The sequence below is a fragment of the Symsagittifera roscoffensis genome, chromosome 8, assembly GCF_963678635.1.
Source record: "Symsagittifera roscoffensis chromosome 8, txSymRosc1.1, whole genome shotgun sequence".
In the NCBI taxonomy this organism is placed as follows: Eukaryota; Metazoa; Xenacoelomorpha; order Acoela; family Convolutidae; genus Symsagittifera; species Symsagittifera roscoffensis.
Genome location: NC_087069.1, coordinates 53,186,060 through 53,258,148, shown reverse-complemented (window position 1 = coordinate 53,258,148; position 72,089 = coordinate 53,186,060). Strand labels below are relative to the sequence as shown.

General features: G+C 41.1%; 1 protein-coding gene across 1 annotated transcript; it reads left to right on the top strand.

The window, feature by feature from the left end:
• Positions 1–33,578: 33,578 nt before the first annotated feature.
• LOC134853006 (charged multivesicular body protein 2a-like) lies at positions 33,579–38,506 on the top strand. Its single transcript, XM_063868918.1, has 5 exons — positions 33,579–33,752; positions 34,042–34,272; positions 36,658–36,807; positions 37,905–38,037; positions 38,302–38,506. Exons 1-5 carry the CDS (start codon positions 33,636–33,638, stop codon positions 38,394–38,396), a joined length of 726 nt encoding a protein of 241 aa, XP_063724988.1. The 5' UTR covers positions 33,579–33,635; the 3' UTR covers positions 38,397–38,506.
• Positions 38,507–72,089: the final 33,583 nt, after the last annotated feature.

Genomic DNA, 72,089 nt, shown 5'->3' with positions numbered 1-72,089 from the left:
CCCACGTGAGCCTCATAAGCATACTAGATGGGACGACACTCAATTGGTGTCAACAGGAGGTGCTAAGGGCACAGATGAGCAACACGGTGCTCTTCGGAAAAGTGAAGGATCCGGAGTTGTTGATATACAGTTTCCGAGGACAACTGCAGTGCAGGATGGGAGGTAACCGCGAAGGCCCCATCGAAACCTATCCCAAGTTCTGGAACCTAAATCCCCTGACAGCAAATGGACAAGAGATTTTGAGAATTCCCGCATGGAAGAAAAGCTTCGAGCTGGTGAAAAGGGAGCTAGAGGCGATATTGGAGAAGGAAGTCCTACCAGCAAGCATTCCAGAGTTTCCAACAGTGAGGAGAATGACCCTGGGGATGAACACCTCCCTGGTGGTCCCGTCCCTGTTCGCAAGAGCAGCAACCGAAGAACAACAGGGGGAGTTCACCGACGGCTGGGATCCCCTCTTCATCGGCTACTCTGCAGCAATTTATTTTCATACCGACGATGCGAAAATAACTTCATGGACAACTCAAGCCAAGAAAATGAGAAGCTCGATGCCACCGAAATTCGAGGTGCGAGATGCCTTGAGAACACTTGAGCGGGCAGGTCTGGAGAACAATTTGCCGGTGTGGGATGATGGCAGGATGATCGTGGAGGAAGGACACATCGCATTGAATACAGATGAGATGATGTTTGCCACGAGGAGATACCGGGCACCTTACGGACTGGAGCAAGTGGAGATGAGACAGGAGGGGAAGGAGCTGGATGCAGCAGGCCCATTGTATGTGGCTCGGAAGAGTACAAGAAAACGGGTCCGACGTCACCGTCACCCCTATCGGTGGACACCCCTGGGGATAAAAGGAGCGGTCCCGTAGAAGATCGATTCAGGAGGATTCTTGAGAGAAGAGAAGCAGAATCGGGAGAGGAGAGCATGGACGAGATTCTCAGCGAGGCAGGAGAGGATATGGAAGTGGGAAACACACCGGAGCAAAAACCATCGGAAGAGGAGTTCACCACTCAAGAGCTGCTGAAGGATCTGAGTGGAGAAAGTTGGGCAGACACCCCCACGCCACCTCTGACCTCATCTCCCCGCAAGGATCTAGAGTTACCACTGACGAGCGAGAATCCTAACATGGGGATGATTTTCCTGAGCGCAGAAAGAAGGCAGAAGAACACCTTCGAGGGAAACAGGGGTGCTTTCCTAGGCACTCTGGATGAGGACGCTTGGCGAGGATTCTTGAGCGATTTTAATCGAGAAGTGTATGACGAGACCACATTGGATGATTTCAAGGAGGAGCTGTAGGACACGGTTATGAAATTCGGAGAGCCTGTCCTGATGGGGACAGGTCTGGAGGAGAAAGCTAGAGGAGAGCTGCTGAGCAAGATGGTCGAGTTGAGGAAGGCATCACGGAAGACCAAGGAAGACAAATGTAAAGACAGCTCTACTCTGAAACAAAAAACTGACAGTAAAATAAATGAACATGTAAGGGGGGATAAGGTCGAGACTAGTAATATAACTAAAAGCACTAATATCCTTAAGGCTCGAGCAGGGGGGAGGCAAGAGTTGGAAGGGTTGGATGGAGACAAGGAAGTCGAATCAGTGATGATAACGACAACGCCCCCGAGTAAAGACGTGAGGTCTCGCAAGAGGAAGACAGATGTGGAGGGATTGGGCAGTCCTTCAGCGGATGCGGTCTCGGAGAGAAACTTGAGAGAGACGGCCCCCATGGTTCTGTCACGATGGAAGACAGCAGCCTACAAGAGTAGCTACGAGCCAAGGAAACTGCTCGACGTAGAAAGAGAGATGGAGATCCCCACCAGCTCAACAACGGAAGAAGACTTCAAGCCTCAGAGGATAAAAATGAAGCGAGGTTCGACGAGCGGGCAGACCTGGGAAGTGGACGTCGGCAAAGAATGGGTCTCAAATGAACACCAGGCTACCGGGAAGCAAGTGACTAGCGATCCTCTTGAGAAAAATAAAACGAGAAACACCTCCCGACCGTGGTGGGTGGCCCTGGAAACATTGGAGGAATTGGAAGATTGCCTGAAGAAGCTCGACAGTGGAGTGTCACGCAAACGACGCAATTGGGCTACCCAGCAGAAGGCTGATATCAACAAATTGGAATTGGGGAGCCAACTGAAGAGAACTTGGCAGAGCTTGTTAAAAGATCATTTTGAAGAAGCGATGAGAACATCCTCATCGGCATCGCCGTTGATGGCGAATCCCTTTATTAGGACCGCAGGACAACTGATGTTTGCGTGGAGCCTGTTGGGGATAGACTTCATACGACAAGTTGAAGTTGGGAGGCAAGAATCTAGAGGTATATCGAATGCTGATGCAGCACGTTGCTAGGGATAACTCAGGCTTGAGTCTGGCAAGGAGGAAAGATGCTACCTGTTTCTTGAGGTGGACAATGTCGATAATGACTGACAGTACCATCCTAGCATGTCACCAGAGAGCAATTAGAAACAAGACGCTGGAAAGGAGAGTCTCCACAGTCATCTTGAATGTGTACCAGAGTACTGGGATAGAAAAGGAGGATGGTTCTAGGCAATCTCTAGAGAGCCACAGGAAGTTAGATGAGATACGGAGATTCTACAACAAGAAGTTTGAGGAGAAACACGACGTTCACCGTAACTTGGCTTCGACAGGAGAGTACTTGAAACCCAACAAAAAGGGAGAGTACCAGTATGTGTCTGGAGTGATGGGGATGGCATACAACCCTTTCTTGGACTTGGAAGCTAGAGGTGCCCACAGAAACTACGAGGTGGCGGAGCTGCTGAAGTTCTGGACAGAGAAGATAATGGAGATAGACACTGTGGAGAGAGAGAGACCTAGCCTGGGTTTGATTCTCGAGAAAACACCGGAAGTAATAAGTGTGCCACGCTCAAGTAAAAGAGTAGAACTAAAAATGGGTAACGGGAACGGCATGTTGACCACGAATCTGGGAGTGGTGTGGAAATTGCTCAGGCCCTCCTGGTGTCCACATCACCATGCGAGCCTGATCGAGGAAGTCACGGAGCGAGTGAGACTAGCGCCGAAGGCGGATGAAGATTTGGCGACCTTGAGTATAGATACACGAGAAGATGATGGAACTTGAGCCTCTCCTAGAAGCCTCGGGAGAACGCAATCTTAGGAGCATCGACCTCACACACGGGGATTGTCCATGCCACTGTCTGGCGCAGACAGTGTGGTACCCAGACCACGCCAATCTCTGCCTGATCTGGGATGTGGAAGAAATCAGGTCGTTGGGACTACCCGAGCATCAACAAATGTAACATTCGCCCGGAAGATACATATCGACGGATAACAAAACTAAGTCTTAAGACGACTGGCTAGCGTCTAAACAGAGCTTTGCATGTTTTTCACCGTCTCTACCAAGCCAGTACTTTTCGGTGGTCTTTCTTACATCAGGCTGACAAAAACGCTACTGTTCTCCGGCTTCGACCAGAACGCTCAAATTAACTGAATTACATGCAAAATTAGTGAGCTCATGGCTGGGTCTCTGTATCCCCAGACCACGAGGTCACTCCTAAAAACAGGGCTACTACTTATTATATTACTATTGTTTTTGTTCAGTAGATAAAAATCATCATCTCCATCGAAGATGGATCAACCCTTTCCCCCAACTCCTAGCACCTCATTCTTGTCAAAACGAATTAAGATCTTAATTAAATTCAAGTCAGGACATGACGGATGCTAAAATTCAATATAAGTTCATAAAAGTCCACGTCCCGAGACCCTTCCGGATTCTTGAATCCGGTGAATCAAGCTTCTTAATATCCAGTTCACAATAACTCGGAAGGCTGGGTTTTACCCTTCACCGTTGCTCGCAACGGCCTTGCAACTATTGTAACAGCACAATAGTTGCAACTCGGAACGTCCTCTGCTGTTCGGTAGTTCGTTGTTGTTTTTTAGTCTCGATTTCGTACTGTTCGTAATCGCAGATAAAGTTGTTCTGTTTCTTTCTGCTATTTTAGCTAAAATGGCCGTCTCTGACGTTTCTCAGAAATATGACGTCATAATTCGAATTTTTAAAAATTAGAATTCCAGAATCTTCTAGCCTTCACCGTTTGGCTAATCGTTCAAATAACGTCCTTATCCGTTCTAAATCGCCAATCCGGAAGGTTCACTGCTAAAATCCTGAATTCTGCAGAGACTGCATTTTGGCCATTCTGGTCGAATGTCACATACTCCCCGGACAGTCCGGTCAATGTCCTCATTGAATCGCGCAATGTTCTAAATGGTTACAGTGTCATCGAACAGAATTTACAAAATGCACGAAATTACTTTTACCTACGTCACATCGACTCACTGCAGAATATAAATGGCATCATACTACATCACTATAGCCTTCAAATTCTTTCATTAATCTGCACATTGAGGATATGACTTAAGATAAAACATATTTTCTGACTTCCAGTGTCAATATCCCGATTGAAACTTTTTCTCCTAGATTTAAAAGGTGTTGGCTTGCAGGACAGTCCTGCCAACCAACAAGCTAAAATTATCCTACTATGCTCCTTCCCTTCGGAAATCTTGCTTGTTTATTGTCCTGAATATTAAAACTAAGAAACTTTGTGGTTAGAAAGAACAATGCAACAACCTCCCTCCTCAAGAAGTTACTCAAGTTTTTCATGTCACCACAAAGTGATCAGTCTTCCTAAGTGATTAAAAACAATCATGCAGGCTGGAATATTTAAATATACTCTTCCCTCAAGCCTTTCTAAATAAATAATAAGTGAGTGTCTCTAAAGCCACTTCAACTAAAACCAAAATGCAAATTTATAAATGCAACAATTTCCAAACTCAACTTAAATGTTTCAGTTTTCAATTACAACTTGGTTGCTTGGTTTCTCACTTGAGTTTTTCACACACATAAAACAATTCTGAGTTTTAACTTTTCTTCATTATCCCTTTGTTCTCTTCTTTTTTCGTCGTTTAGAAGTTCTAAAACTTCTAAATTCTTCTAATTTTCTTTCTTGTTGCCTCTTGTTTTCTCGACCATTCATCAATGCTCCATTTCCTCCTCCTGTGACACTGACTCCGCACTCTCAGTTTCCGTGTCTTGTAGCACGTCATTGACTATCCTGACGCTGTTGGAAGCCGTCCTCCAACACTTCTGCTCTTCCACCCTCTGTTTACAGCAAGGTAGGGGATCCACGTTTGATTCTCTGTTTCTACAGAAGCTGTTGTGGGTGGAGACACAACGCCACGTTTCTTTCCAAATCTTCTTTCAGCATCTCTGCCCTCTCACTTCCACTACGCTCGCTCGTCCTGGAAATTCTTTTCACAGCGGTGGTCACTGCATTCCGATGGGTCACGAAAGTTCGCTTGAAAGCTCCTGCCCCAATGTCCAGCTGATATTCACTGTACACTCTGCCATGTTTCGACATATGCTTTTTCGCATACTCGTACAACCATGCAGTCATGTTAGCTCTGAACCATGGCATCAATCGTTTTCTTGCCCATATCTTCTTCACTTCCATCGGAATGTTTAGAACTTTGCACATTGTCTCAAAAAGATCTAAATCTTTTAGACAATCTAATTTCTGCAATTGTTCTCTCGTCGGTGCCTCCTGTCTATTATTTTCTCTCACATGAGCTTCCAGCCATCGTATCGCCATCATAACTCCCACTATCACTATTGTTATGGGCTGTGATGAATCTGGTAAACCCATGGAGAGCAGCTCTCCAGAGTCCCAGATCAACACCAGATTACTACGCTTGGGATACCACCAGGTCTGCAGCAAGCAGTGGCAAGGAAACTCGTCATGTGTCAACATGATGCTCCTCCAATTCCGTTTTCCCGAAGGTTCCAGCAATGGCTCCACTTCCATCATCACTCGGTGGATCTCATCATTCTCATCTACTGCATTGTAATCTGTGACAGTTGATCCTCTCTGTTTCTGTTTTTCAAAGTCACTGAAGTTCCCGCTCACATATCCCATGAACTTCTTTCCTAGTATTGACTCCAACTCCTCTTTGGTTCTTTCTGGAACTGCTGAGAACATCTTACATAGTAACTCGTAAGACTTTTCAGACATTCTCGCCAATCTCACGCACTTTGGCACTGAGAAAGCTTGATCCACGATCGTTCTTGTACTCTTCACGTCCACAGCCACGAAATGTACAGGGTATCTGCTCTTGCACATTGGAGCCAACGTTGAACCCACCAAATATCGTGCTCCTGATGGTCTACAATAAGTTTCGCTGTGTCTGATGTTCATCTCCGTTTCGATTGCTTCCCTCCATTTTCCTATATACTTCTGCTCAGTCTGCAGAACTCCTGGGAATACTTCTACGCTGATGGCTGTGACCATCTCATGTTTCTGTTCTAGATTCAATAGTGACTCTAAAGAACCAAACATGCTGTAGAATCCTAGTGCTGTCACTAGATTCACATCGGTTCCTCCATGGCAATCTGCTATCAGTTCCGTTTCCGTTCTTGCTTTCATCACTACATTTCCAAACAATACCGTCAACTGCTTGTGTTGTTTCTCCAGGGTTCTCACACAGTCTAGACTTCCACAAACGTGACCCTCTAGTCCACAGACTTCCGCCAGACAGCTACCAGGTTTGACCCAGTCTTCTGGTCCCCAGCCAGGCAACTCCACTCTATCTTCTCCGTTGCTCTTAGAGGCTGTTATCATCACATTATATATGATGTTGAGGTCACGCAGGTTACAGTCCGCATTCAGTTCCCTCTGTATGTCTTGTGTCGCCCGTAATATTGAGTCAGCGTTGGGACTAGGACACCACGATGGCTTCATCAATTCCCACACTGCCATCAAGCTCGTTCTCAGTAATTCATCTGAGAATCCCAACCCAAATTCCACTCTCTTGTCGGATTTTGGTACTGAAGGTGCAGTCACCTCTTCTTCCAAGACCAATCCCAATTTGGCCTGTGGATTGTTAACGCTCTTAGTCGTCACAATTCTGGACGTCCAGAATCTTAGTAACACCGCCTGCTCATAATCAAAGAAGCAATCACGTATGTCTTCACTCAGGAAAGGATTGTACGCTATCCCTATGATCCCGGATACATAGCTATATGACTTCTTCTTGATCGGTCCACAGTATTCACTGGATTTCGGCAATGCTCCCATAGATTCTTTAGTGAGCCTCAACTCCTTGTTTGAGAATCTCCTGATCTCGTCTATCTTTTTCATGGGTTCCAATTCTTCAGGTTCTTTCATGTTCACCCTCATCGGTTTACTTTGCTGCATATCCAACATTGCTAGTAAGAACATGGCTTTCGTTCGCTCATCGCCTTCCTTCAACATTTTAACACAAGTGCTTAATGCAGGTACTGAGATCTGCTCTATCAGGAATCGAATGAAACAGAGAGCGTCTCTCCGCTTTGCACACGCTACTGCTGCTCCCTCCTGGACTATCAGATCCCTCAGATTCGTCATAAGGAAAACTTTTTCCTCCTTTGATCTCTTCCTTTCTCCCGAATCATATTCTTCGCGAGTCAGTCCCATCATGCACCAGGCGAGCCTGAGTTGTAATTCTGTCCTTACGTAAGGTACTGCCACGAGAGCATGTATTCTTGGCGTAGTCCTCATTTCCTCTTCGAAATACCTCAATACTACTGCTTTCCATGGAAGGCTCACCAACTGCTCGATCGTCTCCACCTGTACGTCAGACGACGCCAAAGTTCCGTACGCCTTCTGCTTGAGGGTGGTGCCTTGCAACATTGTTTCCAGATAACCCTCCATGGCTTTTTCTTCTTCCAGGGCCATTACATGCCCTCTAGCCGAGTTTCGGTATTCCAACATCTCCATGTATCCACCGGTGGGTTCATCTATCGACACTGTATCAGACACTGTCAGTCTGTTGTATTCCACTGGTGTTAGTTGTCCTGCAACACTTCCCTTTCCATGATTCATTGGAGATGGCTTGAAGTCCCTCATTTTACTCTCTCCACATTGACTGAGTATTTCCATTTCTAAAGTCGCTCCAGTCAGAGTGCGGTCACTCCTTTTGGATTTATAACCGGTTGACTTTAACCCCGCCATGAGAATGGGTGGCACCATCGCTATATCAGTTAATATTCTATCTGTGCCAGACAATTGGTAATCACCTTGCCCCAAATCCATGACTTCCTCAACTCGTTTTCTTTTCGCTGAGTTACCAGCTTTCATCGATATTTCCGAATCCACTTTCGTCTTTCCAATCCTCCTCGGCATCACTCTGCTGCCTAACTTCATTTTCATCGCATTGATTTTATCAATCACCATTTTCGATCGCATCGTTCCTCTCCTGGTCCTTGACAGGTACACCACCTCTCCTTCATTGTCCTGCGGTGTCATCTTGATGGGAGAATTCGCTTCACTCTCATCAGTGGCTGAGTCGATCAATAACTCACTCAGTCTCCCTTCACACTCATCAAGCTTGTCAAGTACTTCTCTCATCAAGGGTTGATTGAGACCTGTTTTGAGAATGGACTGGGTCCCATAGCTCTGAATCACAGTCCAGACTTCTTCCATGAACGCCACTCTGTCCAGCTTACATCCCGTCCTACTCTCGTGGTCTCGGTGATGTACTTCCCATTCTTCTTCGGGTAGCGTTCCCAAGAAAGGTACTCTGGCTGAGGCCTCTATTCTTCTCCTCCGAGGTGATTCCATGAGGATTCTCTGATCGTTATTTCTTGTATTGCCAGGAGAGCTGCTCTCCGGCAAATTCCGTTTCATTTCCTCAAAGGCTGACGGAGGTTCCAGTGTCGAGATGCCTTCATCCGCTGGCTCAGTCGTTTCCAACGTGTCTGCATTATTCTCAAGATCACTGAAGATATTGAAATCCAGGCTGGATGTTCCTCCTGTCGATGCCCTGTCGTCTTCCCCACCAGCTTGATCTTGTTGCATGGGTTCTTCCGTCTGACGGTTTCCACCCTGTCCGTCATCTCCTTCTGACTTGTCCCCATTCGAGTTCGATGGTCCTTGTTTGTCATTGTCAGCTTCTTCCTGGAATCTCGGTATGAGCAATGTACCGGCTGATTTATCTTCCTCTTCTCCATGGACCACTTTGATTTCTTCGCAGCCGAAGGGTGCTAGGAAAATTCTCGTCTGCAATACTCCCGCAGCTTTCATCTCTTTTCTCACACTGGTCAGGATTACTGAGGCTTCAGGCAACTCAGTCCTGCCTCTCATCCTCATTGGAGCTAAGCCTAGTCCCCTCCATTCCTCATCAAATCCTTCAGGCTTGGGGTAGCAGCGTTGCTTATTCGCCTTCTCGTCGCTTGATCCGTGTACGCAAATCGTGTGTACTGTAACACGGCGGCATTTCTCCCCACGAAGTATGGATCCATCGTCGCCGAGAAATTCCCTACTCTCCTTTCATTGGTTTCGAATGCTCTCAACCTAGGAGTTTGTACTACGGAGACTGCTCCGAGCAACATCCTTCTTATCAGAGGGAATTCAGGGATTGCTTCGGGTAGCTTCTTGTAATCGCCCCAGTCCTTCGTCTCTTCTCTCACCTTGTGATACGCTGCTGTGAGACGAGGCACTCTGGTCATTTCGCCATTCGTTTTGTCATAGGGCCTCAGATTCCAAAGCTTTGGAAACACCTCGATGTGCCCTCTTTCTACTTCTCCCATGCGGTCACAGAAGTGATCGTCAAAATTGATGACTGTCATCTCTGGCTCCGATATTTTCGCAAATAACAGATCTTCACTCATGAGCTCTCGCAATGCGTGCTGCTCACACCAGTTCAGTGTACTACCGTCCACTGCCGATATGAGGTTCAGGTGCAACACCGACCTCCTATATGCTTCCACTTTAACGTCAGGGAACGCAAAGGTGACTGCTGGTCCATAGATCACTGTCACGAACTCCGTGACTCCTCTGATCAGCGCCAAGGGATCGATTCTCATAGCTAAGCTCAAATCTGTTAACAGCGGCATGCCTCCAACATGTCGTCTAACATCTTCCTCTCTTTCAATTGTCTCGTCTTCTCCGGTTCCAAAGCGATTTTGCTGCAAGAGATACTGGATAAGAGTGTGTCTCAGGTCTCTTATTTTGTTCCACGAGTCTGTGGATTTCTTCATATCCAGATTCCTCACTCTCTCTTTCATCTGCTCTGGACAACGTCCCAGTTTCATCAGTTCTTCTTTGTATATGTGCCAGGGAGACGGCATGGGTCTAGACCATAACAATGAGCCTCTGTTCGGTCTCTCTTCTCGACTGCTACTCGTTGTCTCCGATCTAGTGTCTGATCTGGACGTGCCTGCTACTCCTTCGTTTGGTTGGTTGACGGGTCCTATCCTTCTCCTAGGATGAATTGTCCTCCTCGTCGGTGCTTCTCCCAACCGATCCTGCACGTCAGTTCTTCGACCTGGTTCGCTGGAGCTTTGTTGCCGGTAATTTATTGCGGCTGGGACTGTACCCAAACGCGTTTCCAGGTTAGGAGGCACAAAGGTAGTGATCACCGTATCATTCACCGTTCCCTCTTCCTTCAGTACTCCTGTGTCAGAGAGTTCTGCTTCTAACTCGTCCAACCGTTCTTGGAAGACTCGATTCAACCAAGCTTGTCCCTCGATTGTGTCAAAGTGGATGCCATCCGAAGTCAGTCTGGCTTGCTCCATGGCTCTCAATTCGTGTTCAATGTCCATAAGGATCATTCTTCCGGCATTTCGATTTGCTAGGTTTCTTAAGATGTTGTTCCATCTCATGACTCCCTCGTTGTGCCTTCTTCCTGATGCTGTCAGGTTTCTTGCGTTCATTGGCACCGTGCAAACGGTCAGTACCGCGCAATTGAACTTCTGCCAGAGAGTGGTGAACAAACACACCATCATTGATTCCCACAGTGCTTCCTGCTCGTCTGATCCTCTGGAGATATCATTCGTCCCAACCAATATCATCACACTGGGTATCCTCCCGGGATTCATCAGCTCCACCATCCGGTATAATTGGGCAATTGTCGCGCCTCCAAAGGCCATCACCGTGGTGACCCATGAGGTCCTCAAATTCGTTAGCACTCGGACTAAGCTGTCTCCCAATATCAGGTGAGATGTCCCGAGTGGTGGTTGCTGCAGGTTCACAGCCGGGCTCCAGGTAGCTCGATTGAAGCAGGCTCTCGGATCTGTCTCCGGAACTCCCGTGAAATTATACTTTAATTGATTATTCTTCTGCACGTCCATTACACGAGACACTTTCTTCGCTGGCATCTTCCTTACTTTTCTCTCTGTGATCTTCGAACTCCCCCTGAGTGGCGTCACGTCACTTATCCCTTGTCTGATTATTGTCTGGGAGAGTTGTACTCTGCCCGTATCGTCAATCGTTCCATAGGGTGCAGTCACCCCGGAACCTGGTGCATTCTTGTTAGCGACCAATCGTCCAGCGGTCTCTATCAGTTTTCTCACTGTCTGTTCTACGACGGGATCACCCAAGGTGTCACTAGGATCCGGGATTGTTACTCGGTTCGTCTCTGCTGGAAGCCGTGTCTCCGTTGTTTGACTCATTTCTCGAGGTGTCAAGAGCTCCATCGGGGACTGCCCACGAGGAATATCCCTTGCAGGTATCACTTTCTCAATGGACGTCGTCAACGCCACCTGCTCCGATCGCTCTTTGTATTCCTGCCTTAAGCGTTCGATCTCTTGACCCTGCTTTTTGTTGCAGTCTTCAAACAACTTTCTCCACATGTCGCGGTCTTCCTCCATCGCCAGCATGGTCTTCGTCATATCGTTTAACTCCTTCTTCGTATTTCTCAACTGATCGTTCATCTCGTCCAGATCTTGTATGGTTTGGTTCGTCTGAACCTTCTGTGTTACTTTCGCCCCTTTTGGTGGCACAGCTACTCTCAGTGGTGAACCAGACGAGGTCGCCTCGCTGTTCATCTCCTGATGCATTCTCGTCAGCCCAGGTTTGGGCTTGGAGGGCATTGGCATCTCACCTGGTTGGTAAGTCCTAGAACTTCCCAACCCAGGCTCATTCGCCAAGTCACTCCCTGAGAGAGCCCCGTTTCTCCACCTCATCACTCTCATGTTCGGGCGGTCTAGTACTCCTCTTTCTCCATATGCTGCCATCAACAGGACTTCCGTGGGGCGGTCCCCACGGTTGTCGTGCCCCAAGATGTTAATCAGGGCGGTCAGCAACATGACCACCTCTGGGTCCTCCAGAGCGAAGTCTCGTTCGATCAGCCGACGATAGATCGCATCTACCATCGGTCCTACATATGCCTCTGCCAGGTCCATCAATTCATCCAGGTTGAAATTGTCCATACTGTTCTTTCCAAGTTTGATTTGATTTCGATTTCAAGTTTTGACTCAAGTGAGCAATTAAATGATCAATCAGGATCTAGAAAAGAAATCACGACTGTCACACCTGTCAGTTTCACCTTAATATTTATCGTTAAAATTTGCTTAAAGACAGTTCAGATAAAAAGATATTTATCCTAAAATTTATTAAAATCAATTGGTTTCTAAAATTTTGGAATTCGACCTAAGATTGGACAGTCCAAACTTTGGATCTATTCCCAAGATCGTCACTTAGTTGTTCATGGTCACTAACCCCCACTTACCCATGATCTTAATAACCTAACACATAACATAACATAACACACATATCACATATTACGTGCAACTTGGTCTTTGGCCTAACACCCTCTCGCTCATCACTCAGCCTATACTTAAGTAATATTTCTTATGTAGATACACTTGTATGCTCGTATCAGAGAATATCACATGTAAAAGCGCGTACAATTCCCGAGGATGCAGTCTTCCTCTATTTGGATCGTACACTGGAAGCGAAAGCTCCTTCACGTCCATTTCCACAAGGAAGTCCCTCAGCCTCGTCAAAGACAAGACTAGATTTTCTGGGTCCACGTGTTGCTTCTCTGTCGCCCTCGTTACCAGGAAGCACAAGTACTTTCCCGGTATTTGCGACCCCGCCGGGGGTAAGGCTGCTACGCCCCCTATCCCTGGTCTTTGCTTCCAAAGGAATTCCACGTTTTTATATTCCCTCTTAAAATCTGCCGCTAGCGCCGTCCTAAAACTCATGTCTGCGGTGATAGCTACCGCACATGTTCTGTTTGTGAGTATGAAATCACTGTCTGTTAGTATTATGTTACTAGAATATTCATTTGGTAAATTAAAATATGACTCAACTACCCTGCCTATGTCAGGTTTCTTAGGTTCTTCACCTGTTTCTGCTTCTAAGTTTCCTGTTTCTCTTGCTATTCTTAATTTTTTTATTATCAAGTTTTCAGTGTGGGTAAGTCCTACCCCCACTCCCCGGACAAAAATATCCATCGGCGTCCCCGTCGATCGCATACCGGGTATTAAGTCAAGATTAGAAGCTGGAATGAGAAGTTGTCCTTCCTGGGCAGCCCAGGAAGGATCATCTCGTTCGGTCTTAATGTATTTCGCGCTTTCGCGATCTACGTCTTGAATCGTAACGCTGGTCTTTTCAGGGTCTGATGTCATTTCGTTCAGCCACTCTAAGACGCGCAGGTTCGTCAGGTCTTGTTCATTTGACTGCTGTTGCTCATCGTCGAACTCCACCTCGGGCTTCGACCAGTCGTCAACCCACTCGTCGTTGTGATCATCGACTATGTCAATGTCCTGTGACACTGTTATTTCTTCTAAACCCACTACTTCCTCCACTATTTTCTTTAGATCTATCCTATCCACTACAAAGTCGTCACCGTAAGGATTGTATTTCTTTCTTAGTCTCGTCCCGTCCTTCTGACGAGTCTGCATCGTGAACGGAAGATCTGGTTCCATGTTCTTGGGAACCTCTGTCTGTTCGGAATCCTGCCAATCCTCCTCTGCGTAGGGCAAGGTTTCATCGTCCGCTTCGATCTGTTCGTTTGGATCCAGGTCCAATGGTGTATCCGTACCTTCCTCTACGACTTCGTTTCCATCGTTCTTCTCCCTGGTGCCTTTTTCATTGACCTCACAAGCAGGATCCATCATTAGATAATCCCCTTCTTCCATGTCTGCAGGTATACACCAGTCTTCTGTCGATGGATTGTGTGGCTTGATGTTCTCGTAGTGGGCGGCTCGGCCAGTACTCAGTCTATAAAAGCGTCCCTCTTGGTGCACCTCTGTAATCATGAAGGGTCCCCTCCACTTCTTCAGAAGCTTTTTTGTCCCTTTCGGTGGTATAACGTTCTGAAATACCCATACGTAGTCTCCCACCGAGTAAGCCTTTGCACCAGCTGCTTTCTTGTCGAATCTTTTCCTCTGCCTTGCCTGTGCCTGCTGAGTGTTTCGTCTACACAAGTCGTTCAACTCCTGTTGGCGTCTGATCACATCCCTCACGTAGACCTGTGGGGATGTTTTCTTTCCCTCATACTCTGGGTAGAAGAATGTCAAGGGTAAAGATTTCTCGTGTCCCGTCAGCATCATGTGTGGACTGACTCCAGTGGTGGAGTGTTGCGTGCTATTATAAGCTCCCATCACCTGTGGAAGGTATCTGTCCCAATCGGTCATATACCTGGAACAGTATACTCTCAGCATCGATACTAACGTCCTATTCTGTCTTTCCACTAAGCCATTCGTCTGAGGGTGGTATGTCGTGGAGTGAGCCTGAGCGACCTGTGACCGTCTCATAAGCTCTTTCGTAAGCTCGCCTACGAAAGCCGTTCCATTGTCCGATTGAAACGTCATTGGACATCCGTGTCTTGCTATCCACGTATTGATCAGGTGGTCGCATGTCTCTTCCGCTGAGGCAGTTATGCAGGGCACGGCCTCTGCATACTTCGTGAAGTGATCTATCATGACCAAGACTTGGTTGTAACCGCTGTCTGTCATGCATATCTTCTGGTGATCTATCTGCACCACCTCGTTGAATTCAGACGACTCAATTGATTGTAAAGGAAATCGCAACTTCCTAGGATCCTTGACCTGTTGGCATGACAGACATGCTGTCACCCATTTCTCGCATGCCTTTTTCATCCCAGGCCACTCAAAGCGCTTCAGGATCCTCTGATACACTTTGTCGATCCCTTGATGGCCCATCTGATCATGCGACCTGAATAATAGTTCTGTCTGATAGAGTTGCGGCAACACTATCGCGTTATATTTGTATAAGACCTTGTCTTCTTCTCTTCTCCTGCAAGCCACGATCCCATCCTTGTTCAGATATAATCTCCCCTCCTTCTGCATGAAGTATTGTCTCAGGATCCTATAGCTGTCTTCTTCCAGATCACCTTTGTCAGGTGCAGCGTTTTCTATCCACCTTTTTAGGTTGCTTGTCATGCGATCATTTCTCTGCGCCCTTAGAAGGTCCGAGAGTCTGTATCTCGCCTTCAAGTACGTCTTCATGACTCTCATCTGACTGTTCAGCTCGTTGGGCTGATGTGTGTCTTCTTCCATCTTAACGCACCAAATCTTCGCCAACGGTTGTGTTTCTTGTTGAAACGGCTGAAGATCAGTCCTGACTACCTCTTTCTGCGGCAACAGGCTTATCGAACGTTTCGATACCGCTATCGTTTCTAAGTCATCCGCTGCGTTGTCAAAGACTCTTTCGCTTGGTATTAGGTAGCGATCACTGTCAGGATCCTGGTACACCTCTCTGTCCAGGTTTCTCGCCCGAGTTTCCACTAGTAGCGTGTGTATCGCCAGTTCTGACAGTTCTGATCCCGAGGTCGAATCCCTGTCTGAATAGGTGTTAATTCTCGAGCTTTCTGACTTATCATCCGTCGAAGGTGTTGTGCTGGAGACTGCACGCTCCTCCAGATCATGTCCGTATTTCCTTCGCATCCATCTGAACTCCCCGGACAAAACTTTGTTCTCTAGGTCCTGTTTCTCATCAGGAATTTTCTCGTCTATCTCGGACTCCCCGGACAAATTTCCTTGTCCCGGGTGTTGATCTTGTGATCGCTGGTTTTTCTCCTTATCCTTCTCCCCGGACAAATAGTCTTGCAGCAGATTTTGTTCTACCTCTTCACCCTCTTTTTCCCGATCTACAAAGGTGACGGTTTTCTTTCGCTTGCTGCTCCCCTGTTCTTTCCGTCCGTAAGAAGTACTGGTTAAAATCTCTTGGGGTATTGAGGATACTAGTTGCTGAACTATTGTCCTACAATCCCTCTTGTTCTCCTCGTGCCGTTGTCTGGACGGCATGATCCTCACTTTCTTACTGACTGTTAGCGATGCCACTGCTGCTGTCCACTCGGGGTCATCTCTGGTCACTTCTCTTTCTAACAATCCACCCAGCATCCGCATTACTTGTGGTGTGACTTGCACCGTTTTATCCAATAATGAGAGGCTGTTTATATTCATGCGAGAGAGTTCTTGCTGGACCAGGTTCGAGCGCAGCAACAAATCTAAGGGGACTGGATCCTCCTTGGACAGGATCTTTATCTCAGCTGCCTTCTCTACAGGTAACTCAGGATGCCCTGGAATTGGATGTCCAGACTTATCCAACCATCTCGTTAAGGGAAGCGCTTCATAAGTCTCCCCGTCCAGAAACGAGAATCCCTCCTTTACTTCCGCCTGATTGGCCTGCTTCTGCTCCAATCTTTCATAGAACTCAGTTTTCTTGCTGAGACTGTCAGCATTCTGATGTTTATCACGCATCCTATGTTCGATTATCATATGGTAGCCATCCAATCTGACTATCCATCTACCAATATAACTCTGATCCATCGAGTAGGTCTTCAACCAGGATAACGCTCTGTTGTCCACGCGTAACTTGAAGGGAGCGCTCCCCAAGTATGCACGGTACTTTTCCACGAAGGTGACTACTGCAAACATTTCTGCTTTCGGTGCGCCATATTTCATCTCTGTGTCACTCAAGACCTTGCTGCCGTATGCAATGGGACGGAGGACTGTTCTGGCACCACCGATGCGTCTGTGTCAAGAACATACATGCCCTTTTCTGTAGGCATGCCCAGCACTGGCGCTTCGCACAGTTCCCGCTTTATGTTCTCGAAAGCAACTTGTGCCTCATCGTTCCATTCGAACTTTTTCCCTTTGTTGCGCATCAGCTTCTGCATCGGGTACACCTTGTCCGCGTATCCTTTTATGAATTCTCGGTAGTAATTGGCAAACCCTAGGAAGCTCATGAGCTGTGTGTCCGTTCTAGGAGCTTTCCATGTCAGCACAGCCTCTACTGCTTCTGGATCTGGCCTCACACCATGCCGGTCCACCATTCTTCCCAGGTACTTGATCGAATCCCTAAGGATTTCACATTTCGATGGTTTGCATTTCAAGCCTGCTCTTTTCATACATCCGAAGACCTCATCGAGTCGATCAATGTGATCCTCCAGGGTTGGTGTCGCTATGACTACGTCATCCACGTAGCACATCAAGAGATTCCCGTACTTTTTGGTCACTCCTGTCAAAGCCTGAGCCATCAGCCTTTGAAAGGTTGCTGTTGCATTGCACAAGCCGAAGGGCATCCTCTTCCACTGGTACAACCCCAATTCGCACGCGAATCCGGTTTTCTCCCTGTCCTTCTTTCGCAGAGGAACCTGCCAGAAGGCAGAACCCAAGTCCAATGTGGTGAAGAACTTTGCATCACCAAGTTTGGATAGGCTCTCGTCTATTCGTGGTATCGGGTACGCATCTTTAATCGTTACCGCGTTCAAGTAACGAAAGTCGCAACAAAATCTAAGCTGCCCCCCTTTCTTTTTCGCCATTACTACTCCGCAAGCCCATGGTGATTTCGAGGGTTCTATCATGTCGTATTCAAGCAACATTTCTATTTCCGCTGGGCACGCTTCCGATTTATGTGGCGTCATTCGCCTTGCGCCTTCCCTATGGGGAACGGCGCCCTCTTCTAGTTCGATTTCGTGTTCGACGAAATTACAACAACCGATATCCGCCTTATGTTTTGAAAATACCTCGGCGTTCCGATTTAGGAGGTCCCGCAATTTTTCAAAATCTCCCTCACCTATTTTTCCTTTTAAATGTTCTATTTCTGGCAAAACCGGTTTGTCAGAATCTAGTTCATATGACGAGGGGCGTTCCGGAAAATTCGAGCAGCTTGATAAGCCGTCGTCCGTTTCGGATTTCATTGAAAACAATTTATGAATAGATTTTAATTCATTAATTCTCTTTAAGATTTTATCTTTATTTGCATGATAAGGACAGTCTTTCACACTATATTTCTTCGAGTTTTCTGTCTCCTCATAGTCGGTCCTCATCGGCAAGGCGTAGCCAAGCTTCTTTCCACGCTGGATTGAAACCGTGGTGTCCAGTGTGTTCAACAACACACTGACACACAGTCCGTTTCGCGTTACCGAGAAGCTCCGGCCTAAAATCACCGAACTCTGACTATTTGGATTCGGTACTAAGCAAACCTGTTTACTATCACTTAACGAATTTAAATTTCTCATTCTAAAAATCGCTACTACAGCTTGTCCTGGTTGTAACTTTACTTTTCTATCCAAAAAAACTGGTACCTTATTTTCATCTGTTATTATCCTATTAATGGGTCTCTTAACATACTTTCGGTCCGGGTTTCTAATCCGTATTAGACCGTTGTTTAAGTCAATCATCACGTCAAAGTTCCTGACAAAATCTCTGCCCAAGATGAATTGGTCGGCGTCGTCCAGATTCTCTACCACCAGGAAGCTCATCCAGAGGTTCCGTCCTCCCATGTGAAGGACCGTCACCGGTGTTCTTCCGGCTACGTAGATAGCTCCTCGATTTGCAGCGGCTAGTCGGAGATTCGTAGGAATCAGATCTTCCCGCGTGAAGCCCATTCTCTCCCAGGTTTTTATCGGCATCACACTCACCACCGCGCCTGTGTCCAGAAGCCCTGTGACTCCGATTTTTGTTCCGTTGGTGTCAAGCAGGTGTGCTGTCACATCTGCTTCATATCCAATATGTACCGCGTCTTGTTCCATCATGGCGTCATGGCCTATCCTGCGGACTTTGAGTTCCTCTTCACCCAAATAGATCTGCCCCATTTGGTCATCATCTGTTGTTATGTAAGTCCTGGTGTAGATGCTGATTCCATCCACGTTCAGCATTATTTGATACGGCCCATAGACCTCCAAGTAGCGTCCATGAAGTTTCTTCATGCGAGGGCCACCCGTCGTTAGTAGTGCTCGCACAGCTCTCGACTCAGTGCGTGGCTCCACCTGCCTCAGATAATCTGCATATGTGTCCAAATGCATTAAAGTGAACTCTGATGGTTCACTCAAATTTCTTATTACCTGGTGTCCAGCCACTGAGATTATCGACTGTATCTTCTTTCCCTGCGGCGCCATGCCGAACCTCTTACCGGAGATCACTTTAAGTTTCATATCTAAACTGCTTGGTGTTTTCGTCTCCTCGAACTCCGTTGCTTCGAAGGTATTCAGTTGCTCCTGAAGCTTTTCATTTTCCAGTTCAAGTTTCACTTTTTGTTCGATTTCTTTCGTCACCAGTTCCTGTTGTACTCTATTTAGAGCATCCTTTGCGGCTGCCTTGTAATCGATCTTGAAGTCATCGGCCGCAGTTGCTGGTTCCGGTTCACATGCTTCTCCTGTTACCGCTTGCATCTTCTTTGCCGCCAGCTCTTGAGGTTTGTCCTTCCTGTGTGCCTCTGCTTCGTTTAAAAGTCGAGCCTTGCTTGCTTTCACTCCCGATAAAGCTTCTTCATGCCTTGGATGCTTGATGTCTGCCACTGCATCCCAGAATTGTGGACAGTCTGATTTAAAATGACCTTCCAAGTTGCAAAAGAAACACCTCGGGCCGAATTTCGCAATTACTCCTCTCATGAAATCCTCATGTTCCAACTCTGACGCATCTTCGTCCTCGAGGCTAAAGCCTATTGCTTTCATGCCTTGTTTATAAGCTGGGCATGCTGACACATGATGGTCTGTTGAACTACAATTAGCACAAGAGCGTCTCTTGTCCATATCGTCCCTCGGTTTATACCAATTGTTCCCTTGGTTCGCTGGTCCGTTGTTAAAATTGCCATAATTGTTCTTGTAATATCCAGATCTCGAAGGAGGTTTCAGCAATAGATACTCTTTCGATTTGAGTCTCAACTCCTCCGGTGTTGGCGCATTAGTTGATAGTGGTGTGTAATGCGTTGCTAGCATCGTACGAAGTTCATCGTTTTTCACACCATCGATGAATTTTGAGGCTACGGCCAGGTTCATCCTTCGGTTTGACTCATCCGGTTGGCTGCGTCTTCTCAGCATTTCCAAATCATCGAGAAACTTGTCTATAGTTTCATCTTCCCGCTGCCTCCGTTTCTCGAAGCGCATCATCGCCTGGTGCCCCTGCACCCCTGATCCGAAACGGTTTAATAAGATTTCGAAGATTTTCTCAGCAGTGTCACGTTGATACTGTTTCTTGGCCATGACACAGTTCAGGGCTGTCCCTTCTAAGTTGCTGGTGAGCGCGCTGCATTCCTGTCTCTCAGACAAGTCTTCTTCCTCGAAATGCAGCTTCATTACCTCTATCCAGGTATCAATACAGCCATCAGATTCGTCTTTGTAGCATCTTGGTTTCTTAAAGACTCTTCTGGACTTTTCACTGCGTTCATTGGTTCTAGATAACCGCGTCAGGAATGTCTCCAAAGACCTGTTCAGGGGTTCAAATGCTGTGGCCATTGCCGTAGCATCCCTTGAGTGTCCCGCCTGAGTGTCCTCACACCTTGTCGAAGGCTCTGTGTGCGGTACATCCCTACAATCCGAATCACCATGAGCGTTTCCCGCTTGGCCCATGTGACTCCTCCTCGGGCTTGTATGCCCCATGTTGCCAGAATCGCTTCTCCCGGTCGCATGTGTGCCTTGCGTTGGTCGTTCGTTCGAGGTTTGTCTGTTCCCCGTTGAACTTGCTCTACTGTTCGGGCCCCATGCTGTATTACCCCTTGTGGCATAGCCTGATGAACTGCCCCTGCCTCTAGTGGATCCATACGTCTTCCTCCTTTGATGTTCATTGAAGTTCACCCTCGGTTCCCTGCTGGGACCTCCCGAGTTCGGCTCTCCTTCTTTTGGTCCACTCTTGCTGCTTAGTAGCCCGTCCAACCTATCCATGATAGCCTGAGTTCGCCTCTCCATCATCGCATCTATCTTTGTGTCAAGAGACCCAAGAGACTGCTCTTGTTGAATTCTTAACTTCTCCATGTCGGCTCTTAAGCGTAACTCCCTCTGTTCCGCTTCTCTTGTCATTCGCGACAAGTTCCTCGTCATATGTTCGTCCGTTCTTTCTTTCAAGCGTTTTTCGCTTCTGTCAACTTCTTGTCTGTTGCGGTTTATTTCTTCCCGCAGACTTTCTCTTTCAATGTGAACTGCTCTTTCTAGTTCACTCATCCTTATCGACATCTGTTCATTTTGTTCTCCTAAACTGCCCACTATGTTGTTTAAGGCTTCCTCTAGTGCTGCCCCGTTATCCATGAGTGGCGTCACTAGTGGTGGTGTAACTCTGTCGGTCCCAGGTAGCTTCGTGCTGGTCGAGATCCGGGCCTTGACTCTCTGTCTTGACGTCTTTTCATTATCTATTTCAGGATCCGCTAACGCGTTGCCAAGCCCTCTGGTTCTACTCTCTTCAGGTTGTGGCTCCGAACTTGTCCTAATCGCGAAGTCCTTCGACTGGCCCGGTGTGTTTGCCTCTTTGCTTATCGTTGTCACTACACCAAATTTATCCATGGTTCCAGTCTCTCTTCCGACGTGTGCCTCACTCTCCTGGATCGAACTATTGAGACTGACTTGAGATCCAAAGTCCCCTTGCTCCTCTTCATCCTCTTCCTCCTGGGACTCCCCATCGTTTCCTGCTCCTCCTCCCATGCTGAATGGAAAGATGTTTCCGAAGGTGTTCTTCATTCTTTCTGAGAATGATGATGACGTTGTTTGTTTCCCCGTTCCGCCTGCCATCATAGTGTTGTCTGTCGGAGATCTTCTAGTCGCCGTTACTTCAGTTGAGATGTCGGACAGTTCCGACATCTCCTCTCGATCCAACGTCCCGGTGGAAGTGGCAAAATCATGGCCTTGTTCTACCGGAGTAGATTCACTCGCCAGCCTTCTGCCTCTCCCTTCCAGTCCATTTACTCCCTGGTTGTCGTTCATGGTATGGTCCGTATTGACCTCCACTTCTAACAGTTCTCTTCGCTCTTCTGAGGTCTTCTGACTTCTCGTTTCAACCATTCTGCCTGAAACCGTCCCCCTTTTGTCAGACCGGGATCGCTTGATCCAATCCACAAAAGGATCGATCATCGTTTTTCTTTGCTTTTCAGGTATGAATTTCCTAGAGCTATTACCTCGTTTTGGTATCCTCGACTTGTCTAAACTCATTCTTTATTTGTCACTTTCCTATGCCTACTCTTGACTCAATTGCTAGAGACCTTATAGTTTTATTAACAATAATAATGACACAACACAATAAATTTCACCAGATTCTATTAAATAGTGACCACGAATCCCTGTATGTTGTCAGAGTACAGTTTGTATAAAATTTATTCACAATAGCCGATTATCGGTCCAAAGATCTGGAAACTAGCACAATATGATGTTATCAGTCAATTTAAAAGATAGTGTACTCACTACCCAATCAAGCACAGTTTAGGTTGATTTAAAATCAAAAAACAAAAAAATATATATTGACACAATATGAATGTATATATAAAAAAAACGTATGTGTCTTGTACTCTTAGTCGGTCGCAGTACAATAGTCGAACTTGTCTTTTAAAGAAAAAGCTTTCCCTGCTTGGTGCTGCACCAAACAGACAAAACTTTGAAGGCAGTTATTTTCTCAAGTGGGCGTCTATTGCACCCACCGAGTACTGTGTTACCTATCTGCCTTCGGACTGCCCGAGCTAGACCTACTAAAATCCTCAGGGCAGTCACTTTCCCCAAAAACGTATTATGTTTCAATCCACACCAATGAGTCACGCTCTTTTTAATTTAGACTTAGTGTCGCGAATATCCGAGTTCGGACCTGTTTTGTATTAGTCTGGTTCTTTTTGAGAGGCAAGTTACCAGTGCAGTCACTGATACCTAGCCTGTTTATTAATAACCTAATACCTCTCGCTTTTTGGTCTTTCTTTCGTTTACCTAAGTCCTTAATAAAATAATACCCCTCCGGATTGGCACAAATAGGACCCTTCCGGACTGTCAGAATATAGACCCCTCCGGATTGGGACCCCTCCGAGTTAGTTAATAGTAGACCCCTCCGGATTTGGACCCCTCTGACTTCGGAGCCCTTAGCTCTGTCAAAGTAGCTTTTTGTAGTTTTCTTAATTTCAGCTTATACCCCTCCGGATACGTTCTGCGTTACTATTATGCTGTTTGAATTAACTGGGAAGGGTATAGGGTCCTTTCCTAGACCCCTCCGGGTTGAAGTTAAGGCACTTATTTGACAATTCACACTAACGGTGAAGGGTCTTATCACTTGCCTAACTTCAACTCTATTATGGTTGTCTTGTGCCTTCAGCCTTCCCTTTTTGTCTAGAACTGTCCTAAGTTACTTAGTTCAATCGCTATCAACTTTTGGTAGGGGTATAAGGGTTTTTCAGAAAAATTTATAAAACGTGAAGGGTGTACCCCTCCGGATTTGTGTAATTTGCTAAAAACAATCTCAAAAAATTTTCTTTCTCGCTTTCCCGAAAAATTTCTGATCCTATTAGTAAGCTCAGCTAATTTCTGATCTATTGGTACCAAGATCAACTCGATATGATCAGTAGTTCCAAAGTTATTAACCAAAACGTCTTTTTTCCGAACTCAAAAAATTTTCTCTCTTATAGGTTCCGCCTAACTTTTTCCGCAAATCTGGTCCTTTCGACCTAAAAACTATTGATCTGAGCTCAGAAGGCCTATACTCTTCTAGTTCAATGCAAAAGACCCGATATAAAACGCTTTTGTAGAAAAATTTTGTGAAAAACTATGCTACCTGGACCCCTCCGGATTGATGAATCCACCAAATCAAACACGTTATGTTCGATTTCTCTGCAACCCGGAAGGCTTTCGGGTAGCGGGTTTTAAAACTCGTAGATTCACTAGTGGACGTTGTCCGAACAACTATTTTTGCTGTTGTAACTCAAAAATTTCAAAAAATTTTCTGATTTTATAGTGTTTCTTACTATCAAAAATTGGAAAATTTGGTTTTTTGTACCAACTAGTTCCAACCACTTCCGAACTAAAGTTAACCGGTTCTGCTTATTACAGTAGTGCAGTTACGATGTAACACACTAACTTAGCGCTTTTTTCCGTTTCAAAAAATATCGATATCTCAAAAATCGCGACTTGTGGGGGGATCAAAATATCGCAATTTTGACCCTAAAAACCGGTCAGTTCTCGTTGTTTTTGTCTGAAAATCGATATAAGACTATTAATATAGGCTATATAAGTAATAATATTAGGAATACTATACCCCTCCGGGTTTGTTTAATCTCCGAATTAAGGTGCTTAACTCGGATATTCGCAGTTCGGTGAAGGGTCACTACAGTGCAGCACTGTCGAGCCCCCCACAGATTACTATCTTACTTTTTGTACCAAAAGGGATACAAAACTTGTTAACGATACCCAACAGTCGATTGTAGTTGTCGTTGAGCCTCTTCCTGTTGTTCCCTGTACTGCTTGCCGGATCGGTCTTCACCCCGGACCCTTCCGAATTGAGCGCAAATCAGCTGACCCTTCCGGATTGGGCGCAATTTATCATTAACGTGCTTAAATGCTCAAATAACCCTACAGTACAAGCCTCCCAAACGGGCAAAATTGATCGTAACGATCCTGACTGATATAAATGCCTGTAACAACAATATATCTATCAACAACAAACGGGGGGGTTGAATCACATCTTGTCTGGGGGGATGATTTCTACTGATTTTTTACTTTTTTACTGTTTTTGGTTTTTTCGGTTATTTTTTTATGTTTTTTGTTTTTCTTGGGTACTATACTACTTTTTGTTTGGTTTTACTTATATCTTTAAGTGTTTTTGGTCACCAACCGCTCAGGGGACGAGGGGACGGCCGATCCCCCCACCCTTCCTGGTTTGTGAATTTTCGGTCTTAACTAGGTTAAAAAACTATTCACGGCAATCCGGAAGGCCTCCGCGTTCCGAACTACCCTTCCGCCCCGGCGGTTTAGGCCTAATAAGGGCGTTAATGTGAGCATCCGCTCGGCGCGGAGTGCTCGTTAACGGTTCTGCCGGTCATGATGTTAAAAAAGAATAACACCCAGGAGCGCCATAAAAACATACATGTAACATTCGCCCGGAAGATACATATCGACGGATAACAAAACTAAGTCTTAAGACGACTGGCTAGCGTCTAAACAGAGCTTTGCATGTTTTTCACCGTCTCTACCAAGCCAGTACTTTTCGGTGGTCTTTCTTACATCAGGCTGACAAAAACGCTACTGTTCTCCGGCTTCGACCAGAACGCTCAAATTAACTGAATTACATGCAAAATTAGTGAGCTCATGGCTGGGTCTCTGTATCCCCAGACCACGAGGTCACTCCTAAAAACAGGGCTACTACTTATTATATTACTATTGTTTTTGTTCAGTAGATAAAAATCATCATCTCCATCGAAGATGGATCAACCCTTTCCCCCAACTCCTAGCACCTCATTCTTGTCAAAACGAATTAAGATCTTAATTAAATTCAAGTCAGGACATGACGGATGCTAAAATTCAATATAAGTTCATAAAAGTCCACGTCCCGAGACCCTTCCGGATTCTTGAATCCGGTGAATCAAGCTTCTTAATATCCAGTTCACAATAACTCGGAAGGCTGGGTTTTACCCTTCACCGTTGCTCGCAACGGCCTTGCAACTATTGTAACAGCACAATAGTTGCAACTCGGAACGTCCTCTGCTGTTCGGTAGTTCGTTGTTGTTTTTTAGTCTCGATTTCGTACTGTTCGTAATCGCAGATAAAGTTGTTCTGTTTCTTTCTGCTATTTTAGCTAAAATGGCCGTCTCTGACGTTTCTCAGAAATATGACGTCATAATTCGAATTTTTAAAAATTAGAATTCCAGAATCTTCTAGCCTTCACCGTTTGGCTAATCGTTCAAATAACGTCCTTATCCGTTCTAAATCGCCAATCCGGAAGGTTCACTGCTAAAATCCTGAATTCTGCAGAGACTGCATTTTGGCCATTCTGGTCGAATGTCACAAAAAAGTGACCATCTTGGTGGTGAGCACAATGCTGGCTCTAAGATGGATAGAAGAAAATATAGCAAAGTATCGGGAATCGAAGGCGCCAACAGTAGAGTCGATTCACGCGATAGATTACAGCAGGAGACTTGAGTTGTTCGAGACCGCATGCAAGGTATTTGCCACACCAATGGAAGTCAGACACATGTGGAGCCGCTTGAGATTCTTTCCTTGGTTTCGCGCGACGTTAACGTCCTGGTTATACATGGTGACGAAGGATCACATCAGGAAACACCAAAAGTAATATCGATAGTTCCAGGCCGAGATAGGACCAGATGCCTTCAAGAGACCTCTGCTGACCCATCGAAATGCGATCACGACGGGGTGGAAAAGAGTGGGTAGAGTATCCAGAAACAACATTAGAGCAAGGGAGTCGATACTAGAAGAGGACCTGGCGAAAAATGTAAGCCTGAGTCTTCACAATTTTTTCTGTTTGAACCGGGAGTCGAAGGTGAAGAGCTTACCGAATCAAGCGAAGAAATTGCAAGAGCAAAGGGAGTGGATGCGATCCTATGATTAGCTGAAGGCTTGGGAGGAGATTGTGATCAGCTCCGATGACGAAGAGGCACTATTGAAACAGATCACAGTGTCAAATATACCTGGGTCGGGTACCTCGAGGGTGAAGAACACGAGGTGAGCCGGTGGCTCAAAAGGAAATTCTAGAGTCTTGAGTCTTGAGAGGGAGGGGGCTCGAGGGTGAACTCGGATGAAATCTGGGTTCACCAAAAAGAAGTTTTAACAAATGAGATATTGTTATTAATATGCTATATCTATTATATAAATCAAAATGCTGCATGACAATTTCCTGATTGAATAGGACAAAAGAAATTTTAAATTATCAGCTTAAAAAGCGAGAATTCATAGGTGCAGGTGTGTGCAGATTTTTATTGCTGTTTAGCGATAGTGTGAAAATTTTATATGGTTGTGAATTTTGGAAGGTAGGTAAACTTAAGTCTGCTGCAAACTTCTGTAAATGACCACTGGCACTGTATTTTGAGTGACACTCGGGTTTCTGGGGATTCACTGACAGAGACAGCACGCGATGAGGACATCGATCTTGAGTCCGGGGAGTATGTGCCAGTCGGTCATATCTGGAAGTTTGACCTTGAGGGACACGAAAATACGTGATTTTGGAGTGAAGTTTTAATTTTCAAAATTTTGAATGGAGCCTGCCATGCTCAGTTTTCTCGCACCAACTGAAAACAAAAAGTGAAAAATCAGAACGACCGAATTTACAATTGCGGGAAAATACTTAAGAAAACAGCAGGAAATTGCTATTCGCAATTTCCAGATACAAAATAAGATACGAGTAGAGCCGTCTTGTCCTGAAATAGGAAGAGAGATAATCACGAGAAGAGAGAATAACCATTCGAACCGAACCAGAGTGAACCTTCAACGGAAAGGTGGACAGCTTGAGTGTCCCAATGGTTCAGACAAAAACTCCAATTCTAGAGTCAAAACTTATTTCTGTTATCAAAACTGATTAGTATTGAACTTATCTAGTTATCGTATTTAATTCTCGAGTTGCTTATCAATTTAATTACTCCTTGTGCTTGAGTGCATCAACATGTGAGTCCCTAATTTAATTTTCTCGAGTGTGTTTTATCATTGTTATGTTGAGATAAGGCGAGTTTTAGGTTGATCCATCTGAAATGGATCAAAGTTCCACTGTCCAATAAAAAGTAACTTAACGGATTGTTCCAACCCTGTTTTTAACGGCGTTCGTGTATTTTGGGTATTTCGAGACCTAAGTATGGGAACGTTCTTATTTTCTAGAGTGGGGGATATTTTGGTAGTAGCCTTTAAGCTGTAACGGGTTCTAGTCTCATGTCGCAAGCGAACCGAATTGGTTCCGACCGTTCTTGAGGTAGAAAAACACAAGAGATAGTGTCCCTGACTCTTGACCCAATGGTTATAGGGCCTATTTTTCTTAAGCCTCATATGTGACCGAAGTAGGTCCGACAATAAGTTATGCTACTCGTAAAAAATTCTACTCGTAACTGAAATATTGTCCAACTGCTCTGCTCAGACGAACTGCTGTGCTCCGAACGTCAGACGGAAGGCACTTTTTGGAATGTGCAATTCCCTTAGCTAAACTTAATGTCCGTAGATGTTAGCTGTTGAGTTTTGTGTATCTTTAAAGGTTGCACAAAAACTATATTTGAAGACAGTAATTGTTTTTTTTGAAGGAATGGCATGAGCTTGAATGAAATGATGCGTGGAAGAGAATACGAATTGGTCATAAAAACAGACACTCGCCATGATGAGAAGAAACAGTTTGATAGTTCGAAATGTTACAGTCTGGTCGATATCAAAAATATAAAACGTGAGTTGCCACCTAAAGTTTTCCTCAATGACCTCTTGGAAGATTGTTTTCTCAAGTTTAATGTCAAAGATGAACCTGTGAAGAAAAATCCCGAATTACAGAAAAGGTTGGACAAATTACGAAAAGAGCAGCAAAATCGAGATTACAGAGAAATTACTAGAGGGACAAATGTATTCGTCACAGGAAAATCTAATATTGCGCCAACATCAATTCACACACCAGTCGTGGACAAAAGTGTCAACAAGCAACTCTCGATGGTTGCAAACTTTTTCATATCGCTTGCTCTGACCTATTTTGTGGGACATTGGCTGGCCGCATATTTTAGTACAGAACTCGCCATCAGAGTCATGGCTGGAGTTATTATAGCCTCTGTAGTTGCTTTTGCGGAAATCTACATTTTCTTCCGATATTGGATTTAGCCATAAACTGCCATTCCATTTTGTAACACCATCAGCTGATATCAAATTTTATGTAAGCGCTCGGCATAAGATGAATTTAGTAGATATTTTTAGTATATTTTAATTATTTATTTTTCCAGTTGTTTTGTGGAATTCATAATAATTTCAATTGAACTATTTGAATAGCTTCCCGAAAACTAGCTGCATGAGACGAACTAACCCCCCCCCCCCCCCCCCGCAACCCAAGCAATGATTTGTTAAATTGAGAATTAAGTCATTTTCAAGGTATTTCCAACCAATTGTTCTAAGAGCAATTGTCTCCATACAGAAGCCAAATACTGTGAGGCCTTTTCAATACAAGTCACGCTCTGCATTATACTTTTTTCGGAATTTTAAGCATCAAAAGTTACACAGTCCTAATTGAAGTAATTTTTGATGGCCTTTTGTTTGTTCGTCTAAACGGTCTTCTACCAGAGTTTTGTCGGCTTAGTAGTGGTGCTTGGTTGGCGATACTAAATGCTTATTTGACGTGGTAATTTTGTTTTGCGACAGTTTTGGCATTAAGTTGAACATAAGCCGAGTCAAGCGTATGAAATTAGCGTAGATTTTTTCAAATTTGTTGTTGACCTACTGGTTATCGTCTGTTTTTTTTTTCGTCAGCATGAAATAGTATGGTTTGGGGTCTATTGCAACTGCTGCGAAGCGCAGATTAACTCCGTGTTTAAAGTACTCTCAGGGGTTGCAAATCTTGCCTCAAAACTCGACTGCTCAAATCTCACAAGTTCCGAGATATGACGTTCTTAATGATTTTCTCAAAAAATTTCAGAAATTTAAATTTAAAAAATCACAAAACTTTAAACTCACAACTGTAGTCAGGTGCTGTCGAGGTACTCTCACAGATTGTAAATCTTGCCCGCAAAGGCGACTGCTCAAATGCTTTTGGTTTCCGAGATATGACGTTTTTTTTAAAATAATTATTTGAAAAGTTTTCAAAACAGATAAATCAAATTCCACAGTAATGGAGTTTCACGATTCTTTTAGCTGGATAGTGTTAAGGGTTACAAGCTTTGCCTCCTACTGTGACAACTGAAATTCTTTTACTTTTTGAGGAATAGCGTTTGTTCTCAACTAAAAAAACTTGATAAAAATGTTTCAAAATTCCCAGCCCTACAATTGGGTGCTCTCAGAGTATTTTCAGATGTTCCAGAACTTGACTCTAAATTTGACTGCTCAAATCATTTTTTTCCCAGATATGCCGTTTTTTTATACTTTTTCAAAGTTTTCAAAAAAACTTAGATCTAAAAAAACTGCACAAAGTTTGAAATACTCAACAACTTATTGGGCTGCTCTCAAGGGACTCTCAGGATGGTTATCGGCACTACAAGTTTGGCTGCCGAACGCCTTTTACTTTCTTAGATTTGACGTTTTTATCTTTACAGAAATTATTCAAAAGTTAAATTTCAAGGTTTTTTTTCCAAATTTTGAAAATGTCGACCCTTTGGTGGGGTGATTTAGGTTACGACCAACCGATGCAGATGTGGCCTCCTTTTCTTATAATTTTTCGTACGTTTTTTGATTTTTTAGAAGTTGTTGATTTATGATTTTTCGAAAACTTTCTTTGAACTGAGAAATACATAGAAAATAAGAGTCCGATATTTAAAAATAAAATTCGATTGATTGTGAATCCGATTAATGCATTTAATGATTTTTGCTAGTGAAATTTTTTCAAATTTTTTTTTGTTTTTGAAAGTGCAGTCGGCCATTTTGGGGTTTCGTTTATGAGTTAAAAACACGAAGATCTGAAACCCAGTAGTTTGGAGGTTTGACCTTTTCAGTTGGAACTAACTTGTCGTTCAGTTTTATAAAATCAAAAGCGTTGTTGTATTCCTATGTCTAATGTTAAGGTTGCATTCAATTCGTTGTTGTTCTCTCATATGTTTTATATAGAAGCAATTAGACTTTTTTCCCGTAAATAACTTAGTTCACAGAGTGGTCAAAACTAAAAAAGTTTAGGTTCAGTTCAAAATAAACTCAATTTTTATGCGTCTCCAGCACACTTGATGGGCGCGTGCCCACGACGCTATATAAACCCCGGAAAGATTGGCCATTTGTTAATGCCACTTTTTGATGGTTTTATTCTTGAGATGGGTTTTGGTTATTTTTGACCTTTTCCCAACGACCCCAAAAAGTGATTTTTTAAATTTTTTTCTAATTCAGTAAAATTTTCGGCGTTGGTCAAAAAGAACTTTCTATTAGCGCCTAAGAAATGTGGTATGATGCTATAAACCGTTCGGAATAATTTTTTTTTGGCTTTCGCGAAAAATTAAAATTTCACTTTTTAAGACGGTCATTTAAGGGTTGAAAAATGAAAAATTTTGTAAGTTGAAAATATTGGATTCTGAAATGGATGTTAGGAAATATGGTGAACGTGGGACCAAAAACGCTGAAAATTTCTTTTTTTCTTATTTGGGCGTTTAACCGAAATTTGTAGTAAAAAAAAAAAGAAATTTTACTTCAGATCTGTCTTACATTAGCTTCATTAGTTTAGGTCATATATAGCCAGATAGAAAGTTTGAACTACAAAAATTCATTGTAAACTGCCTCAAATTTTTATGATTTGTTGTGAAAGATGATGAAATTGCTGAAATTAATACGAAAAAAAAACCAGAAAAAAGCCAGAATTTTCTTAAAATTTTTTGGGCGCATTTGTCATGCGAAAGCGTTTTCAGCTGCTCTGCCAACCATTCAAAACTGCCGGAGTGTGCGCATATTAAGACTAAAATTACGCAAACATGATGCCAAGGGAGGGTGGGACGCAGACCTGACTGGCTAGGTCTAGAAGTAAAGAGTACGCCTGGGACGTCAAAGGCTCTGGGTTCAAAACCTGTCAAGAACTGTTTTTTTTCAAATGTTAAATACTCGGTTTCAAAAAAATGTCCTTGTATTATTTGTCTGCTTATGTTTTGTTCGCTTAGTTGCATTATCGCGTAATTGTTTTTTTAGTACGCAAGTTTCATTGTAGTTGCTTTAAGTGTTTTGAATTTTTTCTTCTGTTTATAATTTTACTAACCTTGACTCTTTTTTGTATGTTGGTTTGTTTGCCCATATGATTTCGACTCATATTTTATCGGCTTAGAGTCCTATTTTTGAGTTGCTACAATGGAAACGTAATTTATATGCGCTCCTCTAGATTGCACAAAATGTTAAAAATGTTAATAGAAATTATAGGCTCACATGACAACAATTTTTGCTTTCATTTTTTTCTTTTTCGCTTGATAGGTTTTGACTTATTTTAAATTGGATTAATGGCCTCATATTGCGTTTTTCGATGGGTGAGAAAAAATTGTATGTGCGTGTGGGTGTGTGTTTTGAGAGTGAGGGCGACTGAATTACTTTTTATTAGGCTTACGTTTTTTTTGAATGATTTTTTTTTCGGTTTTTCTTGTTCATTTTGTCAATTCATTTTTGGGCTTAATAGATTTTAGCCTATTTTATATTCAGCAAACAAAGTTTTGTATGTGTGTGTAATTTGAGGGCAAGGGGGACTCATTAACTTTGTTAAGTCTTGTTGATTTTTTTTCGGCTTAAAGGGTTTCCGCAAAGGTATTTTCGGCTTTTTTACAACTTGGTAATCTTTTTCCGATACTATCTCACGTTTTATTGTCTTGGCGTGTTTTTCACGACTAGCCTTGTTCATTTTTACTTAGTTAGTTTTGATTTGTAATACTTAGCGTCTTTCTTGTTTTGTATCGCAACTGGTGCGAAGCTCAGCTTCGATCGTGTAAAAATGGCATGACGCAATCATAGTTACAAGCATCAGCAGGGGCTGGGTGGATTGAGTTAATTTTAGAAATTCGTAGATTGGAATTGCTTGACACTATTCTTCGTCATTGGTTATTTTGAGCAAGTCTTTTGTTTTATCTGAATCAGCGTTATATTCGGTATATTTCACACAGTGCAATTCGGCATCTAAAAATCTAAGCAAATCAATGCATGATGAGGTGGGTATGGGCGTAGTGTTTTTGAAGCTTATACGGAATATTGGCGGTTAAGACTGTTTAGTTTTAAAATAAGGTAATTGTGAAAAAAAAATCGTGTTTCAGAAAGAAATAAATCATTCAGAAATGAAATTTTTTAGTGCAAATTGTTGAATTATTGACCAAACCTTCACAAGTACTAACTGCCGTAAAAGGGATGTTGCAGACCATTCCTTGTTTTGTTTCTTATTGTTTCGATCATTCTCGAAGAATAGTAAGTAACTATGGATTAGGGTCCGTTTTTAATTATTTCCAGACAATTTTGCCAACCTCAAGAAAAGCTCGTAGCAGGTCAAATGTAGTATCAATTAAAAAACCTCTCGGTTGTCATTCGGATTCTAAAAAATTGAAAAAGTGATCTCAGTGTCGAGAACAAGTGGTCTTAAAATTTTCCATTTTTTCTTCTAATTTAGTCTGAAATTTTTGAAGAAGAATTTAAGGAGAGGTTGATCTCCCTATTCAAATTGACCACAGTTTCCACGTTATCACTACTTATAGTTTAATTGTTTTCAATTAATACAGCCAATCTTAAAATGAAAAAAAAAAGGTTCATAATTTATCATTATCAATGCAGATATTGTTAATCCTTTTAGTGTATTCAAAGGTCTATTTAATTTGTTCAGGTTTTCACAAGATTTACACAGTTCAATGTTCTTAAAAGTTCAATCTGTGGTATATAAGAGAAATCATTAAGTTAAAAAATGTTTTTTTTTCTTGAATTTTTGTGATCGGAACATCCTGTGCAACTTACTCGTGTTTTGATATTCTTCTGTTTCAGATTGAATTGATTTTGATTGTCAGTTAATTATTACATAATAGTATCAACTGAGTTGGGTAAGATGTCGTTTCTGTTCGGGAGTAGGAAGACGCCGGAGCAGATGTTGCGGGAGAACAAAAGACTGCTTGATAAATCTATTAGAGAGATAGACAGAGAGAGAACGAACATGGAGCGGCAGGTCAGTTGCTGTTTAAAATTGAATTCGAATGTGGATGTACTGGCATCGTTTTGCGGCCACATCAAGACAAGCTTTTCTCATCAGTTTTTCAAGTGTTTCACTGTATTGGTTATGAGCCAGCAAAATGGCCCTCAGAAGGCTGACAGAACGGTGTCCTGGACAAAGTCTGTTTTACTTTTTTTGTGATTTTCGGAAAAAAATCCGGCTTTGTCTTCGGAGGAAGAGAGAAAAAACAATTCCATCTAAAATATCTTCTTAAGTCTTTTTTGTTCAGCACTGTTATTTTTAGGAGACTAAGTTAAAAAATGACATCAAAAAACAAGCCAAAGATGGACAAATGGACGCAGTGAAGATAATGGCCAGAGACTTAGTAAGAACAAGGGCGAATGTTAAGAAACTGTACCTGATGAGAGCTAACATACAAGGAGTGCAGATGAAGCTGACAACTATTAAGAGTAGTACAACTATGGCACAGAGCATGAAAGGAGTGACTAAAGCTATGCAGAGGATGAACAAAAAGGTAGGACACGTTAAAATTGGTTTAAAAAAAGCGAACACAATGGAAATGATATGAAAAATAAGTGAAACAAGTAAATACCATGTGAACAACTAATGATATGGATGATCGTCATTCATATTAATGATATGGAACATAGATTGATATCTGAAAGCGAAGTGCTCACTTAATACGGATTTTAAGCGGCGGTTCTTTGAATGTTTTTTTTTCTCGCTAGCGACTTCTGATTTTCAAGTCATTTTGTTCCGCTCGCGGACTAAATCCCCCAGGACTAAATCTTCCCAGGACAAAATCCCCCAGTATTTTTTTTAATATCAGCCAAATTAGCGTTAAGCAAAAACGCATCTCGGAAAACTAAACTACTCTTGGTGACCATAAATAGAGTGAAGGTTAAAGTAGAAGCATAAACATAACTAAACCAAAAATAGAACTAAAATAAAACGAAAAATTAACAGCGATAGCTTTCAAGTAGTTAATCTCCTTGTAATTAGCCGCTGAACATACTATGCGTTTCATACGCCCAAAATTATTTTTCTTCCTCGCGTGCACTTTCTTTCCCAACTGCAACTGAGACAAAGTAAAGCCCTGTTGCGATTGCTGTTTTTGGATGGCTTCGTATAATTTCCAGATATCTGGGTTGGGCATCTCTAAGATCGGCTCAAAACTGGTGAAATCCTTCAAGAGCGTTGTTTGTTCTTGACAGGTCGTCAATTGTACGGTGATAGACATTCCACATATCTTTGTGAAACCTGGCCTTCCTCCGTGACGCATTTCGGTTTTCCTTTCCGACAAATTTATCCCTAAGTAATTGTTAATGTCTTCTGGGATCTGGTAGCTCTGGATCAGAATTTTGTACCACTCATATACATGAAGCGGCGCTTCAAAAGCAAGCGTAGCCAAGAGGCGTATGGACTAATTGAAATCTTTGTCCTCCCGATATTGAACCACAAGAACAGCATAACCGAATTCAAGGTTCTTTCTGTTAATAGTCTGAGAAAATTGAAAGAAACACCCCTTGATTTCGGTTTCAGGAAATTATCCTCCACGGTGGTTATCGAAGCCATTTCAAAGTCCATCATAACAGAAACTGGTTCTTTAATGCTGGCTTTAGATTAGACCAGAGTCCATTGTGTGTCTTGTCGCTTGTCCGATAGAAGTGCGTAAATGCAAGGGAAAATTGTGCCGTCAACAAAACAATACACTACGTAGACCTGATTAACGTTTTCCCGACAGCTCTTAAATGTTGCATCGATGAACCGGTTTTCATAACAATTGAGAACATCGGCGTTGTTGCTCGTGGCAAAAACGAAGTATCGCTTTTCGCTTCCTGGAACCACTGATCTTCAGGAAGAAAGTCTTCCTCATTTAGAGTCTGCATATACTTCACTGGCAGTTCTAAATCAAGACCAGTTGGGATGGGTGGGTGGCATCTGTTTTCTTGCCGAAATCTTCTGATTCAACTTTGATGTTGGGGACGTGGCTTGTCATTTTTGGTGATAGAAGCGCTCTCTTGTATAAAGTCAAATGAAGTTGGATTATTGAAGATTATGTTTTTGCGCTTTCACACATGTTCTTTCACGACAAGGGATGGATGAAAAATGGATTATTAGAACGTATGAATGAAAAAAGAAATTATTTGCATAGTTTCGCGCACTTTTCCTGGCTCTCACAATTTTCCGGAATCTTTCCCTCAGAAGGAGCAAAAACATTCTCTTCAACAGTTAAAACATAGTTGAAGATGGTCACGGGCAAAAGAGCCGCCATTGGGCACTTCGTGCCCTCAGGCCGGGCTCTTTTTCCCTTGGGCATCTTTCAACTATGTTCTAACTACTACTAAGTTTCTAAAAATTCACTTCAAAATGGCAATGCATGCCTTTTGTTAAGATGTGAAAATCCTTTTGTTAAGTTGTGAATTCAAATGAATTTAATTGGAAGTAGTTTCAATTGAAAACTCAATTCATAATGCTTTGAATATATTCTTTTATTTTTCTTGGATGATTAGTTGAAATATGGGGGATTTTGTCCTATGGGATTGAGTCCTATGGGTGGATTATATCCTGGGGGATTGTGTCCTGGCGATTGCGCTCGCGGACTAAATCCCCCAGGATAAAATCGCTCCGGATAAAAACCCACCGGATTTAAATTGGTCCTATTGTCAGCTAACGAAAATTCTGTTTTAGTTCTTTTTATTTTACACGCCGTTTATTTGTCTGGTTTTGTGAGCAAAACTGTCTGACAACAATTTATGGATTTCTTATTATTCCCCCTCCCTCTTTGCAAAAAGGGGATGGGAGATTCTCTACTAGGTACATAATTCAAATATTCTTAACCGTTGAATTAGTTCTTTATAGGGTGGCAGTTCGTTACTAGGTATTATTACACGTGTAGGTGAATCTGCCGCAGTTCCAGAAGTTGTTAGCGGAATTTGACAGACAGAATGAGATGATGGACATGAAGAGTGAGATGATCACAGATGCGATCGATGACGCCATGGGGGCCTCAGACGACGAGGAGGAGACGGACAATGTTCTCAATCAGGTCCCGACCATAAATTACATTACATCAGGAAACTACTAGATTACATAATTCTGCCGAAATTCTTAATTCGCGGGGCTTAGAAATTATTGGAGGGGAAGAGGAAACTGACATCATTACCAGTGGTAGCACGTTTTTAAACAGGGTTTTTAAAACCGTTTTTAAAAAATTACTGTCAAAACTCTGTTTTAAAATAGTTTTGAAGCATGGCTATTTTTGATGTGTTTAAAACCATCAGGACGGTAACATAATTGAACAAGTCACAAGTTAGTACAACAGTACTTGATTTGCGGTTTTTGAAATGATCAAAGGGGGATGGCAAACATCATTTCATAAAGAAGATAAACAAGAGTAACAAGTAGGCTGCTGTGCCATTACTAAAAGGTCCCGATCCAATTTTTCTTGCCAATAACATTTAGTGCCAGGTTTGGAACGTTTTAAAACGGCCATTTTAGTGTATGTTTAAAAACATCAGGACGGTAGCATCTTTTAACAAGTCGCGGGGTTGAAATTATGCGGTTAACAAGGCTAGCTGGCGGATTTGCCAGTATGAAAGAAGGTTCCGGATTCTGTTATTGATGTCAATAATACGCTTGATTTTAAAATACCACAGATTTTAAAATATGAGGTCCAAAAGTAAGCTTAGAGCAAACTGCTAACGGCTTTCAAATGCATAGTAATTAATTATTGTTGCCTTCACTAGCTTTAAATTACTAAATTGAAGATTTTTTTTACACTAGATTTGTCCGAATAGAAACTTCAAATTGGTTTTCTCGACAAATTTTTTTTTTTTTTGGATTTTTGTAATTGTCACTCGAAAAAAGTTTACAAAAAATTGGCTCAAATTTTACGAAAGCATCTAAAATTTTCCTAAAAACGAAACTCTTGCATTTTTAAGTTCTGCTTGAGTTTACATACTCTTCTCCTTTTTTTTACTCCTGTCGCTGGCAATGGTGTTATAATATTAGCTCATTTTCCAGTTTGCGGTTTCAGTTATCTGATGAGTTTTCACAGAAAGACCTCAATAAAAAATGTAATCCGATCTTTGGGACTGTTAATTAATCATTAACATGTGTGTTGATTACTTGACTTTGTTTTAGGTGCTGGGTGAATTGGGCTTATCGATTGGAGATGGATTGACAGCCGTGCCTAATGATTCTCTGGCAACGGGGGGCAAAGAGGCAAATGGACCCAACAGGATTGCAGTCCCAGGGGGAGCTCCGGCCGCAGGGGGTGAGTGAAATAAAGTCCTACAACATATTTCTTGACCGAAGGATGTTAACGTAGGGTGTTCCAAAGTCCAAATTTTGTTGCCTTGATAATTTTGACTTTCTGATTTTGTAAGACAGCATTTCGTTGCCGTTGCCCGTGTTTGAAAATTTATCGAGCTTAAGTAGGGGTAAATTAAAAAGAGCCGAAATCAGAAAGATTTCATAAGTTCAGTAAACAATTTATATGATGATGATGATAATTGTGATGATTTACTTGTTTTTCCAGGTGGAGCTGCAGGCGGTGGACTCAACTCGGCTGATGTGGATGCTGACCTGGAAGCCAGACTGAGGAATTTGAGACGAGACGGAAACGATGATTAGATTAGATTAGATTACATTTCTACTACAGTTTACTTATTGATGCTTAAATCGGCGACAGTTGATAATTGCTGGAAGAACATAGTTAAAGCACAACTTAGCAACTGTATATAGTGCAGAATTATCAATTAGTTTACTCAATTAATTTTTCAGATTATCATTTTAAAATGTACCAACTTTTGTCAGTTTTCGCCACTAAATGAGTCAATTATTTTTATATGATATTGATGGTCGCCTTTTATGTGTAATTATTTATTTTTTGACCAAAAAATTATCAAACTTTTTGTTCAGACTAAAAATCATCACCAAAATCTTCTAAAAAGCATTGAAAAGAAACATGTCGAACATTTGATGGAACAAATAATCATTATTATCAAATTTTAACGAAAATCTTTATTAGCTTCTAGTTTGGCGACTATCAACTAGCGCATCTCAATTTCGCTACAAAATGTAGACAATGCATAAAGCGTCAATGATTCGGAGTTATCACTTCCTTCTTCCCAAAAACCAGAGTCGACAATTAAAAAATGGATGATATTTGTGCAGATAAAAAAAAAGTCGACTTTATATCGTGATTAAGGCGTGTCTATTGAAATAACAGTTAATCAAGTCTATGGAAGAAAATCAAATAGCTAGGCAGTTGTTATGCCCTTAGTTTGATAAAAATGTAATCCGTTAAAATATCACAAAAGCCCCTCGTTCTTCTTATTAACCCTTGTCATATCGTTACTGATACGCTCGATATTTTTTGTGGATGCTGATTGGTGGCGTCCGTATCACCTCCAATGGTTTTCTGGTGGATGTCACTGTGTTCATTGGTCTATCTAGCTAATCTTTGATACAAAGAAAGTGGCGCTTATTTTTAATTCAGAATTTTGAAGAGAAACGAACAGGAGAATCGATAAATATTCAAAGTAATGGCAAAAGATCCATACAATCAATTGTCATATTCTATTCACAGTATCAAAATATAAGAGGAAAATGATTCTTTTGGTGATCTTTTGCTAAATTGCGAAAGATGTAATATGGCTGAGAATGTTATCTTCAATGCAGGTAATTTTGTTCTTCAGCTCTTTCGCTCTCTGCTTTGTTTTGTTCCTCTCTTTTTTTTCTGGTAATCTTCCTTTTCTTTTACGCCTTCTTGATTGGTTGGTCGACATCATCACATGTTATAGTAAAATGGAGCGTAGTTTAACCACACTAGCCAACTTCATGTAAACTAAATGCACCATTTTGGATAAAATTAGATACACCTGAATTAAATAATCAACTACAGCTGTATCAAACATAGCGATGATTAAGAGTGATGAACGTAGTGAAGACTCTTATTTAGGTCTTGCTGATTTTTTTTTAGTTTGTTTTTTTTCAGGAAAAAGTCTAAAAATTTGTTCACGCTCAATTTTGATTTTTCGTGCTTTGACTTGTGATTTTTTTTTTTTCAGTTCATTGCAAAAAGGAAGGAAAAAACCACTATCGAACAGCAATAATATAAAGGTCACGAAAAACGTGATCGACTTCTAATTTCGAAAATGGAAATTAGTTATCAGATATCCCAGTGAAATAAAAGTTTTGCCTATTGATCCAGTTTTCTCAAAATGGGTTAATTTTAGCATAAAGTGTCCATCATAAATTGTTTTAGAAAGTCAAAGAGCTTTAAGGCCATTTATTTTTTTCTTCGAAGTGCAAAATTTTGAAAATTAAAATGGTGATTTGTTATGCATGAGTTATAATTTTTTCAATATAGGTTTTAATAAAACAAAAATGTTTAATCAAGTGCTATCCAAGTCCCCGATTTCCTGTCCAACTCACTTTTGTGTACTTTCTTAAGAAAAAACCAAAACCCCCTTGGAAATGCTATAAACAGGAAACCACTATAAAAAATTTATGGCTTCCCTTGAAAAGGTGTTAAAAAACGATTAATTTAAAGTATAACCCTATTAATTTCAAACCTACTCCCACTACATTTTGAAGATTCTCATTTGGCAAATGTTTGTCGCAGAATTGAGATGATTGAAGAATGAAAAGAGTTCATAGTTCACAGACATTTGACTTTCGCCCTTCCCTTTGGCGCCATTTCAAATTCGTGTAAATTTCAAAATATGTTGCCCAGTTCAGCAAATTGAATTTTAATTAAACGAAATCTAAGCGTTGAACGCAGAGTTTCGTAAAATTTTAAGCCGAAATACTTTTCAACATATTTCAATACTTTCCAGTTATTTGGCTTACTACTGTTGAATGACCAACAGATTATTTTCAACTTGAACACGAATATAACTAACGAGCTTTTAGATCCACATATTATAATATTATTTACTTTGAGTTACGACTATTTACTTTTTATTAGCCAGTTTTTTACAATAATCCGAAAACATTTGGAATAGATTTCCTCGGTGTAATGAACATTGAATCCAGTTATTAAATTGCCATTATGATAGGATTCAATTGTTTTCCTATTTTAGGTTTAGCTCCGATCTCATTTAAAAATCTTAAAACACAGCAATGTTTCACAGATAGTGTATTGCTGTGTTGTGTCTTGCATTTTTGTGTCTTCAGAAAATCAATTTAAGATTTGTTTATCTCAATAAAAACCTTGTCAAATTTATTTGCAGAAGTTTAGGAGCTAAGATTTTAAAGTGAATAAATTGAAAAACTTCAAGCTTAAATTGGTTAATTTGTAGTTATCGAAGGGTCATCACTGATCAGAGGATTTAGCCTCTCGATTTCTTGAACATAATTCCCTCATTGCCATAAATTTCTTCCAGAGATTCCAAAGAATCGAGAGCACTCTTGATAATCAGGATACATGTATTCATATGTTTCGAAGTCTTCTCCATGTGCTTCATATGGCTATCATCAAAAATGAGAACCCTTAAGAAATTGTTCGATTAAAAAATACCCAAAAATCGCCAATCAAATGAAATCAATTAAGCTAACGGGGTCACGCCAATTCGATTAAAAGTATTCATCTCTTTGATGAACTTAATTGAGTTAACCTCTGAAAAAAGTCAAGCTGAACGTATTTTTATCTTATAGACATCTAAACAAACTTACACTATACAAGATATACACATTTGCGATGGACACATTTAAAACAATATAAAATATTTAACTGGTTAAACTCTTTGCTATATTTCAAAGTTTTCATCATCTTGAAACTTGATTTTTTTCATAGAAAGTTTAAGCCGGAGTTTGTCACTATTTTCTTACTTTGAAACAAAACAAAAAAAAAATCTTTTTTAATGAAATGTTTCATCAAATAACAATCGAATTACTACGTGGTTAATCACAAAACATTATGCTGGGCAATATGACGTTTAATGTATCATTGGCGGAATGTAATAGTTTTTCCAAAAAGCTCATAACCAATGTTAAGGAGAAGGATATTAGAAGCCGTAACATCTGTTTTTTTTTTTCGAAAATAAAATTCATTACTTAAGTCTTTATTCAACGAAAACATTAAGTTGCTTGACAGTATAATGAAATAAAACTGTAAAATTCATTCAACCATCAAGTTTGAATTGTCTTTTTTGAGATTAATTCATAAAAAAATCTCCAAGTAGAAAAAACAAAAAAATCTATTTATTCTCCTGGATGCAGTAAAATGTTTCAATGTTTGTGTCCAAGTTGCTCGTTGCATCAGTCATCGTTGAAACAAGGATTAATAGAAGTTATAACATCTATAATGTTGTTGAATCAAGAGGTTCCAATTGCACTCTTTAATCAAACTAGAACATCGAAATTGCATGTACACAAAAAAACTGTGGATAAATAACATTGAAGTGTACTTTTGAGTAAAAAAACTCCTTAATTTGATAGATGCAATGAGCAATGTTCTAGTTTTGGTATCCAAACTGCTGATCAATCATTATTGAGAAAGATATCAGAAACCGTCGCATCTGTAGATTTATCGAATCAAGACGTTTGTCTGCAGTCTTTCATTGAACTAAAGCATTTTAATTGCAGCTACCCGTGAAATATTTAACACCGAGTCTTTTTCCTTATCAATTTTGAAATAAAATTTTTGAAAACACGACCTATTGTGATAGATGCAATAATAATTGTTTCAATTAATGTAGCCCAATTTGTTCGCCATTCATCTTGGATTGGTTCCACCTAGCAGACATGTTGAGGAAGAACGCTAAAACGAAAACACATAAAAATATCAAATTTAGGTACAATGATAGCTGAAAGGTCCAATTTGACCGGTTTTTACAGTTTAGGCACCTTTTGAGTTCAAAACGACACAAAAATTGATTATATTTGGTGTTTGTTTTGCAATACGATTTTTTGACCACAATCAAGACTTCTTAACTCCTGATCTATTCAAGTTAAATGGTAATTTTTTTTTGAATTAGAACAAGAAAAACCAAGGTTTTTACGGTATTTGATAAAATTAGCAAGTTAACATAAAAGTTTTTGACAATTTTTGAAAAAAAAGGTTGCGACCCATGTCCAGACTTTCGCGACCAAATTTTGGTATGTCCAGACTTTCGCGACCCATGTCTAGACTTTCGCGACCAAATTATGGTATCTCTAGATTTTCTCGGCGCACGTCGCTACTCATGTCCAGACTTTCCAGACCTTAAGTCCAGACTTTCCAGAAGCAAGGTCTCGGCGCGACTATGCAATTTGGGTCTTTATCCGGATGCGGCGCCGTACTTGGTGCGTCTCATAATCCGAAAACATTTGGAATAGATTTCCTCGGTGTAATGAACATTATCACTTACCCTCAGCGAGGAAGCATTAAGTTTAGTATCCCTCGGAAATGCAATGAAACGTTGCCCATACTGTTTCATAATTTGTTCCTTGAAGGGAGATGTATCATATTGGGATTCTCTGGGAAATATTGTAATTAACCCAACTTCGATTTGTCTTTCCAAAACATTAACGAAATTCTTCAAACATTTCTTGGCCTCGTAGACCGATATTAGTGATCGATAATACTTTGTGTGAAAACTAATATTTTTTCAACCAACACAAAATAGTACGTTAAATGTCTAGGATGGGATTTTTTAAATAGTTTAAGTTGAAACGTTTGTTTTTCGATTTTGACATTCTGAATATAAGTCTAAATACATTGATTCCACTTATAAAATTGCCATTATGATAGGATTCAATTGTTTTCCTATTTTAGGTTTAGCTCCGATCTCATGTAAAAATCCTAAAATACAGCAATGTTTCACAGATAGTGTAAAAACATTTTTGTGTCTTCAGAAAATCAATTTAAGATTTGTTTAACTTATTAAAAACCTTGTCAAATTTATTTGCAGAAGTTAAGGAGCCAAGATTTTAAAGTGAATAAATTGAAAAACTTGAAGCCTAAATTGGTTAATTTGAAGTTATCGAAGCGTCATCACTGATCAGAGGATTTAGCCTCTCGATTTCTTCAACATAATTCCCTCATTGCCATAGATTCCTTCCCTTCCAGAGATTCCAAAGAATTGATAACACTCCTGATAATCAGGATACATGTATTTATATGTTTCGAAGCCTTCTACATGTGCTTTATATGGCTATCATCAATAATGAGAACCCTTAAGAAATTGTTCGATTAAAAGTACCCAAAAAACGCCAATCAAATGAAATCAATAAAACTAACGGTATCACGCCAATTCGATTAAAAGTATTCATCTCTTTGATGAACTTCAACGAGTAAACCTCTGAAAAAGTTAAGCTGAACATATTTTTATGTTATAGACATTTAAACAAATTTACACTATACTAGATAAACACATTTGCGATAGACACATTTAAAACAATAAAAATACTTAACTGGTTAAACTCTTTGCTATATTTCAAAGTTCTCATGGTCTCAAAACATGATTTTTTTAATAAAAAATATTAAGCCGGAGCTTGTCACCATTTTCTTACTTTGAAACAAATAAAAAAAAATCTTTTTAAATGAAATGTTTCATCGAATAATAACCGACCGAAATACTACGCGGTTAATTACAAAACATTATGCTGGACAATATGACAATTAATGTATCAATCGCGGAATGTAATTGTATTTCTAAAAAGCTCATAACCGATGTTAAGGAGAAGGATATTAGAAGCCGTAACATCTGTTAGTTTTTTCGAAAATAAAATTCACTAAATAAGTCCTTATTCAACGAAAACATTTAAGTTGCATGACAGTATAGTGAAATAAAATAGTAAAATTTATTCAACCATCAAGTTTGAATTGTCTTTTTGAGATTATTTCATAAAAAAATCTCCAAGTACAAAAAACAAAAAATCCTATTTATTCTTCTGGAAGCAAAAAAATGTTTCAATGTTTGTGTCCAAGTTGCTCGTTGCATCAGTCATCGTTGAAACAAGGGATAATAGAAGTTATAACATCTATAAAGTTGTTGAGACAAGATGTTCCAATTGCACTCTTTAATCAAACTAGAACATCGAAATTGCATCTACACAAAAAAACAGTGGATAAATAAAATTGAAGTTTACTTTTGAGGAAAAAACTTTGAGAAAACTACTTAATTTGATAGGTGCAATGAGCAATGTTCTAGTTTTGGTATCCAAACTGCTGACCAATCATTATTGAGAAAGATATCAGAAACCATAGCATCTGTAGATTTATCGAATCAAGACGTTTATGTCTGCAGTCTTTAATTGAACTAAAGCATTTAAATTGCAGCTAACCGTGAAATTTTTAAAAATATTTTAAAGTTTTTAACACCGAGTCTTTTTCTTTATCAATTTTGAAATCAAATTTTTGAAAACACGACCTGTTGTGATAGATGCAATAATCATTCTTTCAATTAATGTAGCTCAATTTATTCGCCATTGAACTTCGATTGGTTCCACCTAGCAGACATGTTGAGGAACAACGCTAAAACGAAAACACATAAAAATATCAAATTTAGTTACAATGATAGCTGAATGGTCCGGTTTTTACAGATTAGGCACCTTTTGAGATCAAAACAACACAAAAATTGGTTATGTTTGGTGTTTGTTTTGCAATACGATTTTTTGACCACAATCAAGACTTCATAACTCCTGAACTACTCAAGTGAAATGCTTGATTTTTTTTTGCAATAGAACAAGAAAAACAAAGCTTTTCACGGTATTTGATAAAAATAGCAAGTTAACCTAAAAGTTTTTGACAATTTTTGAAAAGAAAGTTTGCGACCCATGTCCAGATTTTCCCGACCAAATTTTGGTATGTCCAGACTTTTGCGACCCATGTCTAGACTTTCGCCACAAAATTATGGTATCTCTAGATCTTCTCGGCGCCGGTCGCGACTCATGTCCAGACTTTCCAGATTCAAACTCTCGGCGCGACTATGAATTTGGGTCTAAATCCGGATGCGGCGCGACTCATGTCCAGACTCTCCAGACCTTATATCCAGTCTTTACAGAAGCAAGCTCTCGGCGCCACTATGCAATTTGGGTCTTAATCCGCATGCAGCGCGACACTTGGTGCGTCTCATAATCCGAAAACATTTGGAATAGATTTCCTCGGTGTAATGAACATTATCACTTACCCTCAGCGAGGAAGCATTAAATTTAATACCCCTCGGAAATGCAATGAAACTTTGCCCATACTGTTTCATAATTTGTTCCTTGAAGCGAGTTGTATCAGATTGGGATTTTCTGGGAAATATTGTAATTAATCCAACTTCGATTTGTCTTTCCAAAACATTAACGAAATTCTTCAAACAATTCATGGCCTCGTAGACCGATATTAGTGATCGATTATACTTTGTGTGAAAACTAATATTTTTTCAACCAACACAAAATAGTACGTTAAATGTCAAGGATGGGATTTTTTTAATAGTTTAAGTTGAAACGTTTGTTTTTCGATTTTGACATTCTGAATATAATTCTATATACATTGATTCCAGTTATAAAATTGCCGATATGATAGGATTCAATTGTTTTCCTATTTTAGGTTTAGCTGCGATCTCATTTAAAATTCTTAAAATACAGCCTTGTTTCACAGATAGTGTAAAAAACATTTTTGTGTCTTCAGAAAATAAGTTTAAGATTTGTTTAACTCATTAAAAACCTTATCAATTTTTTTTTCAGAAGTTAAGGAGCTAAGATTTTAAAGTTGATAAATTGAAAAACTTAAAGCTTAAATTGGTTAAAGTGTAGTTGTCGAAGGGTCATCGCTGATCAGAGGATTTAACCTCTCGATTTCTTCAACATAATTCCCTCATTGCCATAGATTCCTTCCAGAGATTGTAAAATTTCGTTGCATCAGTTATAATCGTTATAATCGAACTGCAGTTAAAATCGAACGCCCAGTTTTGATCTCCCTACTTTATGATCCCCCAATTAAGATCGACTGATCGAAGAAGGTTCAGGTTCCATGGGGACTTGATCCCGTTCAATGGTGACCTGAGCTGGGGACCTGAGGACCTGATGAACCCTTCGATCGTAATTGTTAGATGATGTTTTAAAAAATTTTAATTCGATTCAACTTGGTCAGAACCTGAGCTGACGTGACTTTTGAACTTTTTCGTCAATGAAGAACTATCAAAAACACTTGCACTGCTTTCTACAACTTTCCAGGAATTTATTTAGCTATATCTAAAATTTAAAAAATCTTCGTTGCGGTCGAAATCGATCTTTCACGCCAGCACAGTTTCCAACCCAAATAAAAATTAAGAGATAGCATTCGTAAGCTCTAGGGGCAATGAATTTTTTCGATAGATGCCACCCAAAAAATCTTAAAACACACGATTTTTCTAGAGTTTTAGGGACGCGGCCATTTTGCTACCAATTATTAGCAAAATTGTTTCATTTGACCATGCATAGCGATATCAAAGACCATATTGTGCCTGGAAACTGAAATTTGATCATTTTAATCGAATCTTTTTCTGGGTTCTTAGCAAAAAAGTAGGAAAACAGCCGTTTTCGGCCCAAAAATGTCTATTTTCTCTAAGTTCCAAAAGAAACTATATATAGTATTATATAAATTAAGAAACCTCTTGAAGCGTTATTTCAAAAAAATTTTAAAATCAAGGAGAAAAAATTTGAATAGTTTTGATGGTTATCCGTTGTGTCGGGTATCCAAAAAAAGTGTTTTTGGCGGTTACTCGGAAAAAATGCAAAAACATAAATTTTCCAAAAGTTGATTTATAATTTTGTACGTACGGCTAGAAAGAACCTACAACTATATACTTATTTATATACTTATCTACATATCTAGATGCCAGCCGTTTTTGAGCAAAAATCTTCTTTTTTCTCTAAGTTCCAAAAGAAACTATATAAGTATCATACATATTCAGAAACCTCTGGAAGTATTATACATATTCAGAAACCTCTGGAAGAGTTCTTTCAAAATAAGTATGTATGTATGTAAGTTCGTATGTATGCATGTATAAAAGCGTAATTTTTCAAGTATGATTGTATGTGTATGTAGTTGTATTTGTATGGATGTGTATGTGCATATGAATGTATGTGTAAATGCTTAGATAAGTATATGAACGAATTTTGCGTAGCTAGGTATGTGTTTATATGTGTATCTATGTACACGTATGTTTGTATATATGTATGTATATGTTTGTGTTTACATATGCATGTATGTGTGTATGCAAGTGTGTAGGTATGTATGTATATATGTATGTAAGTGTATGTGTATGTATTTTACATAATAAATCGTTACGCGAAAAGTTCAGTTTTTCTAAGCAAGCTTTTGAAGCAACATTTTGAATTGCTTCAAGCTGTTTCATAGATTGAATCGGTTAGCGAAAAGTTTATGTTTTTCCAAGCAACCCATTTAACCAATTTTCGATGAGGTTTGCGAAAATTGTTAAGTTTTTTGAAGCAAGCTATGAAACTGAAATAATTTGATTTATTTCGTGGACCAAATCGGTTCGCGAAAACTAAGATTTTCTAAGCAATCTGTTCAAGCTATGAAGCTTTGAGTTGTTTCAAGTCAGTTCATATTTTGAATCAGTTCCCGCAAATTTAAAGTTTTCTAAGCAAGCTTTTGAAGCTACGACATTTTGAATTACTTCAAGTTGTTTCATAGGTTGAATCGTTTCGCGAAAAGTTTTTGTTTTTCCAAGCAACCCATTTAAGCTATGAAACTTATTAAGCTATGATATTGAATCGGTTTGCGAAAATTGTTAAGTTTTTTGAAGTAAGCTATGAAACTTCGAAATAATTTGAGTTATTTCGTGACTAAATCGGTTCGCGAAAACTAAGATTTTCTAAGCAATCTATTCAGGCTATGAAGCTTAGAATTGTTTTAGGTCATTTCATATATTGAATCAGTTCCCGCAAATTTAAAGTTTTCCAAGCAAGCTTCCGAAGCTACGACATTTTGAATTACTTCAAGTTGTTTCATAGATTGAATCGGTTCGCGAAAATTTTATGTTTTTCCAAGCAACCCATTTAAGCTATGAAACTTATTAAGCTATTGAGTTATTTCGTGGACCAGTTCGGTTCGCAAAAACTTTAAGATTTTCTAAGCAATCTATTCAAGCTATGAAGCTCAGAATTATTTCAAGTCATTTCATATTTTGAATCAGTTCTCGCAATTTTCAAGTTTTCTAAGCAAGCTTTTTTGAAGCTACGAAGTTTTGAATTGTTGCAAGTTATTTCATAGACTGAATCGGTTCGCGAAAATCTTTTTAAATCAAGCAGTGTGTGCAGCCAGTAAAGTACACTGTATTGGGGGAGCACGACCTCAATGACCCGAGCAGCACATGTTCCTTCTTCTGCACACTGGAGCCCACGATGACAGAGAAGTCGGAGATCTGTCCCTGCAACTCAGCCGGGATCTCCTTCTGCACGCCCACAGGATCGTCCAGAGGTTGTAGTCTGGGCTTGATCCTCTTGCCCGTCTTGTTGAACAGACCAAATCCTCCGTATTTGTCCACATTCAACTCAAGTTCATTCTTCCTCGCATCCCTGTACAAACATGCCATGTCCTGCCTCTCCTTCTTGAAATCTGGTTCCGCCTGCAGTTCTTCTACCTCGCTAGCCTCCACGTTCATCATGCGCTCTGGCTTCCGTTCAAACGCGCAGAGCTCTTCTGAAGCGACTTGAGCATCCGCCTCAATCAAACACTTGCAGATAAATGATTTGGACGTCTGAAAACTACAGAAGCAAATATTCTTAAGTGACTTAATCAGACTATAAACAGATAGTTAGAAACTTTCATAAATTAGAAAAAACACTTTTGAAATTTTTGAAGCAAGCTATTCTTCAAACTATATAACTTTTAATTTGATCAATTTTTCATGGAGCAAATCGACTTGTGTTTATAAAGGTACAGTTATAAGAGTATATTAACGTATATTTATTTGTCTAACGTAGTCTGTTGTAGTTTTTCATAATTTTATAACATAGTTTCCAGTAACAAAAAAGTCGGATGTGCATATAAAATGTATACTTTTCGTGACCTGAGTCACCGCAGAGACCAGTGGTCTTAGCGTTTCTAAAAATCTAGTCTAGGGCTGCGATCTTTGTACACGGTTATCGGCTTCATGCGAGGCAAATTTCGGAAGCTGGTGAGGCCGTTTGATCGTATCAGAAAGCCAATACAATGATATTCACTCGTATCGATGTTATAGAGTGCTGGCAGAATGTTTTATAGTTTCGCGCCCGAAACAAACAAACTCAACATTTTGATCCTGCACACCCAAAAAGAATGAATCGCCAAAATTGGCCAGCTGGTTTTCAGGATTCAGTGTTTTTGGTAACTTCACAACAACAACATTGACTCCTCTGAGCCTGAATATTTGCATCTTCACGTCACCAAGCTTCACAGTCTTGGCTTGATGTTTGTACATGCTGTTTGGAGATCTGATTTGACAATTCCGAATTATCAATCTCATCATCCACCGTTTTCTCATCCGTTAACTGCACTGTTGCAGTTACTGCTAGACTTCGTTGTTTAGTCTGTATGGCTATATTCGCGAACTCGTTGAAGTCTACATCATAGTAGTCGATACAGATTTTTGGTTTTTTGTAATTTCGCATTTTTTCACGCTTCTCCTCGTCCGACTTTGCTATAAGTGCTATCACTTCTTGAAACTGTCTTTGTTTTTCAGCAATCATGCTTGGTGCATTTCTGGTTATCCACTCCTTCACTCTTTCTGAGCCATTTCTACTCGCTCTAGTTCCATCTTCTCTTTCTGATCTTGGAAGAATCTTTGAAATTTATAAATAGCGTGCTGTCGATGTTCGTCGTTGAATTTTCGCTTGTCTGAATTGGGTTGTGTTATTAAGAATCTCGGTTAAAATTGCTGTGGGAATCGTTTCAAATGTCTCTCCTGATAAGTTGATTTCGCTATGTGATTTAGTCATCCTTAACTGAAAGCCATGGTCATTTATTCGTTTTAAAAAAAACTCGTGCTAAATTAACTTGGTAAATAATCCTTCATGACCATTCTATTCCAAATCATGATGAGTTCAGTACGTTTTGAAATTACCCTTAAATTCTTCCTTGTATCTGGGGGACTTCGATGTCGGTTGATCATAAATGGGGGATCGTAAATTGGTCGATCATAACCGAGGTTTCGATAATAACTGCAGTTATAATCGACCGCTCAGTTTTGATCTCCCTACTTTATGATCCCCCAATTAAGATCGACTGATCGAAGAAGGTTCAGGTTCCATGGGGACTTGATCCCGTTCAATGGTGACCTGAGCTGGGGACATGAGGACCTGATGAACCCTTCGATCGTAATTGGGGGGACCTGAACCCGTTAGATGACGTTTTAAAAAATTTTAATTCGATTCAACTTGGTCAGAACCTGAGCTGACGTGACTTTGAACTTTTTCGTCAATGAAGAACTATCAAAAACACTTGCACTGCATTCTACAACTTTCCAGGAATTTATTTAGCTATATCTTAAATTCAAAAAATCTTCGTTGCGGTCGAAATCGATCTTTCACGCCAGCACAGTTTCCAACCCAAATAAAACTTTAGAGATTTATTCGTAAGCTCTAGGGGCAATGAGTTTTTTCGATAGATGCCACCCAAAAAATCTTCAAACACACGATTTATCCGGAGTTTTAGGGACGCGTCCATTTTGCAACCAATCGTTTGCAAAGATGACTCATTCGACCATGCATAGCGATTACAAAGACCATATTGTGTCTGTAAATCGAACTTTGATCGTTTTAATCAAACTTTTTTTCTGGGTTCTTAGCAAAAAAGTAGGGAAACAGCCGTTTTCGACCCAAAAATGTCTATTTTTTCTATGTTCCGAAAGAAACTAAATATAGTATTATATAAATTAAGAAACCTCTTGAAGAGTTATTTCAAAAAATTTTTAAAATCAAGGAGAAAAAATTTGAATAGTTTTGATGGTTATTCGTTGTGTCGGGTAACCAAAAAAAGCGTTTTTGGCGGTTACTCGGAAAAAATGCAAAAATATAAGTTTTCCAAAAGTAGATTTATAATTTTATACGTACGGCTAGAAAGAACCTACACAGGACTTTTTTTGGTATAAATATCATTTCTAAAAAATTTCTAGTTGTTGAGAAATTTTTTAATGAGATTTTCAAATTTAGAAAAAGGACAAAAAATGTCCTAAAGACAAAAGTGTTTTGACCAAATTTGAAATATTTGAAAGAGTTTTGATTCTGTTTTTTCTTGAATTTGGTTGATGTTTGGTGAATGTTACTACCGAGAAATAAGATTTGATATTTTATGTCCGGAAGAAAAAAATCTGTAAAAATAGATGAAAAAATATGATTTTTTTCGAGATTTCAGCATGAAATTTTCCAGTTCCTTGGATTGTTGCAAGTTATTTCATAGAGTGAATCGGTTCGCGAAATTCGTTTTGAACCAAGCAGTGTTGGGGGAGCACGACCTCAATGGCCCGAGCAGCACATTTTCCTTCTTCTGCACACTGGAGCCCACGATGACAGAGAAGTCGGAGATCTGTCCCTGCAACTCAGCCGGGATCTCCTTCTGCACGCCCACAGGATCGTCCAGAGGTTGTAGTCTGGGCTTGATCCTCTTGCCCGTCTTGTTGAACAGACCAAATCCTCCGTATTTGTCCACATTCAACTCAAGTTCATTCTTCCTCGCATCCCTGTACAAACATGCCATGTCCTGCCTCTCCTTCTTGAAATCTGGTTCCGCCTGCAGTTCTTCTACCTCGCTAGCCTCCACGTTCATCATGCGCTCTGGCTTCCGTTCAAACGCGCAGAGCTCTTCTGAAGCGACTTGAGCATCCGCCTCAATCAAACACTTGCAGATAAATGATTTGGACGTCTGAAAACTACAGAAGCAAATATTCTTAAGTGACCTAATCAGACTATAAACAGATAGTTAGAAACTTTCATAAATTAGAAAAAACACTTTTGAAATTTTTGAAGCAAGCTATTCTTCAAACTATATAACTTTTAATTTTATCAATTTTTCATGGAGCAAATCGACTTGTGTTTATAAAGGTACAGTTATAAGAGTATATTAACGTATATTTATTTGTCTAACGTAGTCTGTTGTAGTTTTTCATAATTTTATAACATAGTTTCCAGTAACAAAAAAGTCGGATGTGTATATAAAATGTATACTTTTCGTGACCTGAGTCACCGCAGAGACCAGTGGTCTTAGCGTTTCTAAAAATCTAGTCTAGGGCTGCGATCTTTGTACACGGTTATCGGCTTCATGCGAGCCAAATTTCGGAAGCTGGTGAGGCCGTTTGATCGTATCAGAAAGCCGATACAATGATATTCACTCGTATCGATGTTATAGAGTGCTGGCAGAATGTTTTATAGTTTCGCGCCCGAAACAAACAAACTCAACATTTTGATCCTGCACACCCAAAAAGAATGAATCGCCAAAATTGGCCAGCTGGTTTTCAGGATTCAGTGTTTTTGGTAACTTCACAACAACAACATTGACTCCTCTGAGCCTGAATATTTGCATCTTCACGTCACCAAGCTTCACAGTCTTGGCTTGATGTTTGTACATGCTGTTTGGAGATCTGATTTGACAATTCCGAATTATCAATCTCATCATCCATCGTTTTCTCATCCGTTAACTGCACTGTTGCAGTTACTGCTAGACTTCGTTGTTTAGTCTGTATGGCTATATTCGCGAACTCGTTGAAGTCTACATCATAGTAGTCGATACAGATTTTTTGGTTTTTTGTAATTTCGCATTTTTTCACGCTTTTCCTCGTCCGACTTTGCTATAGGTGCCATCACTTCTTGAAACTGTCTTTGTTTTTCAGCAATCATGCTTGGTGCATTTCTGGTTATCCACTCCTTCACTCTTTCTGAGCCATTTCTACTCGCTCTAGTTCCATCTTCTCTTTCTGATCTTGGAAGAATCTTTGAACTTTATAAATAGCGTGCTGTCGATGTTCGTCGTTGAATTTTCGCTTGTCTGAATTGGGTTGTGTTATTAAGAATATCGGTTAAAATTGCTGTGGGAATCGTTTCAAATGTCTCTCCTGATAAGTTGATTTCGCTATGTGATTTAGTCATCCTTAACTGAAAGCCATGGTCATTTATTCGTTTTAAAAAAACTCGTGCTAAATTAACTTGGTAAATAATCCTTCATGACCAATCTATTCCAAATCATGATGAGTTCAGTACGTTTTGAAATTACCCTTAATTTCTTCCTTGTGTCTGGGGGACTTCGATGTCGGTTGATCATAAATGGGGGATCGTAAATTGGTCGATCATAACCGAGGTTTCGATAATAACTGCAGTTATAATCGACCGCTCAGTTTTGATCTCCCTACTTTATGATCCCCCAGTTAAGATCGACTGATCGAAGAAGGTTCAGGTTCCATGGGGACTTGATCCCGTTCAATGGTGACCTGAGCTGGGGACATGAGGACCTGATGAACCCTTCGATCGTAATTGGGGGGACCTGAACCCGTTAGATGACGTTTTAAAAAATTTTAATTCGAATCAACTTGGTCAGAACCTGAGCTGACGTGACTTTGAACTTTTTCGTCAAGGAAGAACTATCAAAAACACTTGCACTGCATTCTACAACTTTCCAGGAATTTATTTAGCTATATCTTAAGTTCAAAAAATCTTCGTTGCGGTCGAAATCGATCTTTCACGCCAGCACAGTTTCCAACCCAAATAAAACTTTAGAGATAGCATTCGTAAGCTCTAGGGGCAATGAGTTTTTTCGATAGATGCCACCCAAAAAATCTTCAAACACACGATTTATCCGGAGTTTTAGGGACGCGTCCGTTTTGCAACCAATCGGTTGCAAAGATGACTCATTCGACCATGCATAGCGATTACAAAGACCATATTGTGTCTGGAAATCGAACTTTGATCGTTTTAATCAAACTTTTTTTCTGGGTTCTTAGCAAAAAAGTAGGAAAACAGCCGTTTTCGACCCAAAAATGTCTATTTTTTCTAAGTTCCGAAAGAAACTAAATATATTATTATATAAATTAAGAAACCTCTTGAAAAGTTATTTCAAAAAATTTTTAAAATCAAGGAGAAAAAATTTGAATAGTTTTCATGGTTATTCGTTGTGTCGGGTATCCAAAAAAAGCGTTTTTGGCGGTTACTCGGAAAAAATGCAAAAATATAAGTTTTCCAAAAGTAGATTTATAATTTTATACGTACGGCTAGAAAGAACCTACACAGGCCTTTTTTTCGGTATAAATATCATTTCTAAACAATTTCTAGTTGTTGAGAAATTTTTTAATGAGATTTTCAAATTAAAAAAAAAAGGACAAAAAATGTCCTGAAGACTAAAAAGTTTAGACCAAATTTGAAATATTTGAAAGAGTTTTGATTCTGTTTTTTCTTGAATTCAAGCTCAACTGTATAGTTAGATTTAAACTAATGCAAGAATACAATAATACTACTAAAGTTTTTTCCACAATTTACTATGTCAAATTTAAGAATTTTCAATTAAAAAAAAAAAAATAAAAAAAAAAAAACTAATTTGCGCTAACAGCAAAGGAACAAAGGAGCACTAGAATTGGGAATGCAAAAAACGTAATAAACTGCACAAGACTAGATGGCCCGGCTGACAATCATAGTGGCGTTTCCTCTCATGAGGCACACTGAGAGGCTCTGGAGAAGGCGAACTGGGGCAACACGAGCGTCACGTGAACCAGAACGTCTGGCATCAGCGAGGATAGCATTTGACTTGAGGGTTTTGATAGCTAAAGCGGACCAACCCCCGAGCGTTTCGACTGCTAACGGGAAAAAACTGATTCCTTGTTCCTCACAGTTTTTCTCGTGTTTCAAAAATTTGCGGTCCTCAGCAACTTCCAGGGACGCCCCGGGGGTCTCCGCCGCACGAGAGAGAAGAGATAACTGCAGCGGGGATGTCACGGTGACGTCGAAAGCAGCTGAGCGACCAGCGCTCCAAGTAGGGATAAAAAAAAATTGGTTGTTGTGCGCGTAAATCTCCACTGGGCGTAAATCTCCACTTAATTTACGCGCACATTTTGGCGCCCCACAAGGGACTCGAACCCTTGAACCCTTGACCAACACCAGCTTCAACCGAGCAAACATTTGTCAAACGAGCAGCAGTTACAATATCACGAAAGCCATTCAAACCAAAAACCCATTCTCGCTGAGATACGTGGAAGGCGTCGAACCCAAACAGTTGTGGAAAGTACGGAAGAGAAGGGAGACTTAGAGTACCAGAAAAGAGGAAGCGGTATTCCACTCTACGAGGAAGAGGAGTTGCCAGCTAGCAATTCCTGTTCTAACCCCAGTCCGCGTTCGGAGTTTCTGCCATCGCGGGTGAATCCTTGTCCAGTTTGGAGGAAATACCCTCTACCCCAGTGAATAGAGAAAGTGAAGAGAATACTACATCCAGCGAGGACTACACAATTGAGGGTATACCATCTCCGCGGCAAATTGCACAGCAGAGTAGAAATAGACCCAACAATATAGAGGCAGCAGTGGTGCAGAGGCGAAACTATCACTGGATTCAAAGACCACAGGCCGATATCCCATAAGCATCTCAACTTCCCGAACTCATCAAGGAACTTGACGACCAGTTTCAGGTTTCAGTGGTTACGAACAGTTTCAGTGGTTTGCTTCAGTGGGACTTGTGAGTGCAGTTGTTCAGACTCGTGAGAGAGAAATTTCCGGTGCCGAAAATCTCCAAAATCGTCAAAAACTGTAAGACTAGTCTAATCTTTACAAACCATTCTTTGCAATAAAATTACGTACGATGTGTTATTGTGTATCCCAACTCAAAGCAAGCTACAAGTGGTAATTTTTTCTCGATACCAAAAATTTTTGGATATTTTTTGAACAGAATTTTGATCCAGAAAAACGGAACATAGACAAGAGGTACTGGACTAGTTTTTTGGATTGGTTTACGACTCGAACCTGCTGACCAAAGTTTTCCGAAAAATTTTGGGAAAAAAGTAAAAAATTGCCAAAAATTCCTCAAAACGTCCCCATAATTCTGCGAAACTGTGCTGTAACATGACACCAACCTTGTAGTAAGTGGTCTGGTAGCGTAATATCAGGCAAATTAAGTTGAGTTTTTTCATCCTCAGGTTTTTTCCGCGTGTGTTGTTGGAACTTAACCAATTTGCCTGATCCCATACCCACATTGGTGAAACTGAAAGCCAGTACGCTTCAAGTAATTCTAAGCCGTTTCAGCCCGTCCGATTATTGACTTCGTTGCGCGACACTAATGTTAAGTGGTCAGGTACTGTGATATTAAGTGAGTTAAGTTGAATTCTTTCATCCTCAGGTTTACTCCGTGTGCGTTGTTGGAGTTCAACCGACCTACTTAATTTCCCCACCCCATTGGTTCAAGTGAATCTAAGCCGTTTCAGCTCGTCCGATTATTGACTTCGTTGCGCGACACTAATGTTAAGTGGCCAGGTACGGTGATATTAAGTGAGTTAAGTTGAATTCTTTCATCCTCAGGTTTACTCCGTGTGCGTTGTTGGAGTTCAACCGACCTACTTAATTTCCCCACCCCATTGGTACTTTAGCGTAACGTAGCCGTCGCATAGGTCTCTTAAGTTGACTCAAAGCAACGATAAAGTTCTGCAGGAAGCTATCACATATAAAACAAGTTTTGAGGCAGTAACAGAGCCGGACAAAATAGATAGCAGCTCAAAAGTTTCTCATCATTCTGAAAAAGTGAAAAACCCCGGTCGCATAAAACAGATACCCGCTCTAAGTTGTCGCACCGAAGCAGCCGACATCAGCAATCAGGTTCTCAGAAATCTAGTTATACCGCCGCTCCGTCGAAAACACTTTCTGAGAAAAAACGCGACTTAATGATTTTAAAGAAACAACAAGACGAACTTGAGAGGCAGGCAAAGGTATCATTAAGACTGAAAGAGCAGCAAAACAAGATGAAACAATATGTTTTAGAACAACAAAGCAGTTTAGAGTTGGAAGAATTGGCTGAAGAACATAGGAAAAAACTGGCAGAAATTGAGTTGAAAGGGCTTGAGTTAGAAGATGAGTTGTCGGAAATCAGCGAGAATGCTGAGGAAAGTGGTTTAACTCGAATCTCTCCACAACTAACAATAGACGAAAAGGATCGTACGCGTCACTGGGTCGAATCTGTCGACCACAATCAGCCTGATGCTGTTGTAGTTCCCAATCAAGAGCAGCACGTTCGTTCAACAGCTCCTGAGGCAACTTATCCTGCATCAACAAATTACTTGGTCTCATCAAGTTTTACAGGAGTGAATAATGGCCAGGCAGCTTCTAGTGATCCGGGATTGTATTACAGTAACCACATTCACGGACAACAACATAATTGGTCGAATTTGGTTCGATCGCAGGTTTCCGTTAACAATCCAGTAGGGTTACAGCAGGTCATGCAACCTGTTTCCAATAATTTGCCTCAGCAAACTTTTTTGTCCACTCATCCGGGGCTAGGCAATCCAAACACAGGTTCAGTAGTCCCGGTAACTTCTGAAAACTATTTTGCTCCGCCATCATCTGCAGAAGTTCCTTCTGGTGTAACACCGTTTGTTCCTGCATCAACAGCAGTTAATCATGTTTCTTTAAGTCATCACACTGCAGGATCAGTAGTAGCTGGCTACCAAGCACCTGTAGCCCCATCACAACAACATATGGGTGTTCCCGTTAGTAGTTATAACTTTTCAAGTGACCACTACAATCCTTATAGTAATTTGTGGAGACCAGCTGTTGCTACCCCTTTAATGTCAACTCAACAGCACTACGTTCCTTCGACAACTGTTTTTTCCGCAGTAACTCCGATTGTTCCTACGAATAATTTTGTTCCTTATACAAGTGGAGGGACTGTGTTCTTTGCGCAGCCTGAGAACTTTTCACAAGCTAATCAACCGTTCGTTCCTGATTGTCACGGTAACTCTTCGAATTACACAGAGCCAACTCCCGGTAATTCACCTGGTGCAGACGTCGAGCGTCCACTTTCGACACGAGAGTTGGTTAATATACTCATGCACAGCCGAAAAGATCATCTCCCTGAGTGGAAGCTGACCCAGTTCGATGGCAACCCACTTAATTGGCATGAGTGGTTTGGGCAATTCACATCGACGGTCGATTCAGCCATACTCAGTGACGATGAAAAGCTTACCTATCTGAAAACGCTCGTAGTGGGTAAAGCAAAATCCGCAATCGCTGAGTATAGCTATAGCGGAGTACTATATAAAGACGCATTAGCAACTCTTCAAAGAAAATTCGGGCAGCCGCATGCTGTAGTAGGGGCTCACCTAGATAAATTGAGTAATTTTCCGCCGCTGAAAATGCATAACTCGGAAAATGTAATTGGATTTTCCTCTGCAATTTCTGGACTTGTTGCCGTATTCAAGTCTCTGTCTTTTAACGACGACTTGAAAAGTGTTAACTTACTGAATCAGGCTGTGAGTAAGCTTCCCCCGAACCTTAAGGAGGCATGGTCGATGCAAACCGTAAGACGCCAATGGCATAGACCAACTCTGCTAGATTTCAATGAATGGCTCAAAGAAAAAGCGGAGGGTCATGAGAGGCTGAAAACGATCAATTCTAAGGGTAAGTCTGAAGAACCAGTTAAACAAAAAGTAGTTACAAAAGTGCTTGCAGGTAACACTAAGGTAAGTTCTAAGGATGAGAAAAGTAGAGAAAAGACAAGGTTTCCTCCATGCTCGCTATGCAAAGGGCAGCATGCACTCTGGAACTGTTCCGTGTTCAAAGAGAAAAACGCAACACAAAGGGCTAAATATGTAGCAGAACAAAAGCTCTGTTTTTCTTGTTTACAAGGCAACCATACCTTCCGAAAGTGCCAAAAAGCAAGAAAATGCCCAAAACAGGACTGTGAGAGCACTCACAATGTGCTTCTTCATGGAGCCGAGAAAGTTTTCCCGCCCAAAGAGGCCGACCGATCACCATCGACTCAAACTAAAACAAACACTACTTCTGCAAATAACGCAGCTTGTGTTAAACCTTGTGAGGGAACTGCAAAAGGTATTCTTCCCGTTGCGTTGGTAGATGTGTCCTCTGGTTCGGAAAATTCGAATGCACTAGCACTTTGTGACACCGGTTCCACTCATTCTTGGGTTTCCGCGGCACTCGTTGAACGTCTGAAATTAGTTGGCACGCCCGTAAATGTTACGACCGATGGTTTTAACTCAGCCAAGGTATCTAAAACTCAGCGAGTTCACTTGAAAGTTTCCGCAAAGCCCAATAAAAGTGAATTTTCGTTTTCGTTTGTCGCTTTCGTTAAGCACAACATGTATATAGGACCCGATGTTATAAACGTTTCCGAATTGCAGGTCAAATACCCGCAACTAGCCCCGTTAAAGACGACTGCGTATAATTACAAAGAGATTGAGATAGTTATAGGACAGGACTTCTATCATGCGATAAGACCCCTCGAACATGTCTTCGGAGATGAACTTGACTCACCGTGCGCCGTCCGACTTCCGATAGGTTGGGTCATTAGTGGTCCGTCTCCTGATCGTTCGTCCTTAAATTCTTCTTCCTTTAACTGCGTTACGGACGATACTTCTCTGACCGACCAAATCAAAACTTGGTATGAGTTAGAGTCGTATGGTGCGTTCAAGCAAGTAGATGCCCGTTCCGCCGCAGACAAGCGTGCTTTGTCGATCCTAAAAACTGAAACCGTTCACGATGGTGAGCGTTACACTGTACCGATGCTGTGGAGTGATAATGATGTTAGCTTGCCTAACAATTATTATTCTTCATTAGCCCAATTAAAGTCGTTAGAGAAAAGATTAGATAAAGATCCGTTACTTCGCGAGAAGTATACCGAAACAATCAGAGAAGATATAAGTAAAGGATATGTCATAACCGTCAACCCGCACGATCCCAGCTCACGAGCCGAACGTGAGTGGTATCTTCCACACCATCCGGTTTTGAACCCGAACAAACCCGGCAAGGTGCGCCGTGTGCTCAATGGAGCATCCAAATTTCATGGCACTTCCTTAAATAGATCTCTCTTGGTTGGCCCGGATCTCCTTCAAAATCTTATTTTTGTACTGTTGAGGTTCCGTCAACACAAGTACGCCGTCTCAGCGGACATAGAAGGTATGTTCTTACAAGTTGGAGTACTTGCGCGAGATCAACCGTCTCTCCGTTTTTTGTGGCGGGAGGACCCCACTTCAAGTGTGGTGGTTCACCAATACACCCGTCATATTTTTGGCGCTCGTGATTCGCCAACTTGTGCGAATTTCGCGCTACAAAAAACTGCTTCTGATAATCAAACTGAATACCCCGAAGCCGCTTCAGCCGTTGTCCAGAAGTTTTACATGGACGACTATCTTGACTCGTTCGAAAATACCGCTGACGCTCTTAGCCTAAGCAAAGACTTAGTCGCAATGCTCAAATTAGGTGGGTTTAACCTGACAAAGTTTGTTAGCAATGTACCCGAAGTTACAACCGCTCTTAATCCGGACAACCGTGAGTCCAACCCGTCAGTTAAGGATATTTGTAAGAGTCCAGACCAATCGTCGCATGTTCTTGGTCTCAGGTGGGATCATGTAAAAGATACCCTAGTAGTAAGTAGAGGTGTTGATCGACCACTAGATAAAGCAATTACTCAACGCACCGTGTTGAGTTTTGTTTCCTCAGTTTTTGATCCAATAGGACTGGTAGCTCCATATACTGTGAAAGCGCGCCTTTTACTAAAAGACATATGGAGAATCAGTGGTCAAAAGTGGGATGATGATCTCCCAGAGGAAATTAAACAACAATTTCTAGATTGGCACTCAGGACTTCCACTATTAGGTACTCTGACCATACCTCGTAGCTACTTTACCGAACCGTTCGACCGCTGTGAACTTCACACGTTCGGTGATAGTTCGCAGGACGTTTTTTGCGCCGTATCGTTTCTCCGAGCCCGACTTGCTAAATCGCAAAAGACTGAGTTAGCTTTTGTATTTGGGAAAGCCCGTGTAGCGCCTATGAAGATGCTCTCCATTCCCAAGTTAGAGCTTCAGGCTGCTCTGCTTGCGACTCGACTCAAAGAAGAGATTTTGAAAGCGCTTACTTTTAAAGTAAGCAATGTATTCATGTGGACTGATTCTACCACCGTTCTCCAGTGGCTTAACTCGTGCAACAAACTTCCTGTGTTTGTTGGAAACCGCACTGGTGAAATCTTGGAGTCCACCACCATTGATCAATGGAATCATGTACTCAGTGGTGATAACCCAGCTGATACCGGCACACGAGGGATTTCTTCGGAAGCCCTCAAGGATAGCAGCTGGGTTAGAGGCCCTAGTATATTGAGGACATGTGATTGGCCATTCAAGTCGTACACTGATGTCATCAAAAAGATCCAATTAAAAGGCCCACTCTGTGACATTGATACATGCCTTGAGACTGCATCTACGTTTGTTGTTGATGCTTCATCTGAGAAAGTGCCGTCGATCCGTCTGTTTAAAAATTGGGATAAATTCAGCTCAATTGTAAAGTACAAACGTGTTTTAGCATTTATGCTTCGTGTGCTACCATCGCATAAACACTTCCGTACAAAAACGCTGGAAATAACCGACCCGTCCGAGTTAGATATTGCCGAGCAGAAGCTCATTTATCTCGCTCAGTCCGAATCATTTCCTGCCGAAGTGAAAATACTTCAGTCCGATAAACTGATAACAAAGAAAAGTCGGATTGCTAAATATTCTCCGTTCATCGGCCCAGCTGGCATCCTGCGTTCAACTGGACGTATCAGCCGTCTTGTTGATACCGACTTTGATAGCAAACATCCAATAATACTGGATGGTCGACACCGAGTTGCTCATATGTTGATTAGGCATATGCACTTTCAACATGCACATCAGGGGTTGGATTACATGCGTGCTGTAGTTCAGTTGAAATACATTGTTCTGAAGTTGCGCTGGTTACTTGGGAACATCGAAAATACTTGCATAACATGCCGTAAGCGCAAAGCAAAAACAGTTGTGCCCATTATGTCTGACCTACCGATTGAAAGACTGGGTTACAAGCAGCCTCCTTTCTCCAACACAGGTGTTGATTACTTTGGCCCGTTTCAAGTGCCAATACGCCGAAGTACCGAAAAGAGATGGGGTTTCCTATTTACCTGCCTCACGACTCGAGCAGTTCACATCGAGTTGGTTCCATCTCTCGATACTAGTTCCTGCGTCATGGGCGTAGAGCGATTTATTGCAAGGCGAGGTACCCCCAAAACCATTCTTTCTGACAATGGCACGAATTTTGTTGGTGCTCAAAAGGAGCTCCTATCCTGTGTCCAAAATTGGAACAAAGTCGCCCCGGCCGTTTTCGTCCACAAAGGCGTTAAGTGGAAGTTTAACCCGCCCAGTGCCCCTCATCACGGCGGCGCCTGGGAGCGGCTAGTGAGAAGTGTTAAGCGAGTGTTGTACGACATATTAGGCAGCAGGAGATTAACTGAGGAAGTTCTAGGAACAACGCTCTGCCTAGTTGAACAATTACTTAACGCAAGACCGATCACTCCGGTCAGTTCCGATCCGCACGACCTAGAGGCACTCACCCCGAATCACTTCATTCTCGGTCACAGCGCAGCTAGCTTCCCGTCGTTAAGTTTCGAAGATAACTTTGATCATAAAAAGCGTTACGCCAGAGCACAATCGTACGCTAACGCAGTTTGGTCACGCTGGCTGCGTGAATATGTACCATCTCTCAACAAGAGAGCAAAGTGGCATAATGATTCGGATGTCACACTGAAAACCGGCGACTTGGTTTGGGTAGTCGAACCCGACAGCCCACGTGGGCATTACCCACTCGCCCGTATTGCTAAACTACACTACGGCAAAGACGGATGCGCGCGATCCGCCGACATAAAGACCGTTACGAGCGAACTGACCCGCCCGACCGTAAAGCTCGCTCCCGTTCTTCCTTGTTTAGGGGTGGAGGATGTTGCAGCAAAATGTGCGCGTAAATCTCCACGATTATATAAAAAACGGTTTTCAAACACTTTAATTAATGAGTATTTTCTCGGCAAAATAACTCCGGAAGTTTGAAAATATAACGATAATTTATAATTTTCAACAAGCTTTATCATCGGTAACATCGGCCACAATAAACTGCATAACTCAAAGCAAGCTGCAAAAATGGCCAGTATTTGTCCTTGAGACAAATTGCTCTTTTTAAAGGTCAGCCTTAATCAAGGCTGAACCAAATTAGAGCGAAAAGACGGTTAAAATGGGTTTTGGGGGGACCGAACCTGGTTACGGAGCATCCCATCAGGTTCGGTGCACATTCGAGTTCTAGAAAGGAAATGACCTAGTCGGGATTCGAACCGGCGCCGAACCCGCCGGGACGCACCATGTATACGTTTGGCTACTGTCCCTATATGCATTTACATTTTGGTTCAACTTTATATGCACTTATACTCTCGCTTACATTTGAGTGTATATGCATTTGTACTATTGTTTTATATTTGCGCTGCAACAGTTGTTGTTTGGTGAATGTTACTACCGAGAAATAAGATTTGATACTTTATGTCCGGAAGAAAAAAATCAGTAAAAATAGATGAAAAAAGATGATTTTTTTTTCGAGATTTCAGCATGAAATTTTCCAGTTCCTTGGATTGTTGCAAGTTATTTCATAGAGTGAATCGAATCGCGAAATTCTTTTTGAACCAAGCAGTGTTGGGGGAGCACGACCTCAATGGCCCGAGCAGCACATGTTCCTTCTTCTGCACACTGGAGCCCACGATGGCAGAGAAATCGGAGATCTGTCCCTGCAACTCAGCCGGGATCTCCTTCTGCACGCCCACAGGATCGTCCAGAGGTTGCAGTCTGGGCTTGATCCTCTTGCCCGTCTTGTTGAACAGACCAAATCCTCCGTATTTGTCCACATTCAACTTAAGTTCATTCTTCCTCGCATCCCTGTACAAACATGCCATGTCCTGCCTCGCCTTCTTGAAATCTGGTTCCGCCTGCAGTTCTTCTACCTCGCTAGCCTCCAGATGCATCATGCGCTCTGGCTTCCGTTCAAACGCGCAGCGCTCTTTTGAAGCGACTTGAGCATCCGCCTCAATCAAACACTTGCAGATAAATGATTTGGACATCTGAAAACTACAGAAGCAAATATTCTTAAGTGACTTAATCAGACTATAAACAGATAGTTAGAAACTTTCATAAATTAGAAAAAACACTTTTGAATTTTTTGAAGCAAGCTATTCAATTTATGAAACTTTTAATTTTATCAAGTTTTCATGGAGCAAATCAACTTGTGTTTATATAGGTACCATTATAAGAGTATATCAATGTATATTTATTTGTCTAACGTAGTCTGTTGTAGTTTTTCATAATTTTATAACTTAGTTTCCAGTAACAAAAAAAGTCGGTTGTGTATATAAAATGTATACTTTTCGTGACCTGAGTCACCGCAGAGACCAGTGGTCTTAGCGTTTCCAAAAATGTAGTCCAGGGCTTCGATTTGTAAAACTCTGTTGCTTGGTGCCTGAGTCACCGCAGAGACCAGCGGTCTTGGCGTTATTAAATTTTCTAGTATAGTTTTCCGATTTGTAATAAATGGTTGCCTTTGTGACCTGAGTCACAGCAGAGACCACAGGTTGGGCTGTGCCTTTTGAGAACATGTTTCTACGATGGATCTCTCTTATAAAACCCTTTCCACATACGCCACAATAATAATCGTACGCCTCTATTGCAGGAACCAGTGTGCCTTTGCCACCTCTTGTTTTCATTTCTTCTGAAAGCAACGGAAGAATATTTTCAACTCACATGTAAACGCAGTAAACGGGGGGGGGGGGGGGGGGGTTGAATGCAAACAGGGAGGAAAAAAAGGGGGGGTAAACTGGGGGGAGGGGGTAAACAGGGGTGGGGTAAATTGCGAAGGCTCTTTTCCAGTTCCCGTTCCAGAAAAAAATGAAAGGGGGGAACGTCATCCCTTCGGTCCCTCAAGCTTTTTACCCCCCCCCCCCCACTGAAGGGGCAGGGTAAACTGGGTGGGGGGTAGTAAACTGGTGGGAGTAAGAAAAACATTAAAATGAAGTGTTAAACTGCGATGAATTTACAAAGTATAGAAATTTTGTTCTGAAATGTAAAATTTTTTGAAACGTAATACGTAGCAACTGCACTAAACAGGAAATGGAAATAAGATAACTTTAAATAAATTGTAAATTTCATGAATAACCCCTCAAAAAAATCCATTATAAATTATGGAGGGGGTAAACTGGGGGGAGGGGTAAACAGGGGTGGGGTAAATTGCGAAGGCTCTTTTCCAGTTCCCGTTCCAGAAAAAAATGAAAGGGGGGAACGTCATCCCTTCGGTCCCTCAAGCTTTTTACCCCCCCCCCCCCCACTGAAGGGGCAGGGTAAACTGGGTGGGGAGTAGTAAACTGGTGGGAGTAAAAAAAACATTAAAATGAAGTGTTAAACTGCGATGAATTTACAAAGTATAGAAATTTTGTTCTGAAATGTAAAATTTTTTGAAACGTAATACGTAGCAACTGCACTAAACAGGAAATGGAAATAAGATAACTTTAAATAAATTGTAAATTTCATGAATAACCCCTCAAAAAAATCCATTATAAATTATAATGGATTTTTTCGAGGGGTTATTCATGAAATTTACAATTTATTTAAAGTTATCTTATAAAATTGATTAAAATACAATTAAAATCGATTATAATGGATTATATTGACAAAAAAATATTAGGATTCTAATCCATTTTTAAAAGGCGCGCCCGAAACAAACAAACTCAACATTTTGATCCTGCACACCCAAAAAGAATGAATCGCCAAAATTGGCCAGCTGGTTTTCAGGATTCAGTGTTTTTGGTAACTTCACAACAACAACATTGACTCCTCTGAGCCTGAATATTTGCATCTTCACGTCACCAAGCTTCACAGTCTTGGCTTAATGTTTGTACATGCTGTTTGGAGATCTGATTTGACAATTCCGAATTATCAATCTCATCATCCACCGTTTTCTCATCCGTTAACTGCACTGTTGCAGTTACTGCTAGACTTCGTTGTTTAGTCTGTATGGCTATATTCGCGAACTCGTTGAAGTCTACATCATAGTAGTCGATACAGATTTTTTGGTTTTTTGTAATTTCGCATTTTTTCACGCTTTTCCTCGTCCGACTTTGCTATAGGTGCCATCACTTCTTGAAACTGTCTTTGTTTTTCAGCAATCATGCTTGGTGCATTTCTGGTTATCCACTCCTTCACTCTTTCTGAGCCATTTCTACTCGCTCTAGTTCCATCTTCTCTTTCTGATCTTGGAAGAATCTTTGAACTTTATAAATAGCGTGCTGTCGATGTTCGTCGTTGAATTTTCGCTTGTCTGAATTGGGTTGTGTTATTAAGAATATCGGTTAAAATTGCTGTGGTAATCGTTTCAAATGTCTCTCCTGATAAGTTGATTTCGCTATGTGATTTAGTCATCCTTAACTGAAAGCCATGGTCATTTATTCGTTTTAAAAAAAACTCGTGCTAAATTAACTTGGTAAATAATCCTTCATGACCAATCTATTCCAAATCATGATGAGTTCAGTACGTTTTGAAATTACCCTTAATTTCTTCCTTGTGTCTGGGGGACTTCGATGTCGGTTGATCATAAATGGGGGATCGTAAATTGGTCGATCATAACCGAGGTTTCGATAATAACTGCAGTTATAATCGACCGCTCAGTTTTGATCTCCCTACTTTATGATCCCCCAGTTAAGATCGACTGATCGAAGAAGGTTCAGGTTCCATGGGGACTTGATCCCGTTCAATGGTGACCTGAGCTGGGGACATGAGGACCTGATGAACCCTTCGATCGTAATTGGGGGGGACCTGAACCCGTTAGATGACGTTTTAAAAAATTTTAATTCGATTCAACTTGGTCAGAACCTGAGCTGACGTGACTTTGAACTTTTTCGTCAAGGAAGAACTATCAAAAACACTTGCACTGCATTCTACAACTTTCCAGGAATTTATTTAGCAATATCTTAAATTCAAAAAATCTTCGTTGCGGTCGAAATCGATCTTTCACGCCAGCACAGTTTCCAACCCAAATAAAACTTTAGAGATAGCATTCGTAAGCTCTAGGGGCAATGAGTTTTTTCGATAGATGCCACCCAAAAAATCTTCAAACACACGATTTATCCGGAGTTTTAGGGACGCGTCCGTTTTGCAACCAATCGGTTGCAAAGATGACTCATTCGACCATGCATAGCGATTACAAAGACCATATTGTGTCTGGAAATCGAACTTTGATCGTTTTAATCAAACTTTTTTTCTGGGTTCTTAGCAAAAAAGTAGGAAAACAGCCGTTTTCGACCCAAAAATGTCTATTTTTTCTAAGTTCCGAAAGAAACTAAATATATTATTATATAAATTAAGAAACCTCTTGAAAAGTTATTTCAAAAAATTTTTAAAATCAAGGAGAAAAAATTTGAATAGTTTTGATGGTTATTCGTTGTGTCGGGTATCCAAAAAAAGCGTTTTTGGCGGTTACTCGGAAAAAATGCAAAAATATAAGTTTTCCAAAAGTAGATTTATAATTTTATACGTACGGCTAGAAAGAACCTACACAGGCCTTTTTTTCGGTATAAATATCATTTCTAAACAATTTCTAGTTGTTGAGAAATTTTTTAATGAGATTTTCAAATTAAAAAAAAGGACAAAAAATGTCCTGAAGACTAAAAAGTTTAGACCAAATTTGAAATATTTGAAAGAGTTTTGATTCTGTTTTTTCTTGAATTCAAGCTCAACTGTATAGTTAGATTTAAACTAATGCAAGAATACAAACATACTACTAAAGTTTTTTCCACAATTTACTATGTCAAATTTAAGAATTTTCAATTAAAAAAAAAATAAAAAAAAAAAAACTAATTTGCGCTAACAGCAAAGGAACAAAGGAGCACTAGAATTGGGAATGCAAAAAACGTAATAAACTGCACAAGACTAGATGGCCCGGCTGACAATCATAGTGGCGTTTCCTCTCATGATAGCTAAAGCGGACCAACCCCCGAGCGTTTCGACTGCTAACGGGAAAAAACTGATTCCTTGTTCCTCACAGTTTTTCTCGTGTTTCGAAAATTTGCGGTCCTCAGCAACTTCCAGGGACGCCCCGGGGGTCTCCGCCGCACGAGAGAGAAGAGATAACTGCAGCGGGGATGTCACGGTGACGTCGAAAGCAGCTGAGCGACCAGCGCTCCAAGTAGGGATAAAAAAAAATTTGGTTGTTGTTTGGTGAATGTTACTACCGAGAAATAAGATTTGATACTTTATGTCCGGAAGAAAAAAATCAGTAAAAATAGATGAAAAAAGATGATTTTTTTTCGAGATTTCAGCATGAAATTTTCCAGTTCCTTGGATTGTTGCAAGTTATTTCATAGAGTGAATCGAATCGCGAAATTCTTTTTGAACCAAGCAGTGTTGGGGGAGCACGACCTCAATGGCCCGAGCAGCACATGTTCCTTCTTCTGCACACTGGAGCCCACGATGGCAGAGAAATCGGAGATCTGTCCCTGCAACTCAGCCGGGATCTCCTTCTGCACGCCCACAGGATCGTCCAGAGGTTGCAGTCTGGGCTTGATCCTCTTGCCCGTCTTGTTGAACAGACCAAATCCTCCGTATTTGTCCACATTCAACTTAAGTTCATTCTTCCTCGCATCCCTGTACAAACATGCCATGTCCTGCCTCGCCTTCTTGAAATCTGGTTCCGCCTGCAGTTCTTCTACCTCGCTAGCCTCCAGATGCATCATGCGCTCTGGCTTCCGTTCAAACGCGCAGCGCTCTTCTGAAGCGACTTGAGCATCCGCCTCAATCAAACACTTGCAGATAAATGATTTGGACATCTGAAAACTACAGAAGCAAATATTCTTAAGTGACTTAATCAGACTATAAACAGATAGTTAGAAACTTTCATAAATTAGAAAAAACACTTTTGAATTTTTTGAAGCAAGCTATTCAATTTATGAAACTTTTAATTTTATCAAGTTTTCATGGAGCAAATCAACTTGTGTTTATATAGGTACCATTATAAGAGTATATCAACGTATATTTATTTGTCTAACGTAGTCTGTTGTAGTTTTTCATAATTTTATAACTTAGTTTCCAGTAACAAAAAAAGTCGGTTGTGTATATAAAATGTATACTTTTCGTGACCTGAGTCACCGCAGAGACCAGTGGTCTTAGCGTTTCCAAAAATGTAGTCCAGGGCTTCGATTTGTAAAACTCTGTTGCTTGGTGCCTGAGTCACCGCAGAGACCAGCGGTCTTGGCGTTATTAAATTTTCTAGTATAGTTTTCCGATTTGTAATAAATGGTTGCCTTTGTGACCTGAGTCACAGCAGAGACCACAGGTTGGGCTGTGCCTTTTGAGAACATGTTTTCTACGATGGATCTCTCTTATAAAACCCTTTCCACATACGCCACAATAATAATCGTACGCCTCTATTGCAGGAACCAGTGTGCCTTTGCCACCTCACAGCAGAGACCACAGGTTGGGCTGTGCCTTTTGAGAACATGTTTTCTACGATGGATCTCTCTTATAAAACCCTTTCCACATACGCCACAATAATAATCGGACGCCTCTATTGCAGGAACCAGTGTGCCTTTGCCACCTCACAGCAGAGACCACAGGTTGGGCTGTGCCTTTTGAGAACATGTTTTCTACGATGGATCTCTCTTATAAAACCCTTTCCACATACGCCACAATAATAATCGTACGCCTCTATTGCAGGAACCAGTGTGCCTTTGCCACCTCACAGCAGAGACCACAGGTTGGGCTGTGCCTTTTGAGAACATGTTTTCTACGATGGATCTCTCTTATAAAACCCTTTCCACATACGCCACAATAATAATCGTACGCCTCTATTGCAGGAACCAGTGTGCCTTTGCCACCTCACAGCAGAGACCACAGGTTGGGCTGTGCCTTTTGAGAACATGTTTTCTACGATGGATCTCTCTTATAAAACCCTTTCCACATACGCCACAATAATAATCGTACGCCTCTATTGCAGGAACCAGTGTGCCTTTGCCACCTCACAGCAGAGACCACAGGTTGGGCTGTGCCTTTTGAGAACATGTTTTCTACGATGGATCTCTCTTATAAAACCCTTTCCACATACGCCACAATTATAATCGTACGCCTCTATTGCAGGAACCAGTGTGCCTTTGCCACCTCACAGCAGAGACCACAGGTTGGGCTGTGCCTTTTGAGAACATGTTTTCTACGATGGATCTCTCTTATAAAACCCTTTCCACATACGCCACAATAATAATCGTACGCCTCTATTGCAGGAACCAGTGTGCCTTTGCCACCTCACAGCAGAGACCACAGGTTGGGCTGTGCCTTTTGAGAACATGTTTTCTACGATGGATCTCTCTTATAAAACCCTTTCCACATACGCCACAATAATAATCGTACGCCTCTATTGCAGGAACCAGTGTGCCTTTGCCACCTCACAGCAGAGACCACAGGTTGGGCTGTGCCTTTTGAGAACATGTTTTCTACGATGGATCTCTCTTATAAAACCCTTTCCACATACGCCACAATAATAATCGTACGCCTCTATTGCAGGAACCAGTGTGCCTTTGCCACCTCACAGCAGAGACCACAGGTTGGGCTGTGCCTTTTGAGAACATGTTTTCTACGATGGATCTCTCTTATAAAACCCTTTCCACATACGCCACAATAATAATCGTACGCCTCTATTGCAGGAACCAGTGTGCCTTTGCCACCTCACAGCAGAGACCACAGGTTGGGCTGTGCCTTTTGAGAACATGTTTTCTACGATGGATCTCTCTTATAAAACCCTTTCCACATACGCCACAATAATAATCGTACGCCTCTATTGCAGGAACCAGTGTGCCTTTGCCACCTCACAGCAGAGACCACAGGTTGGGCTGTGCCTTTTGAGAACATGTTTTCTACGATGGATCTCTCTTATAAAACCCTTTCCACATACGCCACAATAATAATCGTACGCCTCTATTGCAGGAACCAGTGTGCCTTTGCCACCTCACAGCAGAGACCACAGGTTGGGCTGTGCCTTTTGAGAACATGTTTTCTACGATGGATCTCTCTTATAAAACCCTTTCCACATACGCCACAATAATAATCGTACGCCTCTATTGCAGGAACCAGTGTGCCTTTGCCACCTCACAGCAGAGACCACAGGTTGGGCTGTGCCTTTTGAGAACATGTTTTCTACGATGGATCTCTCTTATAAAACCCTTTCCACATACGCCACAATAATAATCGTACGCCTCTATTGCAGGAACCAGTGTGCCTTTGCCACCTCACAGCAGAGACCACAGGTTGGGCTGTGCCTTTTGAGAACAAGTTTTCTACGATGGATCTCTCTTATAAAACCCTTTCCACATACGCCACAATAATA

What these genes read in the sequence shown, in the direction of transcription:
- LOC134853006 (XM_063868918.1), top strand. Translation starts at nt 33,636, where the DNA reads ATGTCGTTTCTGTTCGGGAGTAGGAAGACGCCGGAGCAGATGTTGCGG. An exon ending in TGCAGAGGATGAACAAAAAG is followed by an intron (nt 34,273 to 36,657) that starts GTAGGACACGTT and finishes TTACACGTGTAG; the next exon opens with GTGAATCTGCCGCAGTTCCA. An exon ending in CGGACAATGTTCTCAATCAG is followed by an intron (nt 36,808 to 37,904) that starts GTCCCGACCATA and finishes ACTTTGTTTTAG; the next exon opens with GTGCTGGGTGAATTGGGCTT.